General features: G+C 41.1%; 1 protein-coding gene and 1 pseudogene across 1 annotated transcript; both read right to left on the reverse strand.

Annotated features, from left to right (window-relative positions):
* LOC100621930 lies at positions 25,242-26,570 on the reverse strand (annotated as a pseudogene).
* Positions 31,796-55,012, reverse strand: LOC100153087 (nuclear RNA export factor 2). The gene is made up of 22 exons (XM_021080220.1): positions 54,924-55,012; positions 54,275-54,369; positions 43,410-43,593; positions 43,020-43,176; positions 41,138-41,221; positions 40,923-41,027; positions 40,723-40,806; positions 40,516-40,585; positions 40,283-40,371; positions 40,057-40,164; positions 39,771-39,880; positions 38,131-38,167; positions 37,661-37,729; positions 37,520-37,575; positions 37,272-37,379; positions 37,085-37,143; positions 36,856-36,971; positions 36,711-36,753; positions 36,099-36,171; positions 35,381-35,563; positions 32,170-32,230; positions 31,796-32,044 (listed from the first exon to the last, which is right to left on the reverse strand). Exons 2-22 carry the CDS (start codon positions 54,339-54,341, stop codon positions 32,000-32,002), a joined length of 1,908 nt encoding a protein of 635 aa, XP_020935879.1. The 5' UTR covers positions 54,342-54,369; positions 54,924-55,012; the 3' UTR covers positions 31,796-31,999.

A 71,705-nucleotide genomic window follows, 5' to 3' on the forward strand; every position in this document is an offset into this window, starting at 1 on the left:
TTTCCTACTGCAATGTCAAAAAGTTTATTCCTTTTTTCTTTTTCTTTTTAGGGCTGCACCTTTGGCATATGGAAGTTCCCAGCCTATGGGTTGAATTAGAGCTGCAGCTCCTGGCCTATGTCACAGCCACAGCAATGTGGGATCTGAGCCTCTGTGACCTGCACCATAGCTCAGTGCAAGATCCCTGACCAGCACTGAGCAAGGCCAGGAATCGAATCGGCATCCTCATGGATACGAGTCGAATTCATTTCCCCTTTGCCACAATGGGAACTCCCTAGTTCCTATATTTAACTATAAATGTTTCCAGGCTTTTTTTTCACATTTAATCTTTAATCATCCTGGGCCTGAATTTTGATTGGTATGAGATACAGATGCAATTTTATTTTATTTGACATATAAACAATTGTACCAATACTACTAATTGAATAACCCTTCTCTTCTCACTTACCTGATCATATGACCTCTGTCATAGATTGACATAGATTCTGTATCTGGATGGTTCTGTGTCCAGGTTCTTTCTTAGGTTCTAACAGTTTATTTATAGTGTTGCCAGATTTAGCATATTAACATCAGTACCCATTGTTTATGTGAAATTCCATCTTAACTGGGATTTCTGTATTTTATCTGACAAACTTAATTGTTTGTCCCTGTGCCTATGTCATACTGTCTTAATTACTATAGTTTTCTAATAGGTCATGGTGTCTGGTAGAGCAAGTCTCCCTATCTTGTTTTTGTCTTCAGAATTATCTTTGCTATTCCTGGTACTTTTGCTTTTCCCAGATACAATTTAGAATCAGCTTGTAAATTTGGGAGACTTATTTTCTGGACTACTATAATGTCAGTTTTTATAATTGTTTCATTTACAAAATGCTTGAAAAGATTTTAATTTCTCTAATTGTTAGTATAGAAACCTAAGCCCATTAGATCAATGTTGTTAATTTTATTTTTCAAGTCTTTTATAGATTTACTCGTTGTGTTTTTGTTTTTGTTTTTGCCTGCTTGATCTATCCTTACTGAGAGAGGAATGTTAAGAACTCTCACTATAATGGTAGATTTGTCAATTTCTCTTTGTAATTCATCACTTTTTGCTTTGTGGGGTTTGAAGCTGTCTTATTAGGAGGCATAAAAACATATAACTGTGATACCTTCCAGGAGAATTATACCTTTCATCATTCTGTATTGACCCTGATTATCATTAATAATGCTTTTTGCCTTAAAGACTATTTTTTTCCTGACAACAATATAGCTACTTCAAAGTCTCTTTTATTCAGCATTTGCCCAGCATATCTTTTTCTGTCCTCCTACTTTCAACATTTCTATGCTGTTACGTTTCAGTTGTAAGTCTTAACTCCACATATCTGGAATTATTTTTTCTTTTCTGTGCCATTACTTTTTAGGGGTGTCTCTTCTAAATTTCATGTAACTGGAGTTCCCGTCGTGGCACAGCGGAAACGAATCTAGCTGGGAACCATGAGGTTGCAGGTTCAATCCCTGGCCTTGCTCAGTGGGTTAAGGATCTGGTGTTGCTGTGAGCTGTGGTGTGGGTCAAAGATGCAGCGCAGATCCTGCGTTGCTGTGGTTCTGGCATAGGCCGGCAGATGTAGCTTCAATTTGACCCCCAGCCTGGGAACCTCCATGTGCCACAGGGTATGGCCCTAAAAAGCAAAAAATAAATTAAATAAATAAATAAATTGCATATAACTAGACTTAAAAAATCAGATATTGCTATTTTTAAAAACTGGCTGGGTTAGTTTATATTTAGTATGATTTCTTATATATTTGATTTATTTATAACATTTTATTTTGTCCTTTCCTGCCTTTTCTATGCTCCTATTTTTTTCTGCCTTCCTGGAATCTTTTGGATTCTTTCAGGTTTTTTCCTCTTTTAAGTCCTTGCTTTAATTCTACTTCTTTGGAAATTATACATTAACTTGTTATTTAGTATGATATTTTAGTCATTATCATTAAATTTTTTTTTACAATTTGCTCATTTTATCTTAAAACCAGAAAGCTTGTACAGAGAGGAAGGGAAATACCCAAATGTTAACAGTTGCTGCCTTAATTGTTTTTAAATGTTTCCTGTGGTTTCTGACAAGCATTCTTTTTTAAGTGTTGTATCAGCATCTTTGACTCAGGACTGATCTTAAATGTGGTCTGTTTTTTTTCAACACAGGTTACCAAAGTATAGTCACTGACTCTTTTTAGACGTCCAGTTCTCAAAATTTGACAAATGCATATAGTTGGCATCCTCCACCAGAATAGACTTATAAACATTTCTATCATCTGGAAAAGTTCAGTTTAAAAAATAAATAAATAAAGTTCAGTTGTGCCCTTTTGTAGTCAATCTCCTCCTCTCTCCCACCAGTCCCTGACAACCTCTGATCTTTATCTCTATAGCTTAATATTTTCCAGAATTTAATATAAATGGAATCATATAAAGTAAATATTCTTTGGGAGAGCAGGAGGGGTTTGGCTCCTTTCAACAAGCATAATTACTTTGACATTCACCCATGTTACTTCATTCTTTTTTATTGCCAAACAATATCCCATTGAATGAATATACCACATTTTGTTTATCCATTTATCAGTTGATGGTTTTTTCCACTTATTGTCTATTATGAATAACGCTGCTATGAACATTCATGTACAAACTTTTGGGTAGATTTGTGTTTTCATATCTATTGGCATTGTGTAGAATCTGTGGGGTGCTTTGAGTAGTATTGTTATCTGTTAATATTGTAAATATTAAGTTTTCTAAGTATTAACAAGGAAGGAATGTCTTTTCATTTATTTACATCTTTAATTTTTTTCAGCAATGTTCTGTAGTTTTCATTGCACATGTCTTTCATCTCTGTGGTTAAATTTATTTCTAGGTATGTTATTACTTTGCATGCTATTGTAAATAAAATTGTTTTTTAAATTTCTTTTTCAATTGTCCATTGTTAATGTACAAAAACACAATTGATTTTTGTGTGTTGATCTTGTACTCTGAAATTTTGGGGGTTTTGTTTGTTTTGCTTTTCAGGGCTGCACATGTGGCATATGGAATTTCCCCAGCTAGGGGTCCAATCGGAGCTGTAGCTGCCGGCCTACACTACAGTCAATAGCAATGCAGGATCTGAGCCACATCTGCGATGTACACCACAGCTCAGGGTGATGTCCGATCCTTAAGCCATTGAGTGAGGCCAGAGATGGAACCTGCATCCTCATGGATACAGGTCAGGTTTGTTACCACTGAGCCACAACGAGAATTCCTGAAACTTTGTTGAATTAGTTATTTGCTATAGTAGTCTTTTGTGTTTTATTTCTTTTCTTGCCAAATTGCTCTGACTAGAACTTTCAGTACTTTGTTGAATAGCAGTAATAAAAGGGAACATCCTTGTCTTGTTACTGATCTTAGAAATGCCCTTTATCATGTCGGGGAAAGTCTCTTCTACTCCTAGTTTTCTGAGTGCATTTATTTTGAAAGGATGGTCATTTTGTCTGTTTTTGTTTTTGTTTTTTTTTCTGTCAGTTGAAATAATCATTCATTTTCCCCCTTTTTTTTCTGTAAATTTGGTACAGCACATTTATTGCTTTTCTTATGTTAAATCACCCTGTGTTCATGGATTAGATTCCCCTTGGTCATGGTGTTAAATCCTTTTACCATGCTCTAGGATTCAGTGTATTAGTGTTTCATTCAGGGTCTTTGCATCTATATTCAAATTTATATTTTTCTTGTGGTAGCAAAGGAATATTGGCTTCAGAGAATGAGTTAAGGAGTACTCTCTTCTCTTCTATTTTTTGGAAGAGTTTGAGAAATATTGGTGTTGATTCTTTTTTAAATGTTTGGTAATAATCATCAGTGAAGCCATCTGGTCCTGGGCTTTTCTTTGTTGGGAAGTGCTTGATTACTGATTCAGTTTCTTCGTTTGTTATAGTTTTGTTGAGATTTTCTTTTCTTTTTGAGTAAGTTTGATCATTTGTGTTTTTCTAGAAATTTCTCTCTTTCACCTAAGTTGTACAATTTGTTGACATATCATTGTTCACAGTATTCTCTTATAATACTTTTTTGTTTCTATAAGGTCAGTAGTAATGCCCTGACTTTCATTAGTGACTTCAGTTATTCAAAACCTCTCTCTTTTGTTATTGTAACTAAAGATTTGTCAATTTCGTTAATCTTTTTGAAGAACCAACTTTTGGTTTTTCCCATTCTCTATATTGTTTTTCTATTCTCTGTTCACTTATCTCTGCTGTAATATTTACTATTTCTTTCCTCTGCTAGGTTTGGGTGTAGTTTGCCCTTCCTTTTCTTTTTTCTTTTTTCTTTTTTTCTTTTTAGGACTGTACCTGTGGCATATGGAGATTCCCAGACTTGGGGTTGAATCAGAGCTACAGCTGCTGGCCTATGCCACAGCCTCAGCAACACTAGATACAAGCTGCATCTGCAACCCACACCACAGCTCATGGCAACACAGCATCCTTAACCCACTGATGGAGGCCAGGGATTGAACCCGCAACCTCATGGTTCCAAGTCGGATTTGTTTCCGAGGTGCCACAATGGGAATTCCTGTAGTTTGCCCTTCTTTTTCTGTTTTTTTAAGGTGAAAATATAGGTTACTGATTTGAATTTTTTTCTTTTTTAATGTAAGCATTTACAGCTATAAATTTCTCTCTGGGCACTGTTTTCACTTCATCCCATAAATTGTGGTATGCCATTTTTGTTTTAATTTGATGCAAATTATTCTCTAATTTCTCTTGTGATTTCTTCTTTGACCATTAGTGGTTTAAGAGTGCATTGTTTTGGAGTTCCTGTTGTGGCTCAGCGGTAAAGAACCTGACTAGTGTCCATGGGGATGTGGGTTTTGATCCTTGGCCTCCATCAGTGGGTTTAGGGTCTGGTGTTGCCATGAGTTGCGGTGTAATTCAAAGAAGCAGCTCTGATCCCGAGTTTCCGTGGCTGTGGTGTAGGCCCGCATAACTCTGATTCGACCCCTAGCCTGGGAACTTCCACATGCCTCAGGTGTGGTTCTAAAAAGAAAAAAAAAAGATATCTTCTTATTGTATAGATTTTAATTTTTTGTTTTTCTTTAACAACATGCTTGACCGTGCTTGACTATGATGCAGAGTTCTTATTTGAATTATTTCACAGTAGACTTTTTGGGCATTCAGATTATTTACATATTAAAACTATTAAATATCTGCCTATAAAGTATGCTGGAAATCTTTTCCTATTATTCAAATTTCTTTAAAGTTCCTTTTCTGTTTGTTCTTTGATAGGCAAAGTTTTTTAAAATTCTCCTTTAACTTTTCTAAATAAATACAGTTTACTGTAAAAAATGGAGTCAGTTGGAGTTCCCACTGTGGTGCAGTGGGTTAATGATCCAGCTTGTCTCTGTGATAGCACAGATTTTATTCTTGGCCCAGCACAATGGGTTAAGGATCTGGTGTTGCTGCAGTTTGGGCTCAGGTTAGATCCCTGGCCTGGGAACTTCCATATGCCATGGATGTGGCCAACAAAGAAAAAAGAAGTAGAACCAATTAATATCCATTTACTACTTAATGATGGTTGTTAAAAAGAAAATTTGTGACCCTACTGATACTTTGGGATTTGAGGATTTTGTCAGGAGAGTATGTGAGATGGTGGATTTTAGAATCATTCTTATAATGAACTATTAAAATTGGGAGGTAAAGAAGATATTTATAAGGTGAAAGTGGGAGAAATGTAAAAGTTACTGTGAGGAAGAGTATTGGTAATAAGCATGAAATGTTAAAAACTTCCGAGGAACAGAATTTATCCTTGAAACCTACATTTTACTCTATGTGCTTTTCTGTATTTGTTATTTTATGGTTTAGTTGAACATTAAAGAAAAAATCTGCAAGAAATAATAAAATTATGCTGAACAGAAAATGGGAGTCAAGATCCCTAGGCCCCAGCTTCTAGACCCATCACTGATGATAACACTTTCAGTGAATCACTTGCTAAATTAATCAAAACAGTAGGATACTGGTACAAAAACAGACCCGTAGATGGATGGAACTAATAGAGAGCCCAGAGATAAACCCGTGCACATATGGGCAGTAGTCTAAGACAAAGAATATACAATGGAGAAAAGACAGTTTTTTCAATGAGTGGTGCTGGGAAAACCAGACGGCTTCTTATAAGAGTGTTATTAGAACATTTTTCTCACATCATATACAAACACAAATTCATAATGGACTATAAACCTAAATGTAAGACCAGATACTATAAAACTCTTGGAGGAAAACATAGGCAGAACACTATTTGACACAAATTGCAGCAAAAACTTTTTGGATCCATCTCCTAAAGCGATGGAAGTAAAAGCAAAAATAAACAAATGGGGCCTAATTAAACTTAAAAGCTTTTACATAGCAAAGGAAATTATCGGCAAAACAAAAGGATAACCTGCGGAATGGGAGAAAATATTTGCAAATGGTATGTTGATATCCAACATACCTAAACATCTCATACAACTCAATATAAAAAAAAATAACCCAATTAAAAAATGGGCAGAAGGGTCTCCGCTGTGGCTCAAAGGGTTAAGAATCCAACTGCAGCAGTTCAGGTCACTGCAGGGTCAATTGCCACCAGGTGCAGTGGGTTAAAGGCTCTGGTGTTGCTGCAACTACAGCGAAGGTCGAAGCTGTGGCTTGGATTCAATCTTTGGCCTGAGAATTTCCATATGGTCTGAGTGGGGCAATAAAATGGAAAAAAAAAAAAGAATGGATAAACAACAAGTTCCTACTGTATAGCACAGGAAATCATACCCACTCTCCTGGGATACACCATGATAAAAAAATACAGTTTAACAAAGAATGTGTGTGTATGTGAGACTGAGACACTTTGCTGTACAGCAGAAATTGGCACAACTTTGTAAATCACCTATATTTTAATAAAATTAATTAATTAAATAAATTGTTTTTACCAAAATGCCTTGAATTAGAAATACGTGAGCTTGGGGCAGGGGGAGGACACGTCTGCAACACACCACAGCAGTGAGCTGAGCCGCAACAATAACACTGGATCCTTAACCAGCTGAGCCACCAGGGAACCTCAAAATATGTGAACTCTTATAATGAATTATTGAAATTGACTTTCTTCCACAACATACACTGAGCTAAACCATAACAAGTGATAGCAAGTTTCTTTCAGCTATATTCTCATCTGAAGAGAACTCTGCATATGTATGTATACACATACACATGCATGTGTGAGATATTAGTGTGTGTATGTGTGTGTGTGTGTATATATATATATATATATATAAAGATTTTTCCAAAGGAAAATGTAACCTTACCATAACATCTGTTTGCAACATGCCTTTTTCATATAAATGTATAGCTTTTAAGTACTTGATTACATTTCTAAAATGATTTCTATGGTTTAATGCACAGGTTTATCCCATATTTTCAAAATGTTATTTTGTTTACTTTCACTGATTACAAAAGTAATATGTTTTTGCTAAAAAAAAGTAATTGTATTTTTGCCCTCCATGTATATTATGGTATTAATTTAGTTATAAAAAATATAAATCAATATGTATGTTATATAAAATATATATATACTGTATCCAAATATTAACTTTATCAGTGGGTGTTTGAGCTGTTGGTTATTTATGTTATCACTTCTATAATTGATTCTATTTTCAAGCAATTACTGCTGTTACTATTGCTACTTAAATGTGTAGTCGTACATGGTTCCTTTGCATATGGGTTCTGTGTTCTTTGCCCTGTAGGGTACTCAGGGAACTCTGATCATTTGCCCGGCATATATTATTTTATTGATCTGTGAGGAAGATAATTATTATCTCTATTCTCTATATTAGGAAACTGAGGCTGGATAACAAGAGGCATATTTTCTGGGGTCACAAAGCCACTAAAAAGAAAGACAGAGATGGTAACCGATGCCTGTCTGACTGTCAACCCCATATTCCCTTCAAGATACCACCAAGATAAGCTATTTACATAATCTCCCAGTTATAAATTATATGCTTACAAAATTGAGAGACATTTTCATAGTGGAAAAGCATCAGGATGCTGTGAAAGGAGCTTATGTTTTAGGCTTGGTTCATCTTTCAAGAAGCTTACCCTCTTTGTCCTTGCTTTACTTTCTTCATCTGTATTATAGGAATCCTAGGTTTGGCCTCCACTGGCTATGGTTAGGAATTAAAGGGTCTAAAAGATGCTGACATGAGGTGGGACTTAAAATAGTTACATTTTCATCCTTCCCCCCAGGTCTTCTTTCCCCAGTGTAAAACCTGTGCTTTTACAAAAGTACCTCGGGAACCTGAGGACTGGCTAAATCACATGGCCACCATACTAATGGCGTTTACCCCCTTGTCTGCATGATACAAATGATGGAGCCAACCCAGACAGTTAGGATAACTGGTCCTTGAACCTGGACTCCCTTAAAACTTCCAGATAGAAGTCTTTTGGGCATTGTGGGTTGAGATTCAGAATCCCTCTTCTGTCACCCATAGGATGGATGACCCTTTGTGCCTTGATTGGGTTATATGTAAGATAAGACTACCTGCATCTTTCTCACAGGATGGTAGTGAGGAGAAAGTGAGAAAACTCAGTAAGTGTCTGGCATGTAGATGGCCTGCAAAATATGCTTGTCCAAGCCTTGGCCTACCTCTGCCATCCTCCCATGAAAGGGATGCCTGACACCATAATTCCTTTGAAGTGTGTTTGGAATTCTAACCTAAATGTGAACCCATCATGTTATGGTTGAGGTCCAGGGCCATTTCAGAGTGGCAGGGTGACTTATTTGAGGGTGTTGTGAAAAGGAGAGGACAGCATGTTGGAGTCTGATCATTCATGTGGGGTCCCATAGTTTCCACACACTGTTCTGGCCTCTTGATTTTGACCCCAGAACTCTTACATCAGCCAAGCCTCTCAGCACATGGTCAGAGAAATTACCCAATAGCACGCTAGTGACATTTGTATATATACATACACATTTACATATGCATATAGAAGTGTCTATATGTGTGTATATATATATATATACACACACACATACATAGAAATCCTCACAATAATAAGAACAAGAGTGGTTATTGTTGAGTAGGGGCAGTGATCATGATTTTTATTTTTTCTGATAATTGTCTCTATTTTACACTTTTTTTTTTTAAGGCTGCACCTGCGGCACATGGAAGTTTCCAGGAGAGTTAGCTATCCTGACCACCCTTAATGCACCCAACATGAAGTCCCTTGTCTCTTCTGCCTGTCTCTTCAACTATGCTTATGTATCTGTAGGAGAGACATGAACTGATTATCTTGGGGTAGTGGTGGCAGAAGCTTTAGTTTCAGTGAGTGCTCAGAGCTGGCAGCCTGCACTTTGCATTCCTTTAATTCCTTCAATTGTTAGGAGGTGTGAAAAACGTTCACACCTTTGATTGCCATTTCTTCTTCTTAGAATGATCTGTTTTTATTCGTTGCCAATTCCTTTTCTTTAGTTTACTTTCCTCTCCCACCATTTTACTACCCCATTGGATATTAGCCACACTTTTCCACTGTGTGGGGGCGGCAGGGGGGGGGCAGACAGAAAAAGCAGTATATTCATTTTACAAATTTTGCTGAGTGCCCACCTTGCATCATGTATTGTTCAAGATCAGGAGAATCAGCACTGAAGCAAAGAAACATAAATCCGCACCATTCTGAAGCTTATAGTTTAGCAGGTAATTATTTTAAATGTTGGGGAATTACCTACAGTTTTCTAAAGGGAATTCATCAGCACTGTGCTAAACACAGAAGATACAGTGGTAAACAAAAATCTGTCCAGCTGGGGTTGCACTGGGAGTCATCTGAGAACTTGGATATGGTGGACCCAAGTACTCCGTAAATTGAAATTCAGCGATCAAAACCAGTGGGCTCATGTGTGCACTTAAAAAATTTCCGTTTTGTGACATTTTATTGAGAGATAATACACAGACCATAAAATTTACCCATTTAAAGTTTACAGTTCAGTGTTTTTTTAGTATATTTAGAGATATATGTAACCATCATCAGAGTCTTAGAACATTTTCATCACCACAGAGAGAAACCCTGTACCTTTAGCTATCACTCTTCTAGACCCTCACTCTTCCCCCAGCCCTAGGCAACCACTAATCTATATTCTGTCTCTATGGGTATACTTATTATAAAATATAGAATAGAAAGAATAGAATAGAATAGAAATAGAACATATTTATAAATAAATATAAATAAAATCACATTATATGTGATCTTTTGCATCTGGGTTCTTTCGTTTAGTATAATGTTTTCAAGGTGCATCCAGGTTGGAGCATGTATCAGTGCTTTTTATACCTGAATAATATTCCTTTATATGGGTACACCACATTTCATTTGTCCATTCATCCATTGATGGGCATTTGGGTTGTTTCCACCTTTTGGCCATTATTACTAAGGTTGTCGTAACCATTCATGTGTACATTTTTATTTAAACACTTGTCTTACATTCTCATACATAGTCATGGAATTGTAGATCATTTATTAATTTTTAAACCAAGGCAGATAATAACTGTGCATAACTGATCAAAACAAATAGACAAACAAATAAGCAAGCCTGTTTTCATGGTATTACCAAACAGGTGGATGTGAGCAAGGACCGACCAGTAGGGAATATGGACAAATAAAATATCTGAAATTTTAAGACAGGACACTTAGCAGTTAAGTTAATGCTCTCCCATGGTTCACAAATAAAATTTACGAATGTAGAAAGCAGCAGGAATTTCTTCTGTTACCTACAATTCAAGTCCATTAAATTAACTCCCTAAGCTTTTAGGCATTTAGAGTTATGCTGAATATTTGTACTGTGATTCTTATAAAGACATACAGCAAACCTCTCTGAAAACAGGCAAAGGCTGTCTTAGAGGTTTTAATCCAGACCAGTATCTGTCTCTAAAACTGAGTTGGCACAATTAAAATGCTCTTCCCATGTAACTTCACTCATTGGGTCAGAGGAAAATATCATGGCCAGAGGTAATTTGGCACAGAACTGAATTTATCTAATACATTCAGATAACATATTATCTTCAAAAATCCCATTGTGACCTGCCAGCAGGAAGAAAATAATCCTTTTTCTGATAAGAAAATATGACAGCAGTAAATATGGCAAATGAAGGTTTATTATATCCTATCAAACATTCCTTTAGTCTGTCATTAAACAGTTGCTTCAAACATGATTACCCTTATTTAAAGATTTTACAATGTGCATATACATCATGTTCTCCTCAGAAAGGGTGTGTCAGAGTTCCCATCGTTGTTCAGCGGTTAACAAATCTGACTAGCATCCATGAGGATGCGGGTTTGATCCCTGACCTCACTCAGTGGGTTAAGGATCTGGCGTTGGCCTTGATCTGTGGTGTAGGTCGCAGACATGGTTCGGATCTGACATGGCTGTGGCTGTGGCGTAGGCTGGCAACTACAGCTCCAATTAGATCCCTAGCCTGGGAACCTTCATATGCCACAGGTGTGGCCCCAAAAAGACAAAAAAAAAAGGAGGGTGTGTAGCATATTAGTAGTATGACATAGAAAACTTTTAATTCCAGGAAGGCTAAACTCGAAGGCCTATGGGGAACATGTTATAATGTAAATAATGGAGGCAGGTGTATATAAAAATCTTGGGATGAGCCTTTGCTTTTGATTAAGTAGAGGCAATAAATGTTTCCATTTTTTTTCTTTAAGAAGAACAATAGCGATAATGGTAAAATAGAAACTAACATTCCATGTCAGTGGCGGGGGTAGGGGTGAACGTCATACAATAGAGGTGAGAAAACTGCTATCAAGTCCAGTCACTTGCTTCCTTGAGGGAGTGTAAAAATGTAGGCCTCAGGGAGATAACCATGTTTTTCAAGAAAAGCCAGGGAGCTGCATTTATATGTGAAATCTTCCAATTTTTAGGTATGGGAAACTCTTTAAAAAGTTAAACATTTTGTGGAAAAGGTTATGTTCCTCAAACCACCAATTTTTATCCTCTGTTGTAAACTAATATTAATCAGGAGTTCATCATGGCACAGCAGAAATGAATCCAACTAGTATCCATGAGGACATGGGTTCGATCCCTGGCCCCGCTCAGTGGGTTAAGGATCCGGCATTGTCATGAGCTGTGGTGTAGGTTGCAGACTCGGCTGGGATCTGGCATTGCTGTGGCTGTGGCATAGGCTGGCAGTTGTAGATCTGATTCAACCCCTAGCCTGGGAACCTCCATATGCCATGGGTGCAGCCCTAAAAAGACAATAAAATAAAATAAATTTAAATTAAATTAAATTAAAATTAATCAAAGGAATCTAAGATAATCTAAAACCAAATAAGCCAAAACCAAAAGACTAAAGAGAGATTTGATTAGTATTTCACAATTGTCTTTAGATGAATAAAACAGCAATTAGAGAATCAGAAGCAGAAAAAGAAGGAGTTCCCATCATGGCTCAGTGGAAATGAATCTGACTAGCATCCATGAGGATGCAGTTTTGATCCCTGGCCTCGCTCAGTGGGTGTTGCCATGAAAGCTGTGGTGTGGGTCGCAGTCATGGCTCGGATCCTGCGTTGCTGTGGCTGTGGCGTAGGCCAGTGGCTACAGCTCCAATTCAACCCCTGGCCTGGGAACCTCCACATGCTGGTGTGGCCCTAAAAAAACAACAACAAAAACAGAACAAAACAAAAAAAGAAACACAAAGAAGCTGACATTACATACTTATTCCAGAAAATAAGAGATGAGAAGTGTTTATGGCTTATGTTATTAATGAGGTTAATGAAAACTTTTAACAAAAATTCAGATGTATCAAGAGTAAATATATTATTCAGTAAAAAAAAATGGGGACACTATAGTTGGCCCCCAAGAGCCTTCCTAAAATAAGAATGGCTCTCATTTTATACCTGCCATGAGTGGTGTAAATACCACTTTCTTGTGTCGTACAGGGATTCAGTTTATAGGCTCTTGTATAATGACCACAGTCCCCTTCTTGTCAAGGACTGATGATCTGCATTTCATAGATCAAGAAAATCAAGGGCATGAAACGATGTTACAGATAAAGGACTAGAAATAAGTAACCTTTTATTCGTGCAAATCTCAGTTACAAGTTCACATAGTGAAAGCGGAAATGTCAGCCAGATGTCTAGATTACAGAAAGTCAGCACTAGTCTTTGCTGAGCCCTGAATACTATTTTTAAAGCCCTATTAATATGAAAGACCCAGACACATTTTACCCTAATTTACAAAGTTTTGTCTGCTAATACATGGACAGTGTTTGCAAGAGAAAGAAACCTACTTTTCATTTGACTCTGAAAAAAAAAATTGACCAGTTCAAAAATCTCATTGTCAAAATTAGGAAGGTAACATAAAAAAACATAATTTCCAACTGCATGATTTTTCTTGAAATTAAATATTTTGAATGGAATCAACAGGACAAGATTGAATGGCAATATATTTGCTTGTGGATAATATAAATTCAGACCATACAAATTGAGAATGAAATTAGACAGCCTTCATTCCTGTTTAAGGGATGTTTGACCCAGAAATGGTTTCACTCTGAATACTCTCTATTACATTCTCAAAATAAATACGACTAAATACAAAGCATCCTCGTTCTCTCATTGAGACAATCCATTTTCATGTATTGGGAACAGAAATGGTTTGGCAGAAGGCATGAGTACAGGGTGTTAGTTTAAAGTGAAGAGGTAAATGTCCATGGTGAAAAGCAATAGATTTACTGCTTGAAAATATGAATTTACACATTAAACTGAGAATTGCAATTTGATTACCTTCCAGCACAGCGGTGCCCAAATTTTCTCACTCTGCACTCAAGGAGCAAGACTATACAGGGCCTTTATCTCTGTCTAACTGGTCTGGTCATCCTCATTTGCTCTGACCATACCTGGCTTTTCTTAATACAGCACCCTTCATCTGTTCCCTTGAGAATACACAGTATCTCGGGTTGGCTTTGCCCTCAACCCATACATTCTCCTTCATGAGGTTTTGGTTATGTGGGTATTTGTAGGGTGGGGTTGGGAGGCCAGGGGCAGTAGTGGCTTACTTGACCCCGTGGCACCAGGTTCTTCTCCACACTGGTGATTGCTGAGGTCTGACAGATGTTGGCTGTGACCTTTCTGCTTTGTCCACATCCCTTTCATCAATGCAGTGTTTTCACAGATAGTTAATCATATCTTTGTTATCATGTGCACATCTATAATGTTTTATCATACATACATATAAATGGAAAATAAAAACAAAGGAAATAGATTTTGCTAAGTAGCAAAAATCCTAAGAGAATTTTAATGGAGAAGATCAGGTGCACTATAGAAAGTATCGGGCGCGTACTAGGCCTCTAAGAAATGTTAGAAATGTTAGTCCCAGGGTCCTCCCTTCCATCAATGAGGGGATTCTGATGTAAAATAAGTAGCATTAGTTGTAATAAAGGGCATATGAAAATATACACGCAAGGCATGAAATGTATACACATTTATGGGCTGTTGGTGCTATTTTGTTGTTTTTGTTGTAGTATATGTTTCCTGATGGATTTGAGATGGGGAAAGGATACTTGGGCCATTTATTTTTATTATTTAATGAGTTATCCTCTCTGATTTTTTACTCTTCAGTTTAACATGGGAGAAACACATGCACATACACACACTCACTCCACACATGTAGAAAAGAATTGCAGTCATCTTTTCCAAGTGAACATGTCCTGTAGGTAGTTGGAAATGAGAGTCTAGGGATCAAAGAGAGGAGTGGGATGGACAAATGGATTCAAACTGGCAGTGCCTCACAATGTGTGCTGAATAAATGAATGGTTGTGAGACACTCAGCTTTGGGAGTCATTACCAAGAAATGAAACTGTACATATACCTTCAGTAATACCTATATGAAATTTTCAAATACGTTTAGGACTATTCATTTCACAATGTCTTTGTTTTTGTTTGAAAAATTGATGTTTTCTTTGCAGCAAAGGTAGCATATTGAAATGATCGCCACCTGCTGGTCAAATTTAGAATGACATCTCTGTTGAGGTGACTAAGTACGGATTTAGAGAGGGAAGGGCTTCAGGTCTGACCCACCAAACAGGGCATGCTGGAAGCTTCAATGGCACAGACAGGCCTGCCTGCAGAATCAGATGCTGCCTGGTTCTCTGAGGTCTCCACAGGAAGTTCCACCCCTATCTCATGAAGAGAAAGCCACCAGGGTGAGAGGTCTCTGAGGGAATGTATCTGTGTGTGTGTGTCTATTTTTGATTCTATCATTTTAGACACATTTGCTTTATACATGTATTTACAAATACACATAGATGTATTATGAACAACCACTGAGACTATATTATATAATGTGCATACATCATGTAATCTTTGTGGTCGTCTTTTTTTTTAAAAAAAGAGAAAAACAATTAAACTTTGAAATTCCTTTCCAGGCCAGGAGATTTATATGAAATGAATTTCTGGGATTGGATTATAACAAGTTTTTTTTTCCTGTTTACAAAAATACATCTCATTTACTTTCCTCAATTGTAAAACTACTGTATTTTTATAACTGATAGAAATCAAACCATAAAGATATGTACATGTGGAAAATGAAATGACCCTGTGTCTACCTCATTTCCTCTTGCTGAGATAACCTTTGTTAATGGTGTAGAGCACATTCCACAGATGCTTTTCTCAGATATCTATGTACACGGTACATGCAGATGCAGGAGATGTTTGAGTAGCTATACACACATATATATATTTTTGTCTTTTTAGGCCCGCACCGGCGGCATATGGAGGTTCCCAGGCTAGGGGTCGAATTGGAGCTATAGCCGCTGGCCTATACCACAACTCACAGCAATGCCAGATCCTTAACCCACTGAGTGAGGCCAGAGATGGAACCTGTGTCCTCACGGATGCTAGTTAGATTTGTTTCCACTGAGCCACGATGGGAACTCCTATACACATATTTTTGTGTGTGTGAGAATAGGATTACAGCAAAGGTTATGCGATTTACTTTTTTTCAGCTAAGGGTAAAATTACTAAAACTTTTGTTTGTATATTTATTGTTGTTGGATATCTTTTCATATGTTTAATTGCAATTCTATAATTTTCATTTATTTATCTGTATCCTAGTTCAAGAGAATTCCTGGTATATGATGTGTTTTCTGAGGCTTATGTGGATAATTTTCTAATTTTTCTTAACTTTTAATCTTTCGATCTCATTGATTTTTAGGATGAAGAAATCAGTACAGTTAGTTCATTGTCAATGTTTTAAAGGAGTGCTTTGAAACGTTTTTATTGTTGAGTTAAGGAATTAATCATGATTTTATTTTATATACTGTTTCATAACGTCGATTCAAATTAGAATTTGTTCATTTTGCCAAATGATTATTATTTTCATTAGTAAATTAAATTAAAATTGGAGGTCAGTGCCATCTTGTGACCAAATTCAGAATTGCAGCTTGGCATCACTTTTCAGCAAGATGACTACAAAGGAGAGAGGAAAAGAGGACTTTTCCACTGGAAGGCCACCACAGGAAACTTTCTGGGATGTCTATGGAAAAGGAAGTGTTAAATGGTGATGCAGACAGAACCCATGGACATTAAGTCCTTTGACAGGAAGTTTGCTTTGGCCCTTCTCTCAAATTAAAAAAAGGAGTTCTTGGAGTTCCCATTGTGGCTCGGTGGGTTAAGAACTAGATGCTATCTCTCTGAGGATGCAGGTTTGATCCCTGGCCTCGCTCAGTGAGCTAAGGATCTAGCATTGCCACAAGGTGTGGCAGATATGCCTTAGGTCCCATATATGCCTCGGATCTGATGTTGTCATGGCTGTGGTATAGGCTTCAGCTGCAGCTCTGATTCAACCCCTAGCCTGATAACTTCAATATGTCACAGGCGCGGCCTTAAAAATAAAAGAGTGCATGTATGTGTGTGGTTATAAATATAAAGCTCTGTGTAACTTTTTAACTTTACAATATAATATATTTAACCTCTTTTAATGTCCTAAATATATTTTCAGCATACTTTTGTAAATAAAATCATAACTAGGTTTATCTCATGTTGTCATAATTTTATCTTAATTTATTTATTAAAAATCAGTGTACAGGAGTGCTCATTGTAGCTCAGTGCTAACAAACCCAACTAGTATCCATGAGGACATGGGTTTGATCTCTGACCTCGCTCAGTGTGTTAAAGATCTGGCGTTGCCATGAGCTGTGGTATAGGCTGCAGATGCAGCTCAGATCCCACATTGCTTGGCTGTGGTGTAGGCCGGCAACTACAGCTCCTATTTGACCCTTAGCCTGGGAAATTCCATATGCTGCAAAAGCAGCCCTAAAAAGAAAAAAAAAATCAGTGTACATGTTCACCCAAGCCCCTGGAAACACTGAAGAAATATGCATTTATACGAGGAATTATCTTGTATCTCCCCTTTTTAACTTCTGTATCCCACCTCAAGATAACTACTTGATATATTTCTTTAATAAAATAAAAATTTGGGCCACACCCGCAGTATATGGAAGTTCCAGGGCCAGGGATTGAATCTGAGCTGCAGCTGTGACCCATCCTGCAGCTTAACTCACTGCACCTGGCGGAGATCAAACCCATGCCTCCACGGCAACCCTAGCTGCTGTAGTCAGATCCTTAACTCACTGCACCACAGCTGGAACTCCTGGTATATTTTTAAATATTTTCCAGATATGTCTATGTGAGATTGTTTATTTTTAAAATGATATATGTATGTTCTTGAAAATATATATTCTTCTTCAAAATTAAGATCATGTGTACATTATTGTTCTGTACCTTGATATAACATTTCTTCCATTTTTGATGTGGTTGAGCAATTTTACTTATATTTGATTGTCATCCATTTTTCTTCTTTGAATTACCTGTTGTTACATGTGAACATGACTCAACTAATTGCATTTCCTTATATGTGGGGCCTATTAATTATGTCTGTACATTGTGTTGCAAATGTTATTGTGTCCAGTGTAGACCCTCCCCTGCACTGATCCTATATCTGCTTCCTTTTCCCCTGTACAGACAATTTACGGATATTCTCCTGGGAAGGGGTGGTCCGGCATCCACTGCTGACATACCACTACTGAGCTGTAACTGGTCCCTTCTTCCTTCAGGGAGGTGACATGCACTGATACCCATAGCTTACTTCTGAGATCCAGGTCACTGCTCTAGGGGCGTTATGTCTGTGTATATTGTAGCTTCTTCACTCTGATCCTAGGCAGTTTTGTTCACTAGCCTTCTTGGCACAGGGCTGTAGCCATTTCTATATGGTAGCTCTTAATTTGAGTTATACATTTTAAAGTAAGAAAGAAGGAATATAGTCATTTCAGAATAGGGGTAATCATTTTATTGAAAAGTGTTCCATAACCAGTATTTTGAAAATACCATTTTGGGAGAATTTTATTCATTTTGCCAAATTAATATTCCAAGGTATTAATTCTCTAGCCGGGACTCCTACTCCAACCAGAAGATAATCATTATTAATCATTTGATTCATATTCTGTTAATTTTTCCAGTATATTTCTTTTTTCTTTTTTGGGTGGGCTGCACCTGTGGCATATGAATGTTTCCAGGCTAGGAGTTGAATCGAAGTTGCAGCTGCTAGCCTACCCACAGCCACAGCAACACCAGATCCCAGCTGCATCTGTGACCTACACCATAGCTTTAGGCAGCGCCAGATCCTTAACCTACTGATTGAGGCCAGGGATACAACCCACATCCTCATGGATACTAGTTGGTTTCTTAACCTGCTGAGCCACCATGGGAACTCCTCCAGTATATATCTTAATAAAATATATAGATATTTATCCAAATGTAAAAGCATATAGTTTTACAAACTTGTGATCACTCTCTGCATAGTATATTGATATTTACCTGTTCCACTTAGAATGAGAGCTCATTTTGCATTTCATCCGTTATATGTTTGGCCATGTTTTCAAGTGTTTCCTCAGGTGTTGATATTGCTTTTAATGTGCATTCTCTGTTGTAATCATTGGGTCATTTCTCTATTGGTTAAGAGATCAAAGATAATTCCATACCTGCAATACAGGTGGCAAATATTTTCTTCCATCCTTTTAAATACTTTGTCTTTTAAATTTTGCTGTGCAAATTGTGTTTCATGTAGATATAGTGTTTCTATAGCATGTATGCAGATATATACCACATAGCACCTCACACACACACACACACACACACACACACACACACATATCTTCAGATATTAAAGCAGTAAAGGTCATTGTTAAAGAGAAACTTTAAATAATACACTTAGCTTCAGTGACTGCTGCCCACATAACAGAGCAGAAAAACAGTGGCACTCTGTGTAATTCCAGATTTTGACTTCCTAAACATTAATTTAAAAGTTCTTTTCCCTGGGGAAGGCTGCCTAGCTTCTCATAAGTCCTGTACCCTGATCTGAATAATGTCAACAATGAACAGCAACTTGAATAGCTGTAAGGATTAAATTAAATATGAAGTACCTATTGATTAAAGTCCTTGTGTAAATGTCAGTAATCTTTTCTCAGGTCGCCCTCCAGAGAGAGCAACGCTTTGCTTTCACGTCAGCCTTGCTTAACATTTCAGGGACCAGCTCAACCATTCTGGTACAAGGCCTCATCTCATAATCAGTATCATGTTGAATATGTACCCATGGACACAATTCCAGAAGAGTTTGAAACAATCAGTCCTTACGCTTTGGAAGCCTAATCTTGAAAAGGGAAGCTGATGGGTATAATGTGGGGAGGGAAAGAGAGAGAACCCCATTCCTGCTCCTGACTCGATGCATGACCCTGGAAAAGTATTATGCTCTGTGAACTCATCCTCGATCATCACTAAAATGGGAATAACAATACCTTCCTCACAGAGGTCTGATAGAAAAAAAAAAAAAAAAAAAGGAGAAAATCTATAGAAACATCTGGCATATTGTAGAGCTAGAAAAACAGTACTGCCCACTCCTCCTTTTCATGAAAGAGATGACTTTAAATAAATCAGTGAGCTTATCTGTCATAGGATGTAGCCAGGGAAGAGAAAAGCACACACATTTACCTGATGCCTGAGCTTTTGGTGTCATTTTTGTGTTGCGGGGTGAATTACGAGAGGAATTTTGAGAAAGAAAAGAAAATAATTTGCTTTGATTCCAGATGATTTCCTGTCCCCTTCTTTTACCTCTGGTTTGATATTGGAGCAGCATTTTCCAACCGTGCCTCAGATAAAAAACCACATACGGGCGCAAAACAATAAAAGGTCTTCTGGACAGAAGCCTGGCTTTAGGAGAACAGTGCCCACGTTGAACCATAGGACCTTAAGCGAGTCCCTTCCCCTGTACTGATCTCAGTGTTAACACAGAAGAATGCTCAATACAGAAACAGTGGTTCCGGGGTGTGGGTATGGTCCTAGGTGCCTTTAGTTGCAGGATGCATGTTCTTTAAAAAGCAGTTTCCTTTCTCTGAGTCTCACCTTTTCTCATGTTAAGTGGGATTGGGTTAGTATCTGCTCCTTACAGTTATGGTGATGATTAAATGGAACACTATACTGAAAGCACTCAGAGCAATAGCACCCACAGTGCTGAATACATGTTTGCAATATTCATTGTAATTACCATCACTCCTCCAGCCAGCCAAAAGGAGAGTCCTGTGGGTGGAATTAGCATTGCCAGGAAACGTAATTGTTCTGTGGTGCTGTAATTTCATCACTGTTGGGAGCAGACTGGTTGACATACAGATTAAAGGGAGACCGTAGAAAGCAAATGAGCAGGACTAGATATATACTTATTTCATACGAAATGGGTGTGGCATTTTCATGGGTGTAGATTAAGATGCATGGCTCAAGAAACGGGATATGCACAGCTCTAAAGCTTCAATAAAAAATTAAAGTTAGGAGTTCTCGTCGTGGCACAGCAGAAACAAATATGACTAGGAATCATGAGGTTACAGGTTTGATCCCTGGCCTCGTGCAGTGGGTTAACGATCCAGCATTGCCGTGAGCTGTGGTATAGGTCACAGACGAGGCTCTGTTCCCGTGTTGCTTGGCTGTGGTGTAGGACGGCAGCTGTAGCTCAGACTGGACCCCTAGTCTGGGAACCTCCATATGCCATGAGTGTGGCCCTAAAAAGTAAAAAAAAAAAAAAAAAATCAAAGTTAAAATAATGGATGCATGTCATTGTACATTCTTACAAACCCGAAGAATATATAACACCTAGAGTGAACCCTAATGTCAATTATGGACTTTGGGTGATTATGATATATCAATGTAGGCTCATTAATGGTGGCAGAGGTACAACTCTGGTGCAAGATGTTGATAATAGGGGAGGCTATGCCTGTGTGGGAGGAGGGAAACATCTGTACCTTCCCCTCAATTTTACTGTATAACTAAAACTTTAAAATAATAGTCTTTTTTAAAAATCAAAGTACTTTCCTTATACCAAGTGATTTAATAGTATTTGCAAAAATTAGCAGGACAGTAATAACATACAAACTGCATATATGCTATCACAGATCTATGAAATATCAATGTAACAGGTATACAGTGTATTTGCATATATGCAAGCAAGTTAAAAATAAGCCAATGGAACTCAGCAAAATGTTTTTTTCCTGTGATGTGGGATTGCTGATTATTGATGCTTTCATCTCTGTGGTTAACTGTATTTTAATCACTTAGTAAAATGAATAGTATCTATTACATTTATGATAAAAAAAACCTTCATCCCCTAAAAGCCTTGTTACTTATTAAATACACCAAATATATAAAATTTTATAAAGAGCTGCAAAATGGACACTTGTGTACCATACTATGAAGATTACAAACACTAACCTTGACAAATGCTTTGAGTCCATCCCCTTATTTCCCAGTCCTTCCCTCCCCTTCAGGTGTAACTAATAACTAGAATGAGGTGTTTATACTCTCCATAAATAGCTTTATACGTTTATATTTTTACTAGGAATAAGAGCATCCTCAAAAATGTTATACACACACACACATACTTATTTCATACTGTAGTTGCCCTTGTCTTCCATTTGACAACTTGATTTAATATTACAAGTTTCAGATGTATATATAACCTAAATCTTATAAGTCTAGGGTATTCATTTTTTTCTGCTATGTAATATTCCACTGTAAGAGTGAATCACAACATATTTTTTGGACCACTATTGATGGACATTTTATTCTTTCCTACAGTTTTGCTCTCACAACCAGTTCTGAAATGAGCATTATCATAGATGATTGTATCTGCCCAAATGCTGGATATTCTCTAGTTCTGTGCTACCCAAAGTGTGATCCATAGAATAGTAGTTGAACATTGCATGGTGAATTAGGGTTCTCCAGAGAAACAGAGCCGATAATGTGTGTGTGTGTGTGTGTGTGTGTGTGTGTGTGTGTGTGTGTGTGTTTTCTTTTTCTTTTTTTCTTTTTTGGCCGCCTTGTGGAATATGGAATTCCTGGACCAGGGATCAGATCCAGTCTGCACTTGTGACCTACACCACAGCTGCAGCAATGCGGGATCCTTAACCTGCTGTGCCCGGCTGGCATCGAACCTGCATCCCAGTGCTCCAGAGATACTGCTGATCCTGTTTTGCCACACTGGGGACTCTGTATTTCCTTTTTTCTTTCAGTTTTATTGAGACATAATTGACATACAACATGGTATAAATTTAAGGTGTACAGCATAATGACTCCACTTAACATATATTGTGAGGAGTTCCCATCGTGGTGCAGTGGTTAACGAATTCGACTAGGAACCATGAGGTTGCGGGTTCGATCCCTGGCCTTGCTCAGTGGGTTAAGGATCCAGCATTGCCGTGAGCTGTGGTGTAGGTTGTAGACACGGCTCGGATCCCACGTTGCTGTGGCTCAGGCATAGGCTGGCAGCTACAGCTCCGATTCGACCCCTAGCCTGGGAACCTCTGTATGCCGCGGGAGCGGCCCAAGAAATGGCAAAAAGACAAAAAACAAAACAAAACAAACAAAAAGCATATATTGTGAAATGATCACCACAGTAAGCTTATTTAACATCCATCCTCTCATACAGATACTTTTTTAAAAAGCAGTTTTTTTCCCCTTGTGATGAGAACTTTCTGAATCTAATCTCTTAGCAACTTTCTAATATACCATATAGCAGTTTTAACTATTGTCATCATGTTGTACCTGACATTCCTGGGTATTTATTAATCTTATAAGTGGAAGTTTGTACTTTTTGACAACCTTCATCCAATGCCCCCAACCTCTCAAACCTCATTTCTGGTAACCACAAATCTGGTCTCTTTTCTATGAGCTTTTTTAAAGATTCCACATGTAAGTGAGATCATACCGTATTTTTCTTTCTGTCTGACTTATTTCACTTAGCATAGTAATGCCCTCAATGTGTACCCATGTTGTAGCAAATGGCAGGATTTCCTTCTTTTTTAAGGCTGAATACACATTATACTTGTGTATGTATATACACATTTTCTTTTCCCATTCACCTAGTGATGGACACTTAGGTTATTTCCATGACTTGGCTATTGTAAATAATGCTGCAATGAATATGGAGATGCAGATATCTCTTTGATATCATGACTTTGGTTCCTATGGATATATGCCTGAAAGTGGAATTGCTGAGTCATATGGTAGTTCTATTTTTAATTTTTTGAGGAATCTTTATACTCTTTTCCACAGTTGCTGTGTCAATTTACAATCCCACCAGCCATGTACAAAGCATTTATTATCTCATCTTTTTTTTTTTTTTTTTTTAGGGCTGCATCCTCGGCATATGGAGGTTCCCAGGCTAGAGGCCAAATCGGAGCTACAACTGCTGGCCTCAGCTACAGCCACAGCAATGCAGGATCTGATATGCGTCTGCCACCTATACCACAGCTCGTGGCAATGCCAGATCCTTAACCCACTGAGAGAGGCCAGGGATCGAACCTGAAACCTCATGGTTCCTAGTCAGATTTGTTAATCATTGTGCTACAACAGGAACTCCATTATCTCATCTTTTTGACGATAGCCATTCTAACAGACATTGGCTGATGTCTCACTGCATAATGATTTGATTTGCATTTCCCTAATGATTAGTGATGTTGAACACCTTTTCATGTATCTCTTGGCCATCTGTATGACTTCTTCGTACAAATGCCTAATCAGGGCCTTTGTCATTTTTTTTTTGACTGTACCTGTGGCATGTGGAAGTTCCTGGGCTGGTGATCAGACCAGCACTACAGCTGCAGCAACGGTGGGTCCATGAGCTGCTACACCACATGGGAACCTCCTGTCCATTTGTGTGTGTGTGTGTGTGTGTGTGTGAAAAAATCTTTTTATTTTAAGAAAAAAAAAATAGTTAACAAAAAATCTAACAAGTTTCACTTAGCAAAATACACCTGAAAGTAAATCACAGTACAAAGAAAGTAAAGGCCTCTCCAATTCCTACATTATTAGTAATGTGTCTCAACTTTCAAAACTAACTTTTAAAAAGCTTAAACTAAGATTTTAAGTGAAAATGAACAAACATGAGAAACATTCCTCTTTGAATCAAGGATCTAGCACCTCGAGATTTCCAAAAAGCATACCTCCTCAATGTGTTCATGGTGATGTGCTGTAAAAGATCCCCCAACAGTTCCCGTTGTGGCTCAGCAGGTTAAGAACCTGACTAGTATCCATGAGGATGTGGGTTCAATCCCTGGCCTCACCAGTGGGTTAAGGATCTGTCCGGCATTGCCATGAGCTGTGGCGTAGGTCGTAAATGTGGCTCAGATACTGCATTGCTGTGGCTGTGGTGTAGGCCGGCAGCTGCAGCTCTGATTCAACCCCTAGCCTGGAAACTTCCATATGCCACAGGTGCAGCCATAAAAAAATAATAATTAGGGAGTTCCCATCATGGCACAGCGGAAGTGAATCCAACTAGGAACCATGAGGTTCTATCCCTGGCCTCGCTCAGTGGGTTAAGAATCCAGCATTGCCATGAGCTGTGGTGTAGGTCACAGATGTGGCTCAGATCTGGCATTGCTATGGCTTTAGCCTAGGCTGGCAGCAACAGCTCCGATTTGACCCCTAGCCTGGGAACCTCCATATGCTATGGGTGGGGCCCTAACACATTTAAAACTACTTTAACTCAGATAACATCATTCCAGAAGTATACTACCAACATGTTAATTGAGAAAAGCCGAAAATAGTCTTAGTTTACTCAATATCATAGGCTAGAAGAAAGTTTGCACTAGAAAACATTGAAGAGGTAAGTTTTTAAAATCCAGATTTCACAAACTCATGGTGTAAAATGGGTCCCACAGCTTCCTCTAGAGTAACAACTGCCTTTCACTGCTTGTTGGCTGCCTGTGAAAACTTGATTGAAATAACTCAAAAGCTATGACAAAACTAGTCATATCTAACCATGCTGTTCTGCCACCATAGCCAGTCTCATAGCAGCCCCTCACAGACTGGATCTCAAGGCCACCATATGTGGACTGGGTTGGCACCCCCATGCCTTGGTATATGGCTGCTATACTCCTCGCTATATGGCTGCTATATGCCTCATTGCTGGCCCCTGTTGTGGAATTCAAGAAAAGTTCCATGTAACTTTGTTGCTTGTTGGCCCTGTGTTTGGATATGGCTGCCATGTCTTCTTCATGGATGGCAAACTCGCTTATCACTCTTCCATCAGGGCCAATCCCAGTATGGACTCTCACAGGGTTGAGTGAAGAGAAGAAGCTGTAAATGTCATTCTCAGTATAGCAGCCCCCTCAAGTGAATGCAGTGTCCAGTTGTGTTCTGGACAGTGAACTCACCATCTCCATACCTGTGGTCATATATCCCAGAGAGACAATAACTGAGGTCTCTTCCAAATAGGTTGCTAGTGAAGCTATAGCCATCACTGAGGCCACTGTACTCCTCATAGCCCCCAGAGCCTGCACAGTAGGCACCATATCTCACCCTCTTCAGGTCTGCTTGTTTGCTTGACAATGCCAATATACCTCCTGGCCCTGCCAAGTCAGTCATAGGGCCCTGGTCACTGCATGGACATAAACTTCAGAGGGGGATCTGAATATGACCTAACTTCTTCCCAACTACTCTTGAACACCTCAATATACCTGTGCCCTATTCTCTCCTTGCGGTCCCCTAGAGCTTTCTCAGCTAACTCCTGAGAGGTAAACTGCACAAAGGCTTCCCCTGTAATCTTGCCCTCTAGATCCATAGGCAATGTGATCCAAATTGGCATGATTTCCAACCCTGAGAAGAACTGAATGATTTTTTCCTTGGTGCATCCAAATAGGAGTCCTTGAAGCCACACAAAACCATCATTGGCATTGTCTGCACTCTTTGGACAACTGTGCTTCAACATCCAATCCATCTCAGTTCTGTGGGACTTGAACACCTCCGTGTACTGGTGTCCCATGCTTCCCCTCTCTTTTTTAAGGGCCATTTTTACATCATCTTCTGATCCAAGTTCAACAAAAATGTCATCAATTCTGCCCTCCTTCTCTAGTGCAGATAAAATGAATGCCCGCAGCCCCACCACGAATTGTGCAGTGGGAGAGGAAATTTTGCACATCCTCAAAAGAGCAGGACCAGGGCACACCACAGAGCTTGACTACAAAACCTTCACCTCTCCCAGGGCCCAATATCATGGACATTTGTCAAGGCAGACATCAAAAAAGCTTGGATGCAGGTTTTTGTGGCTTTAAGAGCAACGGGAGATGCCCACAGTCAGTGACACTCCAGGTAGGTAATGAATCGTCTGCTAAAGGGAGCAAAACTTATTTCTATCTTCTTCAAGCAAATATGGTTTACAGCCAGAGGACCCTCAATTCCACCCAACACTTAATGCAGAGGATTCCTGGGAAAGGCTAAGGGCATCACTGTCTGTTATTAACCTGAAATTCAAACTTTTTACACAGCAAAGGAAACCAAAAAGAAAACAAAAAGACAACTTACAGAATGGGAGAAAATAGTTTCAAAATGATGCAATGGACAAGGGCTTAATCTCTAGGATATACAAGCAACTTATACAACTCAATAGCAAAAAAGCCAACAACCCAATGGAAAAATAGGCAAAGGACCTGAATAGACATTTCTCCAAGGAAGATATACAGATGGCCAACAAGCACTTGAAACAATGCTCAACATCCCTGATTATTAGAGAAATGCAAATCAAAACTACCATGAGATACCAACTCACACCAGTCAGAATGGCCATCATTAATAAGTCCACAAAACCATCATTGGCATTGTCTGCACTCTTTGGACAAATGCTAGAGGGGGGTGCTGAGAAAAGGGAACCCTCCGGCACTGTTGGTGGGAATGTAAGCTGGTACAGCCACTATGGAGAACAGTGTGGAGGTAGCTTAGAAACCTATACATAGAACTACCACATGACCCAGCAATCCCACTCTTGGGCATATACCCAGACAAAACTTTCCTTAAAAAAGACACATGCACCCGCATGTTCACTGCAGCTCTATTCACAATAGCCAAGACATGGAAACAACCCAAATGTCCATGGACAGATGACTGGATTAGGAAGATGTGGTATATATACACAATAGGATACTACTCAGCCATAAAAAAGAACAACATAACACCATTTGTAGCAACATGGATGGAATTAGAAACTCTCATACTGAGTGAAATCAGTCAGAAAGAGAAAGACAAATACCGTATGATATCACTTATAACTGGAATCTAATATAAGGCACAAATGAACCTTTCCACAGAAAAGAAAATCATGGACTTGGAGAATGGACTTGTGGCTGCCCCGGGGGAGAGGGAGGGAGTGGGTGGGATCGGGAGCTTGGGGTTAACGGATGCAAAGTATTATTCTTGGAATGGATTTACAATGAGATCCTGCTGTGTAGCATTGAGAACTATGTCTAGATAAATACATTGCAGCACAACAATGGGAGGAGAAAATATGTATACATGTATGTGTAACTTGGTCCCCATGCTGTACAATGGAAAAAATAAATAAATTTAAAAAATAATAATAAAAAAGAAAGAAAGAAAGAAAGAAACTCAATGGGCTGTGGGCAAACTCTTGAATGTGTGGTCTCAAGCTCGCTGTCACGGGCAGCCAGGGGCGCATCTGAGCGCTTTCGGTGGGAAGCGCAGTATTGGTCTTGGACGCCAGGCTCCCAGCGAGGGTACCAGGGTAAAGTGAAGGGGTTTTCTTGGCCTCCACCAAGCGATCTGACAGCTTCCAGTTGGCCTAGCCCTATAGGAAGGCCAGACGCCAGGGGGCCCCATCCCCAGGCCTGGGGGAGGGGAGGTCCTGTCTTTTTAATTGGATTTTTTTCATTACTGCGTTGTATGAGTTCTTTATATATTTTGGATATTAACCCCTTATTACATATATGGCACACAAAAATTTCTCCCAGTCTGTAGGTTGCCTTTTCCGTTTGTTGATAATTTATTTTGCTGTGCAGAATCATTTTAGCTTGATGTAGTTTGGCTTATTGTTTGCATTGTGTTTGTTCTTATAATTGTCATATCCAAAAAACATTGCCAAGACTCATGTCAAGGTCTTGCATTTAAGTCTTTAATCCATTTCAAGCTAATGTTTGTCAGTGGTGTAAGATAGGGTCCAGTTTCATTCTTTTACATGTGTTCATCCAGTTTTCCCAGCTCCATTGATTGAAGAGACTATTTTTCATTGAGCATTCTTGGCTTCCTTGTCAAATATTAGTTGACCATATATGCTTGGATTTATTTCTGAACTCATCCTTTTGTTCCATTGGTCTTGTGTTTGTTTTTATGCCAGTCATACTGTTTTGATTACTATTGATTTATAACATAGCTTGAAATCAGGAAGTGTGGTGCCTACTGCTTTATTCTTCTTTCTCAGGATTGCTTTGGTTATTCAGGATCTTTTATGGTTCCATAATGCTGCTACGAACATTGCAGTGCATATATCTTTTTGAGTTAGTATTTTCATTTCTTCAGATAAATACTTAGTAGTAGAATTGCTGAACCATATGACAGTTCTATTTTTAATGTTTTGAGGCACCTCCATACTGTTTTCCATACTGGCTGCACTAATTTACATTCCCACTAAGAGTGAATGATGGTTCTTTTCTCCACATCTTTGCCAACAGGCACATGAAAAGATACCCAATGTCACTAGTCGTCAGGGAAGTGCAAATCCAAACCACAATGAGATATCATCTGACTTCTGTCAGAACGGCTATTGTCAAAAAGACAAAAATGATCCTTTAAATATGTTGCTAGTATTTTGTTGAGTATTTTTGCATCTATATTCGTCAGGATTATTAGCCTATAGTTTTCTTTTTTCTTAATGTCCTTTTCTGCTTTTGGTATCAGTGATAATGCTGGCTTCGTGAAATGATTTGGGAGGGTTTTCTTCTCTTCAGTTTTTTGGAAGGGTTTGAGAAGGATTGGCATTAGTTCTTTAAATGTTTGGTGAAGTTCATCAGTAAAGCCATCCAGTCCTGGGCTTTTCTTCATTGGGAGATTTTTGATTACTAATCTAATCTCCTTATCAGTAATTACTCCATTCAGATTTTATGTTTCTTCTTCACTCAGTCTTGGTAGGTTGTATGTTTTTAATTTTTTTTCCATTTCCTGTAGGTTGTCCAGTTTGTTGGCATCCAATTATTCATTCTTTATCCAGGAAGTTCCCTTGTGGCACCATGGGTTAAAAATCTGGTATTGCTGCAGCTGTGGCACAGGCTGAAACTGCAGTGTGGGTGTGATCCCTGGCCCAGGAACTTCCACATGCCATGGGTGCAGCAAAGAAAAAAAAAGTCCCATCCAAAATACGCCTTCACAGAAACATCCAGAATAATGTTTGACCAAATATCTGGATACCACAATCTACCCAAGCTGATAGGTAAAAGTAGCCATCATACTTCAGATCCTGTTACAACTGCAGTATTTCAGGCCCTGCCACAGACATTCACCCTTCTCAACCCATAGAAAGTGCACCCTCCTACCATTACTTAACTACCATTCTTTGATGCATATTAGGGTGCTAAGAATAGCTGGACATCAATTCTTCCTGCTTTATATTACTTTAGTGGGGGTGGGGTACAATGCCTCATCTTGCATGATCTGGGTCTGAGGTTTCTGGCCTTGAATATGGCCACCAAGGGAATGGAGTGTTCACACACCATCTAACCACTGGCTTTCTCTAGCACAGGAGTTGCAGGGTGGTAGGATCATAAGGAGCAATGCCTGGAGGGAAATTCTGTGATCATTAAGAGAATGATTACAGCATTATTATAGCATTATGGTTAAATGGAATCCATATTTTGGAAGACAAGCAGTAGTAATAGGGCTTGGGGTGGGGGCTAAAGGCAGGGATCCTAGGGGTAAGGGTTCTGGGACAAGGTTTGGGAGTGGAGGGTACCACACAGGAGCCAGAGTAATTCTGAAGGAAGGCACACAAGTTAGTTGGAGATGGAGGACAGACAGAGAGAGAGAGGAGGGAGGAAAGCTTCAGGGTTAGCATTTCTCCAGGATTATAAGAGAAGGGAAATTGAAGGAACTGGTAAGAGAACAAGTGAATGGAAGACTGAGGCAACATCTGAGCTGGCTAGAAAAGGAGGCCTGATGATGTAGAGAGAGGAAGTAGAGGGGCCGTGAGATGGGTTCTGTGTTCCTTGTCTATGAGGGAACTGAAGCAGCTTTGAAAGCCTGGGTTGAGCCAGACACTTTAATTGTTGGCTTACTCTGAGACTGTCTCTATTCCTCACAGTGCAACTAAGAAGTGTGCACTGTGGTCTCTATTCTCCACGTGAGAAGGCCAAGACTTATTTCTGATCAGAGGCACTACTTGGAATCACATGGAAGTACTCCTTATGTAATGGCAATTATCCCCTTAGTTCATATTTTTAAAGACATTCACAAACCAATATATGGATCCCTCATGTAAATGTACATAAAGAACTGAGAAGTGGAAAGTGGCAGGAAATAACTTAGGCAAGACCCCCAAAATGGAGGCATAATTTGTAAACTGGTAGTACCTCCCCTATGTTGTCATTTATAGGAATGTAACTTGAAATTTTGCATTGCCGCTATTTTATTTTCAAAAATTATGCTTGCTTGTGTCTAAAGTACAAACATTACAGAATTGTGGAAAATAAGTTGTGCAAGGGTCCCTTTCAACTCTTGCCTGCAATTCTGAACTGCTAATCGCCAGTTGATGAGAAAAGTTGCACTGATCTTACTTAACATAATGTGATATTCCATGTTGTTGTTTGTTTGGAGGTGAAATGAAATGGCTGAACCCCTTCAAACACACAGACATGGAGCATGTGGGCAAACAGGCTGACTCTCTGCTACCCTAAGGTGCTGAAGTGAGATCGCTCCCACAGTGCACCTTAAGAATGGGGGAGGGGCAGTACAGCAGATAGATAAGAAGCCCTACAGAAGCATGGTGAAAGGTTGGAAAAGGCTCGTTTCTCATTCACCTGTGTACAAATCTTAAAATTGTTCATGGTATGGTCTTTGGAAAAGATTAGGAATAATGAGTAAAATACATACGTCCTCATATCCCTTCCTTCCTTCCACAGTCCTCACTAGCCAGTAGGCCTCCCTTGCAAAGCCTCTGTTGCTCCCAGTCACATGCCTGCTTCTGCAAGCTTCCAGGTAGCATCTGACTGAGTCACATTGTCTCCAAAACCAATCACTGGAAGCAGATTATGTCCTTTCTCATCAGAATTTATTGACAAACTATCTACAGATTCAAGCCTGATGTATCTGCTAGGAGCTGCCAGGGTCAACGGGGGTCAGGGAGGCAGGCAGGGCTTTTCAGTCCTGGACCTACTGGCTCATGGTCGAGGCAGGGAAGAGAGATGCAGGACACACAACATACAACATGCAACATTACTCTTTATTATGAAAATAATCAGCAATCGTGAATGGGGGAAATACACAGAACAACTAATCCTTCAGGTGGTTATGTTACTGGGCCTACAAGGCAGCTTTGGCTTCTTGGTCTACTAGGCCTCCAACCCTAGTCATGGGCATGGCCTGAGGCTTGGAAAAGAAAAACAAAGATGACATGGATGAAGATAAAGATGACATCCAAGGGCTCCTTTTAGGGGATTACTTTGAAGGCCTCTTCTGGGATCTTGCCCTCGGTCTGGAGGGAAGAAGTCGGAATGTCAGAAGAGCCAGCTCCCTGGCCCCCGGCCTCCACCTCCTTGTCCTCCCCAAAGGCCCAGAGAGGGAGTTCCCTCTTTAACCTACTTGATCCCCAGACCTCACCTTGAGTATACTGAAGACTTGCCCAGCTCTGGTGTAGTTCCACTCATTGTCCTGAAGGCACCTGCAGTGGGAGAAGAACAGATGATCTCCACTGGTATCACAGTACAGACACACTGACCTGTAATGCCACCACTAAATTTATGCCACCTTCTTGCTGGGACACATGTACCACTATGATGAGCACCATGTGTCATGACGAAGAGAGGCTCAGAGAAAACCAAACCATCTATCACTAGCATTCATGCCCACTGGAATTCAAGGCAGAAAAGTAGATCTGTGCAGAACGACAAGGGAATTTTTTTTTATAAATTATACACAGACAGACAGACAGACAGACAGACACACACACACACACACACACACACACACACACACACACACACACACTGATCAAGAAAGATGTTCAAGAAAAGAACAAAGGAAAAATTTTAAAGTACAAGTTTCTGGTCATGTTTTATTGAGATGTAATGCCCACACCATTTTAGAGGATACAATTCAGTGGTTCTTAGTGCATTCACAAGACTGTAAAACCATCACAACTACCTAATTCCAAAATAGTTTTATACCTCAAAAAGAAACTTCTTAACCATTCCAAGTTATCTTGGCAATCACTAATCTGCTTTAATTTCCTATGGATTTGCCTATTCTGGACATTTCATATAAATAGAATTAACAATATATAACCTTTTATGACTGGCTTCTTTCACTCAGAGTAATGATTTCAAGGTTCATCCATGCCATGGCATATATCAGAACTGTGTTCTATTTTATGATTAAATAATATTCTACTATATGGATATACTAGATTTACTTATCCATGCATCATCTAAAGGACATTTGAGTTTTTCCCACCTTTTTGTCATTATGAATAATGCTAGTATGAACATTCCTGTACAAGTTTTAGAATGAACATATGTTTTCATTTCTCTTGGTATATACTTAGGAGTGAGTTTACAATAACTCCATATTTAACATTCTAAGGAACTGCTAACTTTTCTCACAGTGAATGCTTCACTTCACCTTCATACCTGTAGTATAAGAGAGTTCTAATTTTCTCCACATCTTCACCTATGCTTATCTTTCGTTTCATTGATTAAAGCTATCTTAGTGTGTGTGAAGTGGTATCTCATGGTTGTTTTCATTTGCATTTCCCTAATGACTAAAGATGTCGAGCATGTTTTCATGTGCTTGTTGGTCATACGTATATCATCTTTAGAAAAAATGTTTATTCAAATCCTTTCTCCATTTTTAAATCGGGTATTTATCTTTTGATTGTTGAATTGTAAAATCCTTCAACATTCTAGACAGTAGACTATCAGATATAAGATTTGCAAATATTTTTCTCCCATTTTGTGGACTGTATTTTCACTTTTCTTTTTATTTCTTTTTCGGCCACACCTGAAATGAAGTTCCTGGGCCAGGGACTGAATCTGAGTCACAGCTGCCGCCTACACCTAAGCTATATCAACACCAGATGCTTAACCCACTGCGCCACAGCAGGAACTCCTATTTTCACTTTCTTGATAGTGTCCTTTGATGCACAAAAGCTGTTATTTATTTATTTATTTATTGGCTGTGCCCATAACATGTGGAAGTTTCTGGGCCATGGATTGAACCTACGCCACAGTGGTAACCAGAGCCACAGCAGTGACAATGCCAGGTCCTTAACCCAATGCACCACAAGGGGATTCCACAAAAGCTTTTCATTTTGATGAAGTGCAATTTATTTGTTGCTTTTTTTGGGGGGGGGGCCACACCTGCAGCATATGGAGGTTCCCAGGTTAGGGGTTGAATCAGAGCTGTAGCTGCTGGTCTACACCACAGCCACAGCAACTCAAGATCCGAGCTACATCTGTGACCTACACCACAGCTCATGGCAACACTGGATCCTTAACCCACTGAGAGAGGACAGGGATCAAACCTGCATCCTCATGGATACTAGTCAGGTTTGTTTCTGCTGAGCCACAACAGGAACCCCTTTATTTGTATCTTTGGTTGCTTGTGCTTTTGGTGTCATATATAAAAAACCACCGCCTAATTCAAGGTCATGAAAATATGTACCTATGTGAGTTTTTCCAGTTGTATATCTTACATTAGATCTTTGATCCATCTTTGATCCAAATCCACACACACTTGTCCTGTGTGTGACAGACATGAAAATGCTTTCTTTTTGCATGTGAATACCCATGTGTCCCAGAACCATCTGCTGAAAAGACTGCTTTTCCTCCATTAATTCTTTTGGCATCTAATTGAAAATTAACTGGCTACAAATATCAGGGTTTATTTCTGTACTCTCAATTCTATTGTACTGACCTATCCAAATGTCAGTTATATGTAGTCTTAATTACAGAATAATTTTTGAAATTGTGAGGATCAGAACTTGTATGTCCTCAACTTTATTCTTCCACTTTAATATTGTTTTGACTATTCTGGGTCCATTGCATTACCATGTGAATTTCAGAATCATCTTATCAGTTTCTGGAAAGGAGCTGGCTAGAATTTTGATAAATAGGGTGTCGACTCTACAGAGCACTTTGAGTAGTATTACCATCTTAACAATATTATCTTCCAGTTCATGAACACAGAATTTCCTTCCATTTTTTAGGTTTTCCTTAACTTATTCCAGTAATGTTTTGAAGATTTTAAAGTATAAGTTTTTCACTTCTTTTTACATTTCTTCCTAAGTATTTATTCTTTTTGATGCTATTATAAATCATATTGTTTTCTTAATTTCAATTTAGGACTGTTCATAGTCAGTGCATAGAAATACAAATTATTTTTATATATTGATCTTGTATTCAGAAACTCTGTTCAACTTATGTATTCTAACAGTTTCTCAGTGAATTTCTTAGGATTTTTCCATATAAAAGACCATGTCATATAAGCCTGATACTGTTTTAAAATGCTTTACGGGAGTTCTCTTGTGATGCAGCAGGTTGAGGATCTGATGTCCCTGCAGTGGCCTCGGTTGCTGCTGTGGCATGAGTTTGATTACTGGCCTGGGAATTTCTATATGCCATGGCCGTAGGTAAAAAAAAAAAAAAAATTACATATATCATCATAAAATTAGGATTTTTTTTTTTCATGAGCTTACTTTTTGAGGGAAGTAAAATATCCGAATAATTATTTTTCCAAATTGACTGTGTGTTTCCATTACTAATTCCCTCATTATCCCAGCTCCCTCATATCTTCATCCACACACAATACTCACTTCTCAGACCATTGGAGGTTCATCCCAGACTGACTGGAGAAAGCTTTTACAATTTGCTGCTGCTCTTCAGAGAGGGTTGGCATGGAGCTGGTGGACGGTGTGGGCACTGAGATGGAGAATGTGCTCTGAGTCTTTTTAGGGCTGGCTTCTCTCACAAAAAGTTCATCATTCACAATGAAAAGACTGGAGGAAAAATGGGCAATAAGACAATGGGACAAAGAGACTACTCTACACCTGCAAAGATGACCCTGCTTCCAATGCCGCCCAGGAACCAGATTCCATCCATACCCCTTCTGCGTCTGTCCTCCAGGCTCCTTGACAGCCGCATCTGCCCCTCCCACAGAGCCCACCTTTGGAGACTGTCTACCAACTTCATGAGATTTATAGGTTTATCCCCAACCCAGGAATGATTCTGCATTTACCCTTTACAACAGCCCAAGGAGTGGACAGTCTGATCCCCATTTTCAGAGGAAGTCACTGAGCTACAGAGAGGGCATGTGACTTGACCAAGGTCACACAGCAAGTGACCTTGGGTCAAGGAGAGAACCCATGTTTCGATTCCAGAGCCCAGGCTCTTCTTCACCACTAGGCTAGACTGCTCCTCGGAGCTATGGGCTGGGGTTTCCACAATATGGAGAAAACCTAAGGTCTGCACCTCCACAGTCCCACCTGGAGCCCAGGCTGAGATGGGTGTTCCCAGCCACAACACAGCACTCACCTGGAAGAGGTGGCAGGGGTAGCGATGAAGGTTCGGGTGAAGGCACGAACACAGCCCTGAGACCAGCCTCCCACTGCAACGACCAACAACAGGACCCCTTAGAGCCCCACGTGCTTTACATGCACCCACGGGGTTCCCAGTCAGGGTCTGACTTGACATGCAGGCCGAGGGGACACCTGTTCATGAGTGGGCAGGGTGTTGGGAAGGGGAGGGCAACTGTAGGAGCAGACTGCTCCAGTGACGGGGCCCCTCGACCACCACTCCACAAGTCCACGGGATGCATGTTCCACAGCTGCCCAAGAGGTGGACATTACCACCCCACTTTGCAGAGGAGGAAACTGGGGTTTAAGCAATGGCCCAAGTTCTCAGAGTAAGGATCTGGAATGAGAGCCATCAAACCCCATGACCTGGGTCCCCAACACCCAGTGCGTGCAGGGCGGAGGGCATGACCGCAGGCCACACCTGGGTTGTCTGTGGGAGGAGTGAAGGCTGGAGAACCCAGAGGGGGCGGGAAGGGAGGCAGGGATTGAGGACCTGTGAGAGTTCTGAGAGGGAGCCCCACCAGGGGGAGGGCTCACTGGGGCCCCTGGGGAGGGGGCTACACACACCCACCTTCCTTGAACACCCCGGTGACAGAGAAGCAGAGCATCGTTTCCTGAAAGGGAAGAGCCCAGGTGCTCAGTCAATACCAAAACCTCCTATCCACCCACCTGTGGTGGCTTCCCAGTCCTGCCCGAGGGAAGAAGCCCAAGCTCACCGTCTTGAGCCACATGTCCACCATGAAGGAGCTGAAGTCATGCTGAGTTTTGGGCAACACACAGAGGGAATGCACAATATCATGTTTTGTGTGCTTCAGCAACTGGACCCTCAGGTCTGTGGGGGGAAGGGAAGCAAGCAAAGGTCATGGCTGCCCCACATGCCCTGGGCCCCAGGACTGACCCCTTCAAGGTCCCCTTTCCCACATAGTCTTCCCATCACCCACTCACGGGGGTCCTTGAGCTTCTTCATGTTCCTGTTTGCTTCAAGGTACTCGTACAAGCTGCTTCTAGGAGAAAAAGGGGAACAGGATGTGGGGTTTCAGCCAGCATGGGGGTTTGCAAGAGCTGGCCTGTATCTGCAGGGAAGCCCTGCAGCCCGCCAGCCCGGGAGCAGTGTGTGAGCTGGGATACTCACGGGGCCGGGTCCTTGGGATTGAAGGGAATGGTCAGGGAGAAGCAGGCCCTTTGGTGGTAAGCACCCAGGAGACCATATCGATCTCCAGAGTCATAGATCAAGTAATACCTGAGGGAGAACAAAGAGAACAGGCTGTTTGTGTGATAGAGGCCCCAAATGAGACTTGAAAGTCCCTGTGAGCAGAACTGGGCATGGGTGGCCTTTGCCTGTGCTGCCCTCCCCTTCCTCAGATTCCCAGGGAAACTCACTGCTGCAGGAATTGCAGAATTAGACTCTTCAGCGCATCAGATCCTTTATAGCTTTCCTGGAATCCAAAGACATTTCAGGTGACACAGTTGATAAAACCTCCCTTGCAAATACCCCAAATGTTGTTTGATCCTCTTCCTCACCTTGCAGGGCTTTAGCACATAGGGAGTATCAATGTTAACGATCCTTGGTGAGGGTAACACCCGGCCGTCCTGGAGAGAGGAAGAGGAAGTCAGCAGTGGAGACTGGGGAGCTAGCCCAGGATGATCCAGGGGGAAAAAAGATGCCCCCCAGAGGGTGAGTTCAGAGGTCAGATGTCAAAGGGCCCCGGAAATTCATTCCATGGACAAGCTCACAGTGGGTGTCTTGATCATGAGGTCTCAAGGATGGAAGCAACTACTGTTATATGCAAATTGTGTGTGTGTGTGTGTGTGTGTGTGTTTACGGATATTTTTCCAGCGAGTATACCCATGTCTATTTCAGAAGTTCTTCTGCCCTAAAATGGTTAAGGGTCCGATGCAAACATGTAATGTAGGCAAGACCCACCGGGCTTGAGGGCAGGTGCAAAGGTCACCTATGTAAGTGAGACACAATGATGAACACAGGCACTTACCAGGCGTAACAACTTGGGGAAGCATTCTCTGATGGCACTGTCCAAAACCAAAAATAGAAAGACGTGATGGACAGATCAGGGTTATGAAGCCTCTCTCCCTCTGTCTCTCCCTCTTTCTCTCCTTCCTCTCCTTCCCCCCTGGGGGCTCCCCCGAGACTGCCCTGACTCCCTTCTCCAGGGCCACAAGAAGCAGCATGTCAATCCCATGCTCCAGGCCTTCCTTCCCCCCTTCCTCCCTCCAGGTCCCCACTGAAGGCTGTGGAGAGAAGAGGGAAGGGGGTGGGAGCCCAGGGCTCGGCCACCTCACTGGGGGTCCAGGATTCCGCCAGGACCAGGACACCCCCAGGGATGGCCCAGGATGCTTGGGCAGGGAGCTGAGTGAGCCAGGGCTCAGGAGGCAGGGAGGGAAATGGAGGGGATGAAGACAGAAAGGGAGGGAAGGGAGGGGAAGAGATGAGAGAGACGCAGGGGCATAGAGACAAGGCTGAGACAGAAAGCTAAGCAAAGAGAAGGGGAAGAAGCTCTCCCATGGTGGTGGGGGTGGGTGAGGGAAGAAGACAGAAGAAAGAGGAAAGAAATCTCTCCTGCTGCAGCCCCTGGAATGGCCCAGGCACCCAGAATAGGAAGGGAAAATATGCACATGTTGACCTGGGGCCCCACTGGTCCCGGCTGAACCTTTCTCACCTGCGCGAGCTCAGTCTGACCTGGGCATGGGAAACGGAGTAGCCTCGGGGGCAGACCTTCCCCAGGAGGAGTAAAGGGTCAGTTCCCAGCTCAGTATGGGGCTGAGGGTCTCTGGTCCCCTCTTATGATCGCCGTCTTCCCTCCCGATGGCCCCTGCACCTGTTCCTTTCTTACTGATTCCATGCCTGAGGAATCATATTGATTTGGGGCCACCTTGAAGTCCTGTGAAGGACCAGGCAGGATGATATGACATGTCTGAGGAGGGATGGGAAATGCCCCTTAGAGGCGTATCATTCGGTATCCTCCACCACTTTCACCCTCTGACTTTCATTCCTGCCTAATACTCACTGACCACTTGACTCAAGGAACTCTGGGTTCTCCCAAGGAAGACAAAGTTCCTATCATTGGGTCAGAGGAGCAGATGTTATTACAGGAGCCACCCAGGGCCTCAGCCCTCAGCCTGGGGCAAGCAAACCCCCATGTCAACCCGGGGTTGGAGAGGGTACATTTTTGGAGGAAGGGAAAGAGGGCCCTTCTCAGAACGGAGGAGGGAAGCCCCATCTCAGCACAGAGTAGGAAGGCCTGTCTCAGCTTGAGGCCTTGGGCTGCAGGACCCTTCTCAGTCCAGGGCATCAGCATCTGGCACAAGGCCAGTCACTCCTTGTGCTGGGGAGGTGAGGGAGCCCTGCTTCCTGGATATCAATCTTCTCAGGACATGGTAGAGAATGCTGCGTTCAGAGTCGGGAAACAGATCCCAGAGCATCTGAAGAGGTGAGCAGGTCAGAGGGAGGAAAGTAGAACTCTAATCACAAGTGAGGGACACAGAAAAGAGAAGGCAGGGACTGTGGTCTTCCCAGAAGACCAGGGCTGCCACTTTTGACAAAGGGGCACTGTCAGAGGTAATTTAGTCTCCAGTGGGTGAAGGTCACCAAGAAGGGTGTCAAGTTCACACTGACCTTATGTAGGTGGACTGGTTTGGGAAGGTGCCACACAGAGGGTTCCCTTGTAGCCACAGCTCCTCAAGCTTCAGCCCTTTCATCTTGCTCAACTCCCAGGCTGACTTCAGCTGAGAATTAGGTGGAAGAAATTGGACAAGGAATCCCAGGGAAAGAGAGACATCCAGATCCCTGAAACCCCAGCCCCCACCCTACTCCAAGGGTCTCCTCACCTGCCCCTCATCACCACTCCGATGGCCACCACCCCCACTCTCGACTCAACTTTGACCTGGCTCCCTCTTCTCACCTCATTTTTGGAGAGGTTCAGAATCTTGACTGTGGGGACCATCTGTATAATGTCAGACAGGCCATCCAGCCGGTACAGTTTGTTGCTACTCAGGTTCAAGGACAACAGCTTTGGGGGAAGAAGAGTTAGAGTGATGGATACCTCCTAGGGCCTGGGCGACCAACCTCCCTCCACCCCACCCCCTCCACACCCTGCCTTAAAAGCAGCCCTGGGCCGACAGACTCACCTCAGGGAAATTCTTTTCAATGATCTGCAGGGTGGCAGACATGCAGTTTCTTCGATTCAGAATTATATCAATATCATGACCTACCAAGCCTTCAGGGAGGAGAGGGGGTGGGACTCAGGAAGCTGAGTGGGGTCCAGGGCCAGCAGCAACCCCTCCCCATGTTACCATCCCTGTCTCCCTCCAGGAAGACCTCTCTGCCCCCACCCACCCTAGAACAACTGCTGTCACCACACCTGGGTCAAAGCGGAGCCTCTGGAGGTCAAGAGCTTTCTGGGAGACATCATAGCGTTTGTACAAGGTCAGCTGCAGAGAGAGATGGAAAGAGCCGCTCTGAGACTGTGGTGGGGACAAGGGAAACTGGGGGCAAGGGGAACAAGGGTCTGGAGGAAGAAGAGGCGGGTCTGAGTGTTGGCACACAGCACGCCTTGAGTCTGCATTACCTTTAGCTGCTCCATTTCTTCTGGCTCCAACTTATTGCGCACTGAGTAGGGAACAACATCAGAGGGGTTGACAATGATAGGTATCTGTGGGAGGGAATTGTTGGTTAAGCACAAGGAACTCTAGTTCCAGAGGAGATGGCCAGCCCCTGGCCTGTCCTCCTGTCCCAGGATGAGGTACAGGTAATGCCTTCGACACACACCTTTTGGTCCTCCTCATCACAGATCTTGTAGTTGACATCCATCAATGCAGAGGCAGTGCTAGCATCCTGGACAAAGAACCGAGCCCCACTTTTCACGTAATGAAACTGCAGGGATTAAATGCAACAGCAACAGTGTCAGAGGCGAATGACCCTGGATGAACTAGGTCTCTCCCCTTCCCCATGACTACTTATCTGGCTTCACCATCCTCTCTTACATCCACTGGAATGAAGGGAACACTGCAATGGCTCTGGATTGAGTCCATTAGCCATGTTTTGTCATACTTTATCCCGTAAGGAATCTAAGGATGAAAAAAGGGATAGGAGAGAAGAGAGACAACATGGAATTAATGCTGGAGAACAGACCTAACCCAATGTTCTTTTCTGACCTTCTTCTGAGCTTCAAAGGACTGCTAAAGAAGGCACCACTGCAGTCTCCCAAAGCAACAGAAATAAGAGCAAAAATAAACCAGTGGGACCTAATCAAACTGACAAGCTTTTGCACAGCAAAGGAAACCAAAAAGAAAACAAAAAGACAACTTACAGAATGGGAGAAAATAGTTTCAAAATGATGCAATGGACAAGGGCTTAATCTCTAGGATATACAAGCAACTTATACAACTCAATAGCAAAAAAGCCAACAACCCAATGGAAAAATAGGCAAAGGACCTGAATAGACATTTCTCCAAGGAAGATATACAGATGGCCAACAAGCACTTGAAACAATGCTCAACATCCCTGATTATTAGAGAAATGCAAATCAAAACTACCATGAGATACCAACTCACACCAGTCAGAATGGCCATCATTAATAAGTCCACAAAACCATCATTGGCATTGTCTGCACTCTTTGGACAAATGCTAGAGGGGGGTGCTGAGAAAAGGGAACCCTCCGGCACTGTTGGTGGGAATGTAAGCTGGTACAGCCACTATGGAGAACAGTGTGGAGGTAGCTTAGAAACCTATACATAGAACTACCACATGACCCAGCAATCCCACTCTTGGGCATATACCCAGACAAAACTTTCCTTAAAAAAGACACATGCACCCGCATGTTCACTGCAGCTCTATTCACAATAGCCAAGACATGGAAACAACCCAAATGTCCATGGACAGATGACTGGATTAGGAAGATGTGGTATATATACACAATAGGATACTACTCAGCCATAAAAAAGAACAACATAACACCATTTGTAGCAACATGGATGGAATTAGAAACTCTCATACTGAGTGAAATCAGTCAGAAAGAGAAAGACAAATACCATATGATATCGCTTATATCTTGAATCTAATATAAGGCACAAATGAACCTTTCCACAGGAAAAAAAATTATGGACTTGGAGAATAGACTTGTGGCTGCCCCGGGGGAGGGGGAGGGAGTGCGGTGGTTGGGGAGCTTGGGGTTAATAGATGTAGACTATTGCCTTTAGAATGGATTAGCAATGAGATCCTGCTGTATAGCACTGGGAACTACGTCTAGTCAGTAACGATGGAGCATGATAATGTGAGAAAATAGAATGTGTACATATATGTGTAACTGGGTCACTATGCTGTATGGCAGAAAAAAATTGTATTGGGGAAATAACTATTAAAAAAAAAAAGAAGGGACCACTGACACAATGTCTTATGCTTGAGCCAATATGGGTTTTCTAAACACTCTTCCTCTCCATTTGAAGGCTCTCCTCCAAAAAAATTAAGGTGCTAGAGATGATCTTCCTCTTGTAAAGTTTCAGGAGATTTTACCTTGTGCAGACACTGCTTGACCCTCAGACAAGGTCTCTAGAGATTCACCCACCATCTCCCAAACTCAGCTTGCCCAACTGAGACATCTAGTGTGGAGTTGCTCCATATCCTTGGCAGCAGTTTCCATCTTTGCCTTGAGAGAGTCTCCTCTGTTCCCTTTACACTCAGCCTGTTCCCTTTATATTGCTTCTCTGAATTTGCCCTTAGATGAATAAGATTGTTAACTCCTACTAACATAAAGGACAGATTACAAACTTTCTCCAACCAAATAAACTGGCATCTTTACATGAGATCAACACAACTCCCTCTGACTTTTCTCTCCTGCACATTCCACATATTTTTTAGGACACTCACTGTGACCTTGAACCAGCTTGACTGGGTTCTGTCTTGTGTATTCTCCCCTGTTTCTTTCTCCATAGGTTTTCCATTTGTCCAGACAGTAATATGGATGTGGCCCTCACTGTGCCATTTCACTCTCCTGTTGTCTTGCTGGGCAGCAGTGCAGGGAGAGCTGCAGGGGGAACATGGAGAGAAGAAGGGCGAGTGCCCATCAGTGCTCAGAAAGTCTTTTACACACCTTTGCCTCTTTGACACCAGGACTACAATGATGATTTCTCAACCACTGGTCCACTTCTAGCATGCTTCGTCTTTCCAGGGCAAGGAGGAGAAGAGGTCCATGGAGAATGGCAGAGCTGCACAATCCCAGGGGCTGCCGCGCACACACCCTGCTGCCCGGTCACTTACTCTCTTCCTTTGGGGTCCTCCTGGACATCCATCATCATCACATTTCCATCCTCCTCCTGGAGCCCTGAAGGCTGAGGCTCATATCCACCGTGTTCATAACGAGGGCTCCTCTTGCTCAGACTATGTGGGGAAGAACTCCAACCTTCACTTCTTTCTTGAGATGAACTACCCGCATCGTCATAGTCTGTAAAAGGGGAACGAACAGACAAGCGTGAAGACACGTCAGTGGCCCACTCACCTTGTACCCTGTCCTGGGCTAAGAGGATGGTAGGGTAAGCAAAGCACCAACCTGCCCTAAGGGACCCATCCCACACACCCCAGAAAGGAATCCCTTCTGCCTGTCCAGGTAGGAGGGCCTTCTCTGACTGATGGCACTAGCAGGGGAGGAGCACGGGAGGAGGAGGAAGGGGGAGGGGGAGAAAGGGGACGAGGGGGAGAGGAAAACTGTGTCGAACCTTTGAAAACAAGAGAGCGGGATTTATAATGAACAGAGGCGTGTGCGTCCCTGGGTTAGACTGGACCCCAGCCACATGCCAGGAAGGTGCCTGAATCTCATCTTCCCTCAGGGCTTTCTAACCACCACACCAATCCCTGGGAGGCGACCTCTCTCTCATGCCTCCCAAACCCAACCAGCCACCAGACTGATTCCACTACCAATCAGCAAGCTCAACTTCCTCTGTCAGGGCAGCGCGAGCTTTAAAGTCAGGTGGGACCCATGTAGCAGCCTTCTCAACTGTCCCCCTCCCTCCAGCCCTGCTCTCTACAGTACTCCGTTTGAAGTGGCCAGAGTGACCTCTCTTGAGGGCCAGCCTGAAATGCCCTTCGGCTCAGGAGGTGACTCCTTCTAAGCTCAGTTCTTCCATAACTAGGCCCTGAATGACAACCGGCATGATGTGTCTACTACCTGACATGCTGAATGACAACCAGCATGTGTCAACTACCACTTCCAGGTGTTTGGGGATTCTTCACTCTGCTTTCTGTTACTGATTTCTAGTTTGATTCCATCATGGCCAGAGAACACACTGTGGGTGACTGAACTTACTGAGGTTTGTTTGAGGGTCCCAGAGATGGTCTGACTTGTTTGGTGAATGTTACACAGACCCTCAGGCGAAAAATCCTATGCTGCTGTCACTGTGTAGCTTGTCCTATTTGTCATGCAGATCCTGTCAGTGTAATGTGTTATTCAGAACTCCTATATCCTTGGAGACTTCTCTCTAGTAATTCCATCACTTGCTGAGAGGCAGGGTGGGGAGGTGTTGAAGGCCCCAACTCTAATTATGGACCTGGCCGTCTCTCCTTTCAGCTCCATCTGTTTCTGCTTTGTGTACCTTGAGGCTCTGCTGCCTGGTGCACACACATTGAGGATCATTGTGTCTCCCCAGTGGCCTGATCCTTTTGTCATGTTCTAAGGCCTTTTTGGTCTCTTATTCTTTACTCTGACCTCTCCTTTTTGGATTACTGAAGCCACAGGTATGCTTAGCAAGTGTCTTGGTTATACCTCACCCGGTAGCCACCCTTAGGAGTTGCGTTGCCATTCACGCGTCCACCCACAAACTGTCCCCACCAACATATCTAATTCACCACGTGAAAAGCTTTGGAAGCTATTTTGGCAGCTGCAGAAATAAGATGGTGTCAATGACCTCTCCCATAGGTGGATTCACTAACGGTATTTTATTTTGACCACATTCCACTGAAACCGTGAACCAGCAGATAGGCCTACTAGTGGTTGGGGAGGCGGGAGTGGGGGTGGTGGGGGGGAGGGATGATTGTGGTAACTGCACTGCGGGAAACCGGCTTCCTTTGGGTTCTAGCACTTTGGGTTCTCTAGGTTTGTGTGTTGTACATTTTGTACATTAACGATTCCATGCTGTCGCAGGGCATGGCACGCTTACGAGCAGAAATTCTCCCACTCACTGCCGATCACTCCTCCATGTAGTGATTACGACCTGGGCTCTCATTAAGTCCTCTGGGGAGTCACTGCCTTCACTGTGTGGCCCGCTGTCAGGACACTCCCGCTACTCACAACCTCTGGGACCTGCCCTGAGCGGCACTGGAAGTGACATTCAACTCGGCGAGAGAGCACTCGACCCCCAAATGCCACTTCTTCAGTCTCTAAAACTTGGAGGTGGCCTGGAGGGCTCTCTTTCTCCCAAGCTCCAAATCCAACTGGTCAGGAAATTCCCTTGCCCCCCCCCCAAAGTATGTCCAGAATCCCGAGCCACTTCTCACCACCCCCATCACTACCACCCTGGCCAAGACACCAACATCTACCTCCTGGATTCTATGACCATCCCACTCGCCCCTCTGCTGTTCATCCTGGCTCCCCTAGCTGGCTGTTTTCAACCCAGCAGCAAAGCAGAAGTCAAATAATTTCATTGCTTCACTCCGCACCACAAAACAATGGTTTGAATCTCATCAACATGTTAAGAAGCCATGAGTGCACAATGATACTAATCAACCATAACAACAACAAAGAGGAACCTGACTGGTGACCTTCGGGAAATGCCAGGAAACCAACTCATTTTCATGAGAATCTATCATTAAAAGGAAGAAAATCAAATATTAATGGAAAGAGTAAGGGCACGTGGTCAACATATGGTGTATAGGCAGAGGCAGAGTCATTTCGAGGACCGACATTATGTCAGAAATACCATGGCCGAGGGGAAAGCGGCAAACTGAGCTAACAGCTCCAGCGGTCCCCAGGCTGACCAACTAAGTTGGGTACCTAAACAGGGCCAGAGCTCCCCCTCATCAAGGTGATTCAGACACAAGCAACCTCAGGCATCACCTTGTTAAGTATTTGGTAGAATACTCCAGGGAAGCCATCTGGACCTGGGATTTACTTTGTTGGGAGATATTTGATAACTGATTCACTATCTTTAGTCATTAACTGATCTGTTCATATTTTCTATTTATTTATGATTTAGTCTTGGTAGATTGTCTGTTTGGGGGAATTTATCCATTTATTCTAGGTATTCCAATTTATTGGCATATAATTGTTCATAGTATTTTCTTATAATCCTTGTAATTTCTGTAATCAATTGTAATGTCCCTCATTAATTTCTGATTTTAATTATTTGAATCTCCTGTATTTTTTTCTTAGTGAGTCTAGCTAAGGTTTCGTCAATTTTGTTTATCTTTTAAAAAATCCAGCTCTTAGTTTCACTGACTCTTCTATAGTTTTACTTTTCTCTATTTAATTTATGTCTGCCCTTATTGAATTCCTTCCTTCTGCTAGTTTTTGGTTTAGTTTATTCTTCTGTTATGCTGAGGTATAAATTTAGGTTGTCTATTTGAGATTCTTTTGTCTTTTTAATGTACACATTTAAAGCTATAAACTTCCTTCTTAGCACTTCTTTGATGCACCCCATAATTTTTGGTATGATATACTTTCATTTTAATTTGTTTCAACATAGCCTCTAATTTCCTTTGTGACTTCTTCTTTTACTCTTTCATTGTTTATGAATATGTGTGAAGATTCCTCAAAAAATTAAAAATGGAACTGCCATAACAATTCCATTTCTGGGTATATATCCGAAAGAATTGAAAGTAGAGTCTTTTTTTTTTTTTTTGTCTTTTTTTGCTATTTCTTGGGCCGCTCCCACGGCATATGGAGGTTCCCAGGCTAGGGGCTGAATTGGAGCTGCAGCCACCGGCCTTTGCCAGAGCCACAGCAACGCTGGATCCGAGCCGAGTCTGCAACCTACACCACAGCTCACGGCAACGCCGGATCGTTAACCCACTGAGCAAGGCCACGGATCAAACCCGCAACCTCATGGTTCCTAGTCGGATTTGTTAACCACTGAGCCACGACGGGAACTCCTGAAAGTAGAGTCTTGAAGAGATATTTGCACCATGGCAGCACTATTCACGATAGCCAAGAGGTCAAAACAATTAAAATGTCCATTGATGGATGAAGAGATGAACAAATTGTGGTACATGCATACAATAGAATATTATTTAGCCTTATAAAGGAAGGAAATTCTGTCACATGCTACAACATGGTGGATGAACCTTGAGAACATTATGCTAAATGAAATAAGCCAATCAGGATAGGACAAATACTGCATGATTCCACTTATATCAGTTCTCTAATGTAGTCAAATTCATAGAAAGAGACAGCAGAATAGGGTTACCAATGGATGAGAGGAAGGGGCAATGGGAAATTGCTCTTTAAAGTATGGAGTTTCAGAATTACAAGATGAAAAATTTCTGAAGATTGATTTCACAACAATGTGAGTACACTTAACAGTACTGAACTGTACACTTAAAATGCTTATGATGGTAAATATGTGTTTTTCATCATAATTTTAAAAACTGTATATTACAGTATGATTGCTCAAAAGAAAATATTAAGGAAAGTTCATGTTTTGGTATGTGAATATAAACTTAAAGAAGTCAAGGTAAAGGAACACATGAGAATGTCAACTGTGTTTATAAACAGGTGTTTGGAATGCACAATAGTTATACTTTCATGTCTATGCTCTATTTGTATAAATGGCTGGGTCAGGGTTTTGCCATGTGCTTAGGTGGAATCACTATTCCTACTGACTCATTACTCAGCAGAATAGAAATAATTATTGATAATCGGATCCACCTGTCTTCTGATTATTAAACTACAACACTTTGGACAATTCATCCAACATCTCCTGATCTCAAATTACTTATATGTAAAAATCAGGGATTAAACACCACCTTGATCAAGATATAAAGCAGAAGCTCCTGTAGTGGCTCAGTGGAAATGAATCTGACTAGCATTCATGAGACACAGGTTTGATCCCTGGCCTCGCTCGGTGGGTTAAGGATCTGGCGTTGCTGTGAGCTGTGACATAGGTCAAAGACGCAGCTCAGATCTGGCGTTGCTGTTGCTGTGGCTGTGGTGTAGGCCAGCTACAGCTCTGATTCTACCTCTAGCTTGGGAACCTCCATATGCTGTGGGGGCAGCCCTAGAAAGAAAAAAAAAAAGATATAAAGCATATACCACACTCCAAATGGTTCCCAATTAATCTTTTCACCTCTTGGCTCCATATAAACTTTGATCTGCTTTCAGTATCTATATATTAGTTTTGCCTGCTGTTGAATTTCTTATAAATTCAATCATACGTACTGTACATCTCTGTGTCTGGCTTTTTACACTAGCAGAATGTTTTTAAGATTCCTTTATGTTCTTGCCTTTTTTTATTGCTGATTAGTATCCCATTGTATGGGTTGTAGTTCCCAACCTTGTTTATGCAGTAGAACCACTTGGGGAGCTTGGGAATATCACTATCACCAAGCTACACTCACAACAATTAAAGCAGAATTGAGCTGATACCCTGGTAAACACATTTTCTAAATTCTCCACATGACTTCAGTATGCAACCAAGGTTGAAAGCCACCGCATTATATCAGCTTTTGGTTTATCCTTGCCAGTGATCCTAAGAACCAATGCCACCTCTTGCTGGCTTTCCACTCTGTTGTTTTAGGGACTTAGTGATTCCATTAGTTTAAAGAAGAGTTTGGGAGTTCCCATCATGGTGCAGCAGAAACGAATTCAACTAGGAACCATGAGGTTGCAGGTTCAATCCCTGGCCTTGCTCAGTGGGTTAAGGATCCAGCATTGCCTTGAGCTGTGGTGTAGGTCACAGATGAGGCTTGGATCCCGCGTTGCTGTGGCTGTGGCATAGGCCGGCAGCTGTAGCTCCAATTCAACCCGTAGCCTGGACTCCAATTCCACATGCCACTAGTGCAGCCCTAAGAAGAAAAAAAAAAGAGTTTGGCAAACTACAACCCACGGACCAAAGCTGGCCCATGGCTTGTTTTCATAGGGCCTGCAAGCTAAGAACAGTTTTAACACATTTGAACAGTTTAAAAAAAACACAGTATTTCTTGACATGAAAAATTATTTGAAATCCAGATGTCAGTGTCTACACAAGTTTTATTGGAACTCAGCCATACTGTGTCTCTGGAGGCTTCTGCTCTACAACAGCAGAGTTGAGTAGTTACAAAAGAGAACAAATGACCAACAAAGCCTCAAATATTTGTGATCTGGCCCTTTCCAGGAAGTTTGTTGAGCTCTCACTTAGAGCAAGTGTCCTTAAAGCCAATGCACAGTAAAAAAAAAAAAAGCCAATGCACAGTAACTGTGGTGAGTGGCTGACAGTCTCTTTGGCTAAGCCTAGAAAGAAGATTTACTGTAGTTACTTGCAACTTCATTGTAGGGTCCTTACTTGGCAGTCCATTTATTCATGGTGTTCTGGGTCAAGTGTGGGAGTTGAATAAGTGACTACCATTTACCATCAAGATAGCTCACATTGGAGTTCCCATCGTGGCTCAGCAGGTTAAGAACCTGACTAGTTATCCATGAGGATGCGTGTTTGATCCCTGGCCTCGCTTAATGGGTTAAGGGTCTGCTGTTGCTGTGAGCTGTGGTGTAGGTCACAGACATGGCTTGGATCCCATGTTGCTATGGCTGTGGTGTAGGCTGGCAGCTGCAGCTCCGATTCAACCCTTAGCCTTGGAACTCCCATATGCATCAGGAGCAGCCCTAAAAAGAGAAAAAAAAAGATAGCTCACATCACCAGATCTAGAGCTTTATGCATTTATTTTTATGTTCTCATATTTTAAGCAAATATTTATATTTTATTTATTTTTTACATGGATAAATGCAACTTTAGAGGATGGTTAGGTATTTCAAGATCCTAGGTTTTTTTTTGTTTTTTTTTTTTTTTTTTTTTTTATCAACTGCCACCTTCAAAGGTTGCTCTAGGTCAAACCAATGTGACTACCCTTTCATCCTTGCCGTTTACTGAGGTAAACATCACTCACCTTGAGGCAGGAGCTTAAATTCTCCTACTGGGCCTGCAACTCCGGGATCCCATCACCCCCATGTCAATGGCAGGACCTCCCATCTCATCCCCGGCCTTCACAAGTCAGCCACTTCAGAACACTTCAAAGTTGAAGATGCCCCCTGCACTAATATGTTTCTCAGTGCTGTGGGGCAAGGAGTGTTCTCTGAATCCTTAACGTCAGCTGCTGGGTCCAACAACACATTGACTTCAAAGGCATCTTGATTCAAGTGACCACAGGTGGTAACACTTGAAATCCAGTTCCCCTAAAACTGAGTTCCCCTGCCAAGTTTATGATTAATTTCCCTATCCAAAATTTTATTCCCTTTCTTGCCCCAATTATGATCCCCTCAGGATTGAGGATGATCAAAGAAAAGGGGGACTGAAACCTAACACACGACCCTGTGGGGGCCCTCAAGGGTACAAAAGCACCTCTGTGTTCCCTGTTTCTTGTTTGTAGAAAAAGGCTTTGGCCTCCTAGGCCTTCCCTGAGTTCCAAAGAGTGGAGCAAGGAGTTACTAATTAGGGAAGTGAGGGAATGCAGAAACAAAGGAAAAGCAGTCAAGAAACAATAGTGCAGTGATAAAGCAAAGTCCTAGTTCTTCCTCGAGGGATAACAATCTGCTACATATCTTTGAGTTTTTATGTAGAAACTAAGACCCCTGCCCAGGAGGAAGATGGTGACTATATGCTGACCACAAGCACACAGACCCCAGACAGGCTGGAACCAGAAAGCTGAAGATTAAGATTCCTGAAACACTGCCTTATTACCTTGCCACCAATCAGTCAGAAGGAAGTCATGCACCCTGCAGCCCTCTCTCCAAATGTTGCCTTTAAAACCCTTCTCTGAGGAGTTCCCTTGGGGTGCAGTGGGTTAAGGATCCATCATTGTCACTGCAGTGACTCAGGTCACTCCTGTGGCACAGGTTCAATCTCTGGCCCGGGAACTTCCACATGCCAAAAACAAAAACAAACTAACAAATAAAATTTCCCTGAAAGTCATCATAGAGTTCAGGTCTTATGAGCACAAGCAGGCAGTTCTCCTTGCTTGGCATCCTGCAAATAAATGCTGTACTTTTCTTCACCAACAACACAGAGTCTGGCTTTGCTGTGTGACAGGTAAGTGGACCCAAATTCTGTTCAGTAACACTCTTGCAACTAGTTTACCATTGTGTGCCATGGAACACCAATATTTCAATCTATATTATCAATTGGATCCTTACTATCTTCAGGTCCACCTAGGTCAAAGAGTCTATCCCAGATCCCTACTTCCTTCAGGGCCCTTTGCTTGCAACCAATTTTGGTGTCAAGCACTCTAACAAAGTTCCCATTTGCCTATGCTAGATAATCATTCTAGCTATTTTATAAAAATAAGACACTTTTAATAAAACATATTATATGGCTTACAAAAGCTTTTTGAGGGCCAGAAAAATAGTCTTGAACGCTGCCCAGCCAAGGGAAGCCCATTCACGCTATGGGGCTGTTAGAGCTGAAATATCACTGCTGTCTATGCACTAACCAACACTTTTGAATTCCAGGTACTCCACTGTGGCTGCCTATAAAAAAGAGAGACCTGATGCTGCAGGTGACTTCCACATTATTCAGTTTTACCTGTAAGTTTCACTATGGTACATATGCTTGATACACAGAGATCTTGTTTGGAACCCTAAACACAAGTGGGGTCTAGAACACATATACACACACTAGGTCTCCATTCTTGTTTTTAGCTTTCCAGTCTCTACAGTACAGGAAAGCATATAAGAGTGTTTTTAAGGTTGGAATAGTTGCCAAGTGAGCCAATTTGTGGTATATTCCACAGGACCAATTTTTTTTTTTGCTATCACAAATGGTGTATATTCCTAATGAAAATATTATTTTCCACTTGCTGCAATTATTTTGTATATGTTAGTCTTACATACAATAAAATGGCAAAAAGACAAAAAAAAAAGAAAAAGAAAATCAGAAGGCACAGATAAGCCACTTTTGAAAAAGGTGTCTTGCTTGTTCTTACAGTGAAGATGTAAAAGATAAGATAATGTTATGAAAAAAAGCCAATAATTTGGAAATTAGTATTAAATGAGTAAATTCTAGAAAAAACGACTTTTTACATTAAAGAAACAAAATATTAAAAGAGTATTCTTGACAAAGAATGCATGAGAAGGCAAAGTTACTGGTCAATCTTAGTTATAAAAGTGCAAAAAAAATAGAAATAAGATAATAACAAACTTAATCCAATAATGGCTAAAAAAAAAAACAGATAATACCGCAGGGCAAAGTTATATTTATCCCAAACTTGCAATCTTGGTTTAACACTAGGGGATTTATGATATAATTTAACACATTACTAAGATAAAGGAGGAAGAAAAGGATGATTATCACAGAGATTCCAGAAAAAAAAGGTATACAATAAAATTCAACAACCAATCAAGATTAAACAATAAGAAAAATAACTCTTAGATAACCTGGAACAGAAAGCTATTTCTTTAAAATTATAATAGGTATTTTTAAAAAAACTACAGTTAATACCATACATAATAGTGAGACATTAAAAACATTCCATTTTTAATCAGAAGAGGCAAAGACATATCATATCTGTTATTAAGTTCATTAATTTTTGCTCTTATTTCATCATTTTTTTCCTAACAATATGGACAGGTAGGAGATTATTTTTATTAAGTATATGAGAAATCCATAGTCTTTTCATCTACTATCAGGTTTTCTTTTATAAATGTTATTCTTGAATAGCATGAATATCCAAATATCCAATACATTTAATTACATGGAAAAGATTTGTGGCTTACCAATGCTGGAGATTTAATCAAATCCATTGTTGGAATATCAGATGATTAAGGGAGATGGAATTGCAGCATTGAAATAAGGGAATTTCTATGATAAGTACATATGTACTTCATTTAAGAAGATAGTATACAAGGTAGAAAGGAATAGGAACACAAAGAGCATGGACTTTGAATCATAAATCCAGAATGGGCTCTGTCATTGCCCATGTGATTTTAGACAAGTACTTCATCTCTCTGAGCCTCAATTCCATCATGAGGTAGTCATTAGTGCTTTTTGCCACATGTTTCCGTTTCTCCCTGTTCTGAGGACCTGGCAGAGCTGCACTTCTTGACCTCCTTTGTTTAGGCAGGGTTGTGTATGTGACTGGTTCTAGCTAATGGGTTGTGAGTGACTTGTGTTATTTCTGAGGTAAAACTTGGTTGCTGCTTTGAGACCCTCCAGGGCCCTCTTCCTCAGGCACGGTGACTGACAATATTCTAGACAATGGTAGCTCTGTCAGTTTGGGTCTCCAAGTCATTCCGGCCAGAATGGCTCAGATCCCCCAATGTCCACCATCCTGTGATGGGCATGCACCTGCCCATGTGGTGAGAATGAGGGATAAGCCACAGAGATATGGGGATTGTCTATTAGCACAGTATAACTCAGCCCTTCCTGGTTCTTGTTATCTTACTTGTAAATTAAAATAACATCCTCTCAGGATTTTTCTCAGTATTAAGTGAGATAACATGTATGACAAGGTTATCATGACCAAAATGTTATCTGAGGAAGCCTATACTTCAAATGGTCTGTGAATAAATGTTCCATTCCCATAAAAACTGAGAAAATTACCTGTTACAGACTGAATGTTTATGTTCCAACCTAATCTCCAAAGTGATGGTATTTGGAGGTGGGGCCTCTGGAATATGTTTAGTCACGAGGGAGATGCTCTCATGAATGGGATTAGTGCCCTTATAAAAAAGACCCAAGAGAGCTCCCTTGTCCTTTCTACCATGTGAGGATACAGTGAGAAGACAGCCCTTTATGAACCAGGAAGCAGGCTCTCACCAGACACTGAACCTGCCAATGCTTTGATTTTGTACTTCTCAGACTACAGAACTGTGAAAAATAAATTTGTTTATATATGACCCAGTCCATGGTGTTCTATTATAGTAACCTGAACAAACTAAGACACTACTTCTCTCTTTGAGATTCAAATTGTATACTATGTCTAAAACTATGACAATGTAGAAATCCTTTTACCTTTATTTCTGGATGTCCCATAATTCTTTAATGGATGAACACATTTTTGCTGTTGTCTCTCTGACATAGTATTTGGTAGAACAAATCTGGAAGTGCTGAAGTGAGAGGAAAATAATATGACTATTATATAATAAAAATATCACCCCTTTAACCATCTCTCAAAGAATATTTAAATCACTCAGAAATGTAAACACAATCTTATTTGCTAAATTTTACTCATTAAGTACTATCTACATGATTTTTATGAAATGCATCACCTATAAATTTTACTTAATATTTTTTCTTAAATAAATTCACTATTTTTTCCACATGAAGGAAAGGGAATACTTTTCACATCATCTAAAAAGCAATGGTTAGAAAATCAGGAGGAAAATCAGAAGCTAATAGTTTCTAGTTGGACTAATTTAAGCCATTTAGAGATTCCAAGCAGAAAAAGAGCATGGCATCCCACCCCACGTTTTAAAAACTACAACAGCCAAGCAAATATAAAAAACAGCAAACCAAATATAAAAAAACAAAAACAAATTCTGAATCTTCACATCATGGCTACTTTCACACTTTAACTGAAAAAATATCAAATTCTTTTTTCAAATTCTCTCTCCTTCCCTCTCTGTCTCTATAAAATCAATTAAGAGACAGAAATTCAGACCAGATTTGAAATCACTTATGTAAAGTGGCGTCTCCGAGTTCTCTGGCGTCCTTAGCAATAAACGTAGTCAGAGGAGGGCAGAGGTCGCTATCTCATCGCAGATGGCGTAAACGGAAGGGGGAAGGGCGATAAGGGCAGGAGAGGGCAGGGAAAGGAAAGGACAAGTTGCAGAGTCCACCCAGACTTCCGAGCCTGATTGCTGAGAGAAATTCACTCACACCCGCCGCTCGCTACCTGCCGCCTGCCGCCCGCCACCCGCCGCCCGCCGCCGCCTCTGCCCGCCGCCTGCCGCCTGCCCCCTGCCGCCCTCCGTCTGCCCCTGCCGTCTGCCCCCTCTGCCCCTTGCCGCCCGCCCCCTGCCCCCTGCCGCCTCCCAGTCCTGCCAATTCTCTGAGTAAACTAGTACCGCCAATTCTCTGAGTAAACTAGTACCAGTGGGCACCCTTTCCACCTGAATACCACCCACCGTGGCAAGATACAAAAGTTGGTGAAAGGGCTGGGATCTGAGCCAGAATCTAATCAAAGTTCCCCCTGAGCCAGGACAAGGACCTTAGTTCTAAAACGGTCTTCCTCACCTATCGGTCGAACTCCTCAGAAGGCTAAGCCGAAGTACCGAGCTATGGTTCAGGAGGCTCTCCACACGCGCTCAAAGGGCGCACTAGCTATCGCGATCATAGGGGGGGGTCACGTGACTTTGGGACCCACATAATGCTAGGTTGTGAGGACCTACCTGACTTCCAGGGGGTTGTCTGGTGGGGACTGCGTATTAGAAAGATCGGAGTGACCTCAGGGTTCAGGAGCCCTCAATCCTCATGTGAGAGCGTTAAGCCTCGAGAGACCTAAGCGTGTCACATGACCGTAGAATATACACGGCCAACAGCAATTGGATAGCAGAAATATTCATCTTTGCTTGCCACGTAATGGTAGATGTCCGTGTCACTGTTGATGCCGGGACCTGAAGATTTTGGTAGCCAATGTTTTTATGAGATAGTTATGACTGAGCCCTGATACTGACCATATGACTCTCAGAGACAAGTAACCTTTGTAATATGAAGGGCTGAGGTTTCCGCATGCCAGTAAGAGAGCCACTTGACAGAACGAGTCCATATGATCGGTAGGGCTTAGGAGTCCATGATGCGGTAGTGACTTGATGAGCGGGATCTACCCCATGGTCATAAGTGGCTATAGGTCCAGAAAGATAACATGAGCTCAGGATTTAAGAGCTTATGGTGATGATATGACCAGTAGATCTGGGCATGCCACGTAACTGTAGTGTCCACTTGATAACAGCATCCATGTGACCACAGTTTTAGGAACCCAAAAGGCTCACAATCTGGATCAGCTTCCTGAGAATAGGAAACAGTAACAGTAAGGTTCTCCAGGCTGCATGTTCTAGGAGACCATTCTCTTCATGAGACCTGGAGATCTGAGATCTGAGATTGCCCACCTCCCCATTGATGGTGGTGCCTCTGGTTGATCTTCCTCAGCACGTTAGCTTGGACTTCACCTGCCCTGATCCATTCTTTAATGTGCTAATGTGCTAATTTTGTTTTTTCCTAATAATACATGATATATAATACATAAATTAATAGATAGCAATGAACTAGGTACTCTCCAATGCCATCATAATTGCCATATTGTAGAGACTACTTCAAAAACCTAAGCCGTGGGTACAGGTAAGCATTGTTGACTTAATTTCATGCAAGTCTAAGAGAAATTAAAGCAAACCCAATAAGCGAGTTTTAGCTCTTAATTTTAAAAAAGTGTATATAATGATTACTATGTATCAAGCACTTTAAAATTTTAACTCAGTTAATAATGGCAAGTCTATGAATTAAGTACTATTATTATTATTCCACTTTCCACAGATGAGGAAGTTGAAGCACGGGTATGTTAAGTCACTTGCCTAAGAAGTCACTGAACTTATAGGTGGCAAGTCAGGGTCTACCCCCAGGCACCCTGGCTCCATAATCTGTGTTTTGATCACCCACAAATTTCTTCAAAGAAAATTAATTCCGTCTTCCTCATCTTTAGTTACTTAAAAGTTTAGATCATGGGGGATCTCTTTGAAATCCAATTTATTTATTTATTTTTTGTCTTTTCTTGAGCCACTCCCATGGCATATGGAGGTTCCCAGGCTAGGGGTCTAATCGGAGCTGTAGCCACCGGCCTATGCCAGAGCCACAGCAACGCGGGATCCAAGCCACATCTGCGACCCACACCACAGCTCACAGCAACGCCAGATCCTTAACCCACTGAGCAAGGCCAGGGATTGAACCTGCAACCTCATGGTTCCTAGTCGGATTCGTTAACTACTGTGCCACAATGGGAACTACTTTGAAATGCCATTTAAATAATTCCAATAATTAGAACTAATCAAAGTTAAAGCTAATTAAAGCCCTCGGATTAATTTTTTGTTTTGTTTTGTTTTGTTTGTTTTTTGTTTTTGTTTTTGTTTTTTTTTTTGCTTTTTGGGCTGCACTTGTGGCATATGGAAGTTCCCAGGCCAGGGGTTGAATGGGAGCTACAGCTGACGGCTACAGTCTCAACAATGCCAGATTAGAGCTGCATCTGTGACCTACTTTGCAGCTTGTGGCAATGCCGGATCTTTAACCCACTGAGCAAGGCCAGGGATCAAACCCACATCCTCATGGATACTAGTTGGGTTCTTAACCCACTGAGCCACAACAGGACTCCCCTCAGATTAATTTTAATGTATAAATATAAACTTATGCTTAATATGTGAAATATTTGTATACATAAAAAGTGGTATAAAATGCTAGATGCTAGGTGAAAACATTTCCTTCTTTTACTTTTTTTTTTCTCTTTTTAGGGCCACACCCGAAGCATATGGAGTTTCCCAGGCTAGGGGTCAAATCGGAGCTGTAGTTGCCGGCCTACACCACAGCCACAGCAACACCAGATCAAGCCGCATCTGTGACCTACACCACAGCTCATGGCAACGCTGGATCCTTAATCCACTCTGCGGGGCCAGGGATCAAACCCAAGTCCTCATGGATACTAGTCAGGTTCATTACCACTAAGCCACAATGGCAGCTCCCATTTCCTTCTTTTATGTTTAAACACTATAAAGAGAAATATTGCAGACTTTAAACACCATGCCTGGCTCTTGATGGAATTCCAAAAGTTAAAAATGTGTGGACTCTGAATTAGATGTTACTGTACTTACATTTTTGTTTGCATTTTCCTAGAAAGGACAGAGAAAGGGGAAGGAGAGTTATACAGAACTTTTTTTTTTTGTCTTTTTAGGGCTGCACCTGTGGCATATGGAGGTTCCCAGGCTAGGGGTTGAATCTGAGCTGCAGCTGCTGGCCTATGCCACAGCTCACGGCAACACCAGATCCTTAACCCACTGAGTGAGGGTAGGGATCAAATCTGCATCCTCATGGATACTAGATGGGTTCATTTCCACTGAGCCACAATGGGAACTCCAACAATACATTTTTAATTGCAGCTTTATAGACACTTCTTTTTCTAATTTGAGTGGAAACTGAAGATTTGTCAGTATATCCAAAATAAATCTGATGTAGTCTTTCTGGTTTGCTGGCTTAGGCAAAATTAGTGCTATACAAGTAGTGGGATTATTTTGCTAGGACTCTTAACATGGCATGGCCACATAAATAGCCTGAAGAAAATACAACAGACCAAACTTTGCACCATAGCTAAATTTGAGTATACTACTAAGAACAATGGTCTGTGTGTTTATAGTTCTAAGCCTGTTGAAGGAAGTCATGATTTTTTTGAGTGACTGTATTTATTTGGGCAAATCAGTGTTCCTTAGATAACTAACTTTGGAAAATTATTTATGGGACATGTGTCAATTCAGGGTATGAAAGTGGAGCCACATATTTATATACAGCCTATTACAAAACTTCAAGATGGATTTAGAAAACATCTATATACAATCATAGAATGGAATCTGATATCAAGACTTGATGTCTGCCCAAACTTTATTTTCTGAAATTACCTACAGATGGATAAATCCACTAATGGTGATTGAGGTCTACTTCTTTCACCAGAAAATAAACCTTGGAGTTCTAATTATAACTTTTCTTGGGAAGAGTCAGATAGCTTTCTGTCAGATATGCCAGTCATATCATTTATTCTTTCTCTGAGATGTCTATCAGGAGTTTTTTTAGAATTAAAAATACATTTGGTTATACATGTTAGCTCTTTCTAATATATATTAGGGAAGCAAGGCTAATCCTATTAAAAAAACCCTATATGAACACAGCCTATATGTGCTGGGCAGTTTAGGCACTGTATTTATCAGGGGTTGTGTCTACTTAGGTTAGACAGGTTGATAAGCCATTCCTACTGAATTTTATTTGGAAAGATTTACTGGGAACAACTTTTACTTCTTTTATTTTTCTGTTCTGTGGTGGACATTTTGGAGGTCAGTGCTAGTGGCTTTACTTAACGCAGAGAAATGGGAAAGCGGAATAAGAGACAGTTGTGATACTGGTAAATTAAACACAAATACTCAAATGCTTTTTGGTTCAAGTACAAATATGTACAACTGAAGTAGAGATCCTATGTGAATTTACTTTCAAAAAGTAAAACTTAATCTGAGAATATTACCCAAGAGAATTTATCAAATATGGCTGTCCCTTTATAGAAATTGTAATCAAAACATGTTTTTCTTTGTTCCTTTAAGAAATTCATTAACTAAATATAACTTTACTATCACTGTCAAGCAATGGGAAAGAAGAGAACCAACTGTAGATAGTGCTCCTGTCAAAGGACTCGATATGCTCCCCTCTCTCAATACAATGTAAAATTTAACAGCTCTAGGCGATGCGCTCATTCTTGGGGACTACCACAGCCACAGCATGGAAATAGAAAATTACATCCACAGTGAAAACTTCTTTGAGATGAAAGGATGAAAAGGTGTGAAAAGGCAGGGATTCCTTACAGGATTTTGCTCAAAAGCGGTACCATTTGTGATGGTATGATTCTCTCATACAGTTTGAAAATCTCATTCACATGAAGACCATTAAAAATAAGTAAGTGTGGGAGTTCCATCATGGCTCAGCAGCAACGAACCTGACTAGTAACCACAAGGATGTGGGCTTGATCGCTGGACTTGCTCAGTGGGTTAAGGATCTGGTGTTGCCACGAGCTATGGTGTAGGTTGCAGACATAGCTCAAATCCCGCATTGCTGTGGCTGTGGCATAGGCTGGCATTGCTGTGGCTGTGGTGTAGGCTGGCAGCTACAGCTCCGATTCGACCCCTAGCCTGGGAATGTCCCTATGCTACCAGTGTAGCCCTAAAAAGACTAAATAAATAAATAAATAAATAAATAAATAAATAAATAAAAAGTGTGGGTCAAGGCTTTTTAAATTATTAGAGGGGGAAAATTTAAGTGGCCCCAGCTTGGCTTTTATTATCCATTCAATGTAATTATTTTTTGCCACCCCCAAAATAATTCTATCATATTTAAAAATATGAGATCAGTTTTTTTTAAAAATATATGGTGGGGATTTATTGTGTTTTTGTTTTTGTCCTGTCTTTTTATGGCCACACCTGTTGCACATGGAGGTTCTCGGGCTAGGGGTCAAATCAGAGCCATAGCTGCCGGCCTATGCCACAGCCACAGCAATGCCAGATCAGAGCCTCATCTGCAACCTACACCACAGCTCACAGCAACACTGGATCCTTAACCTCTGAGTGAGGCCAGGAATCAAACCTGCGTCCTCATGGATGCTAGTCAGATTTGTTTCTGCTGAACCACAATGGGAACTCCTGAGTTCAGTTTTTACATAAGCAGCCACAGTGTTTTCTTGTAACAACATGACGCTTCAGTCTATGGCTGGTGGATATGTTCACATATGATATAAATGAGTGACTTTCGTCAGTTTTCTTTAGAATAAAATTAGGCTTTGAGGACTAAATGATACCAGTGAACTTTGTATTTCCATAACAATAACAGATGATTTCTTAATTATCTAATTCATGTAGCCTGTTTGGATCCAATTATAATCTAAAATGTACAAGATGCACTGCAATTTTTTTTCAAAATATCTAGAAAAATATGGCATGCCCTGTGCTCTCTAAAAACTGACACGTACTTGTAATCATTACTAAAACTGGATTCTTAAATTTGAACTTAGTCTAGTGTCTCTGTTTTTATATGGGATACTTTTATACAAACCAGCAATTAAAAGTCTCTCAAATAGAGAGAGGGATCAAGGCAATGGAGTAGAGCAGGAAGATGTGTTCCCCTCCCTCCACAAACACATAAAAAATACGTCTAAATATGGAACAATTCTCACAGAAAACCAACTGGAAACTGGCAGATCTCCTATACAACCAAAGCTGCAAGAAAGATTTCCGCATAACTGGGAAGGACATCAGGAATGCCCTTGTAAAGGCATCAAGGTGGGATTGGAATCTCTGGGAAGGATCTGTAAAGGAGAAAAGGTGAACACAGGCAGACCCTTGTCCTAGGGAGCCCCTTGGCCTGCTGAAAAATGTGCTGAGACAGAGGGAGGGGCTGGAGAAGCCTAGATTCTACTCGAGGAGTGTATGCATGCTGGCTTGCTAACAATCAGGGCATAGGGAGACTGGCAGTGGTAGTTGCTGCCTCACTGCACTTCCCAATTCAAAGTACACACTAGGTAGGGCTACGAATACACACAGTAGCTGAGCACTGAATCTCAGGTAGACAGGTCTAGGGAGAGGACTTGATCTAGCTGTGTGGACATAGCCCAGAAGGCCTGGGCTGTTGTCCGTGCTGAACTGGGGAGCCTACTGTCAGGCCAAACATAGCAGGGGCAGGTCCTTCTGCAGAGCCCATTGTCAGCGTGCATAGGGTGGGGGCAGTTCCTCCCATGGTGCACTTTGTCAGCACGTGCACCAGGTGGCACTACAGAAACACAGAATAGCTGGGTACTGAGTCTCAGATGGGCAGGCCCTGGGCAGGAGTGTGCACTTGTTCATTTCCCAGCCACAGTGCTTTGGCCCTACTCACTCCTTACCACAGCTTGGAGCTGGATCTGGGACTGGCAGGTCCTGGGAGAGAGGTCTACCACAGAAGCAGCCCAGGTCCCAGACAGCAGCATGACCACCTCAATTCCTGCAGCCACAGCACCCTGTCCCCCAGAAGCAGACCACTTCACACCACAGCCCAGTGCTAGGTCTAGGATGAACACAATGGAATAAGGGATGCAATCTTTGGCTGCTTCTGGGCAGAATCACGGATGCCTGCACAGGTGGTGCATATGTTCACAGTGACCACACAGACCTCATTTGCTTCAGATGAAAGAAAAAACAAACAACTAAACGCAATAAATAACAAAAGATAGAATAGTGGAAATCACCCAATCAGAACAGCGGACAGAAAGACAAATTTAAAAAAATGAAAATAACATACAAGATCTATGGGATAATATTAAGCTTGCCAATCTATGCACAATGGGGTACCACGTATATGAGAGAGAAAAGGGGATAGAAAATGTATCTGAAGAAATTATGAGCCCACACTGACACCAAAACATATAATTAAAATGGCATATCTTCTCTGACCACTATGGCATGAAACTAGAAATCAACTGACACCAAGACATATAATTAAAATGGCATATCTTCTCTGACCACAATGGCATGAAACTAGAAATCAACAGGAAAAGAAATGAGAAAAAACCTACTACATGGAGACTAAACAACATGGTACTAAAAAACCAATGGGTCAATGAGGAAATCAAGAAAGAAATTTAAAAAATGGCAAAAGTGAAAAAGTAAAAGACTAAGAGAACTACAAAGTCAATCAGAAAACAAAATTTAAAATGTCAATAAACACATCCTATCAATAATCACTTTAAATATCAGTGGACTAAATACTCCCATCAAAAGATACAGAGTGGCAGATTGGATAAAAAGACAAGAACCTATAATATGCTGCCTATGAGACTCATTTCAGGGCAAAAGACACAGATAGATTGAAAGTGAGAGGATGGAAAAAATATTTCATGCAAATGGAAAAAAGAAAGCAAGGTTAGCAATGCTCATATAAGACAAAATAGACATTAAAACAAAATGAAAAAGATGAATAAGGATGTTATATGATGATAAAAGGGTCAATAAATAAGAGGATATTATACTCATTAACATATATGTATCCAATATAGGGACACCTAAATATATAAAACAAATGCTAACAGATATAAAGGGAGAAATTAATAGGACTAATAATAGTACGAGACTTTAACACTCCACTGACATCCTCAATGAATATATCTTCCAGACAGAAAATCAATGTATAGATCTTCCAGGGAGAAAATCAGTAAGGTACTAAATAACGCAATAGACTACCTGGATTTAATTTATGTGTATAGGACACTACACCCCAAAAATAGACAGAATATACATTCTTTTCAAGCATACATGGAACATTGTCTAGAATAGACTGCATACTAAGTCACAAAACAAGCCTCGACATATTTAAGAGGATAGAAATTACTTCAAGCATCTTTTCTGATCACAATGGTATGGAACTAGGAATCAGTCACAGAAAGAAAAATAGGAAAAGAACAAACAGGTGGAGACTAAATAACGTCTACTAAAAAAACAATGGGTCAGTGATGAAATCAAAGAAGAAATCAGAAAATACTTCAAAACAAATGACAATGAAAACACAACCTTACAGTATCTACGGGATCCATCAAAAGCATTTCATAGCAATTTGGCCTTCTTGAAGAAACAAGGAAAGTCCCAAATAAACAACCTAATCTACTACCTAAAAGAATTATAAAATGAATAAGAAAAAAAACCCAAAGTCATCAAAAGAAAGGAAATAGTAAAGATCAGACAGGAAATAAAGGAAACAGAAATAAAAAGACAAAAGATCGATAAAGCCAAGAGCTAGTTTTTTGAAAAGATGATAAACAAAATTGACAAACCTCTAGCCAAGCTCACCAAGAAAAAAAGAGAGAGGACTTAATAATCAAAATAAGAAATGAGGAGTTCCTGTCGTGGCACAGCAGAAATGAATCCAACTAGGAAACATGAGGTTGTGGGTTCAATCCCTGGCCTCATTCAGTGGGTTAAAGATCTGGTGTTGCTGTGGGCTTTGGTGTAGGTCGCAGACACAGCTCCAATCTGGCATTGCTGTGGCTGTGGCATAGACCAGCAATACTCTGATTAGCCCCCCAGGCTGGGAATCTCCATATGCCACAGGAGCGGCCCTAAAAAAAAAAAAAAAAAAAAAAAGAAAGAGAAAAAAAGAAATAGAAGAAACAACCAATATCACAGAAATGCCAAAAAAAAAGAATACTCTGAACAGTTATATGCCAACAAATTAGACAAGCAGAGGAAATGGACAATTTTCTAGAAACACACAGTCTGCCAAAATTGAGTCAAGAAGAAACAGATTTTTTTGGCCGTACCTACTACATGTGGAAGTTCCTGGGCCAGGGATTGAACCTGTGCCATAGCAGTGACCCAAGCCTCTGTGATGACAACATGAGATCCTTAACTCACTACACAGCAGTGAGAACTCCAAGAAGAAACACAATTTGAATAGACCAGTCACCAAAAGTGAAATAGAATCTGTAATTAGAGGGAAAAAAAACCTTCATGCAAATGAAAGTACAGTACCAGACTGCTTCACTGGCAAATTCTACCAAATATACACAGACAATCTTATACCTATACTTCTCAAACTCTTCCAAGAGATTGAAGAGGAGGGACCAATCCCAGTTCATTTTATGAAGCCATCCTCCACCAAAACCAGACAAAGACATTACCAAAAAAGCATTACAAGCCAATATCTTTGATGAACATAGATGCAAAAATCCTCAACAAAATATTAGAAAACTGAATCCAACAGTATATAAAAAGATAATATACCATGATTAAGTTGAATTCATTCCATGGCCACAAGAATGGTTCAACATATACAAATCAAAGAGAAAAGTCTGTGAAACTGCAGAGGTGACCTTCCTCATGGGAGCAAGTACATTTATACCAGACACAGTCCAGTATGCCCCACCCACACTTCAGTGTCCCAGCCTTCCAGGGCTGTGGGCACCTCCCCACATGGGTTCACCCATAGGGAGAGTGTTCCCTGCCTCCCTTTCTGTCTCCCTCTCCTTCCTCTTCTTCCTCCTGGGGGGCTCCCCCCCGAGACTGCCCTGACTCCCTTCTCCAGGGCCACAAGAAGCAACATTTCAAACCCATGCTCCAGGCCTTCCTTCCCCCCTTCCTCCCTCCAGGTCCCCACTGAAGGCTGTGGAGAGAAGAGGGAAGGGGGTGGGAGCCCGGGGCTCGGCCACCTCACTGGGGGTCCAGGATTCCGCCAGGACCAGGATGCCCCCAGGGATGGCCCAGGATGCTTGGGCAGGGAGCTGAGTGAGCCAGGGCTCAGGAGGCAGGGAGGGAAATGGAGGGGATGAAGACAGAAAGGGAGGGAAGGGAGGGGAAGAGATGAGAGAGACGCAGGGGCATAGAGACAAGGCTGAGACAGAAAGCTAAGCAAAGAGAAGGGGAAGAAGCTCTCCCATGGTGGTGGGGGTGGGTGAGGGAAGAAGACAGAAGAAAGAGGAAAGAAATCTCTCCTGCTGCAGCCCCCTCCTTCACCTGCCCTGGAATGGCCCAGGCACCTGAGGTAGGAATGGAAAATACACACATGTTGACGTGGGGCCTCAGTGGGATCTGGTTGAACCTCTGTCACCTCTGACAGAGGCCAGCATAGGGCCTGTGGTCCTCCCAGAGAACCAGGTCAGGTGCCTCTTGCAAACAGCCACTGTCACAAGTAACTCAGACTCCCAGGGGCCAACAGAGGGGACCTCTGACCTTATGCTGGTTGACTTATCCGGGAAGGTGGTGCACAGGGTGTTTATGTCTGCACACATCTCATCTGGTTCCGGCCGCTGGACCTTGTCCATCTCCCATGCAGACTTCAACTGTAATTATGGGAAGAACCACAGGGACAAGAGAAAGACAGCCAGGATGGTCCTTCCTCTGTCCCAACCCCACAAGCCCTCCACCTTCCCTTCAGAGAAGGCTCTGGGTACCACCCCTCACCTCAGTGTTGGGGAGGTTCAAGTTCTTGATGTGGGAAGCATGCTCCATAGTGTTGGGCAGGCCAACCAGCTGGTAGGGTTTCTTGTTGCTCAGGTCCAAGGACAAAAGCTGTGATGAAGAAAGAGTTGAGTGAGGACCCCATCAGGGGATATATGACACACACCTGCCTCTTCTGCCTAATCTCTCCCACCTTCACCCTCAGTCCCAACATTGGACCTAAGTCCTCACCTTGGGCACATTCTATCCACAGAGCTGCAGAGAAAACAAGGTCTCATACTGACCAACCCACCCACGGGGTGGCCTGAAGGCAGTGACCTGTCTCCACCGTCCTCATAGGCTGCTCCTGAAGAGAATCCTTGGGGCCTGGAGCGGGAGGTTTGAAAAATATCAAGGCGGGCTGCTGAGGAAGGAGAGTGCTAGCCCCAAACAACTCTGTCAGGACCACACAAACAAGATGGCGTCCTAACAGGAAGTCCCCTCCCCAAGGGCATAGAGAGGAGAGCCCTGGGGGCCAGAGGAGACTTAACTTCCTGTAATTACTGCCCCCTGAGTTTGCTACCAGCCTAACACCCAGGAAACTCTTTTCCCAACTAAACTATCCCTGCAGAGGAGGCCAACTTGAGTGAAGAAGCTGGAGTCCAAAGTACTTGTAGCTATAAATCCAGGGAACTCCAAATGCCTACTGCAGGCCAGAATCTGAGCAGCATTTCATTTTCTTCCTTCATGTATTCCTCATGAAATGACACTAAATCATCAGGTCCTTGTTCTCTCTGTGGTTGCTAATGTTTACTGAGGTTCAGTAAATTGTATGAGGTCATTCAGATGCTACAGGGAAAAAAAGAGACTAGAAATGAGTTATATGGAATGGTAATGACCCCACCCTGCAGAGTTTTAATAAATTCTTTTTGCAATATTTGGATTTTTCCTAAATTAGGGTAAAGAAATAGGATAGAATATAGCCACTTGTTAGGAAATGACTCCAGCCCATCCAGAAAGGCCAGCAAAACAGACCTAAAAATATAAAGGAAATTGCAAACAGAGTTTGGTGGTCACTAGAATGAGGGAAGAAAGGAAAATGTCATGCATTTCCCTTTAAAAAAAGTATTCAATGTAGGTAGATGTTCTCTAGTAGTCAGAGCCAGAATTGTTGCTTTTAAAGTCTCAGACTAGGAGGCTTTTAAAGAGGGAGGGAATGAGGTAGATACTTGGGCTCCATCACATCAGCCAGAACTTTCTGGAATTTCCAACCCCTCTGGCATCATTCTTTTCCTGAACTCTATGCCTTCTGAGAGGAAGCCTAACCCCTGAATGAGCTAAGGAGAAATATATATGAGACTGTGTGAAACTTTGGGGTGAGGGAAGTGTAAGACAGAAACACACACACATACACAGATAAACTGTTAAGTCAAGAGTTGTGATATTTTTTCTGAATGATGTGAACATTTTTCTGAAACAATAAATATATGTTGAATTTTGGTCAGTTGATTATTAGATATCAAGTGTTTCTCTTAAATTTTCCTAGTTACAAAATATTAAGCACCTAACAGTATATTTAGATATCAAATTATATATATTTCATCTATAAGAAATAGACCTACAGATAACCATTGTAAATACTTTAGTACATTTTTTCCTGATGTATTTTTCTGTGTATACAGATGTTTTTACTTACCTTTAAGTATTTATAAATATCTTAAGTTTATATGTTCTTTTTTAGTTTTGCAATTACTTGAATGCTTTTCTGTAAAGTGCATTTTTTTATTAATCATAAGTCTCCATATCTTTATTTCAACAGCTAATGTGGCTTGGCACCTCTCCAGATATTTTTTGGAGATGAATTTTTACTTTTCAGGTGATTTTTAAAAATTTATTTATTAGGTCCTCTATACTGACTAGCAAATTCTTTTATAGTCACATTTTAGCACAATTTTTGCTAAATTGCTTGCAAAATCTTTAATCATAGAATATAACTTACAAAACTCACGAGAATAGTCCATTGTAGGTACCCATATTTCTGCTTTCTCTTCTTCTTTATTCCTTCCCAATTCTCCAAGATTCCTTCTTTCATTATTTCTTTTCTGTTTGAAGATTTTCCCTGTCAACCTGGAATCGAACACCCAGGGAAAAGATCCCTTAGGAATGATGGAAAGAAATCAAGACATTATTCAATAAAGGTAAATAACTTGTTGCCATCAGATGTACTTTAAAAGAATGATTAAAGGAAGTTCTTTAAACAGAAAACAAATGATAAAAGAAGGAGGGTTTGGGAGTTCCCTTGTTGTGCAGCAAGCTATGGATCCTGTGTTGTCACTGCAGTGGCTTGGGTTGCTGCTGTGGTGTGGGTTAAATCCCTGGCCCAGGAATTTCCATATACCATGGGAGCAACCAATGCAAACCTACATACAAGCATACATAATACATATATACATACATAAAAAGAAGGAGAATTTGAACATCAGGAAGGAAGAAAGAGAATGGTAAGCAAGCATGTAGGTAAACATGATAGGAGTTCTTTCTCCTCTTGAATTTTCTGAATTATGTTTGATGATTGAGGCAAGAATTATAAAACTGTATCATAAACTTCTAAATGTACCTAGATGATGTAATTAAGGCAATTATAAATGGGTAAAGACAAAGGGACATACAGAGAGACAGAATTTCTATACTACTTTTGAACTGGTAAAATGGCAATTCCAGTAGACTGTGGTTAAGTTATGTATATATAATGACCTACAAAGAGCGACCACACACACAAAAGGTATACAAAGAGAAACACTCAAAAACACTAAAGAGGAGTTCCCTTTGTGGCGCAGTGGTTAACGAATCTGACTAGGAACCATGAGGTTGCAGGTTCGGTCCCTGCCCTTGCTCAGCGGGTTAACGATCCTGCATTGCCGTGAGCTGTGGTGTAGGTTGCAGACGCGGCTCAGATCCCGAGTTGCTGTGGCTCTGGCTACAGCTCCTATTGGACCCCTAGCCTGGGAACCTCCATATGCCGTGGGAGTGGCCCAAGAAATGGCAAAGGGACAAAACAAAACAAAACAAAAAAAACCCCACTAAAGATAGAGTTCCAATAGTGGTACAGTGGAAACAAATCTGACTAGGAACCTGAGGTTGCAGGTTTGATCCCTGACCTCTGCTCAGTGGATTAAGGATTCTACATTGCTGTGGCTGTTGTGTAGGCCAACAGATGTAGCTCCAATTCAACCTCTAGCCTGGGAACCTCCATATGCCACAGGCATGGCCCTAAAAAACAAAATAAATAAATAAATAAAATTTTGAAAATAAAGAAAAATTAAAGTAGAATTTTAAAAATTGGTTAAGCAAACCACATAAATTTAGGAAAAATAAAACAGAATCAAAAACCAGAGAGAGCAAATAGAAAACACAATAAAGTGGCAGATTAAACTCTATAACATAGCAATAATTACATTAAATTTAATCTCAATGATCTAAATACACCGATTAAAAGACAAAGATTGGCACAGTGAATTAAAAAGTATGATCTAACCATATGCTGCTTATAAAAAATTAACTTCAGATATAATGATAAAGACAGGTTGAAAGTAATGAATGAAGATATATAAGCACTAATAAAAGGAAAGCAGAAGTGGCTAAATAAACATCAGATAAAGTTGACTTAAAGAACATAAAGGGATATTGTATAATGATAAGAGGCTGAATCTATGAAAAGACATTGCCATTCTAAATGTCTGCACACCAAACAATAGATCTGCAAAATACAGGAAGCAAAATCTGATAGAATTGAAAAGAGAAATATACAAAGTCACAATTATAGTTGGAGGTCACAACACCCCTTTCTTGAGAATTGACAGAATAATGAGACAGAAAATTGGGGAGTATATAAAAGAACAACTAACTGGGTCTAAGTTTGTAGAACACTCCACCCAACACCAGCAGAATACATACTATTTTCAAATGCCCATGGAATATTTAATAAGATATATTATAAAATCAAACCTCAACAAGTTTAAAGGAATTAAAATTATACAGAGTGTGTTGGGGGACCATAATGGAATCAAGGTAGAAATCAATGATAGGAAAAAGAACAATAGAGTCTCCAAACACTTTAAAACTACACAACACACTTCTAAGTAACCGATGGGTCAAGGATAAGGGAAAATAAAAAACATATCAAAAATTTATGGAACTCAGCTAAAATAGCACTGAAAAGGAATTTATAGCACTAAATGTACACCTCAGAAAAAACAAAAATGTTTCCAATCAATAGTCTAAGCTCTCACTTCAAGAATCTAGAACAAAGAATAGCAAAATATAACACAATAAGAATAAGGAAGAAAATAAAAAAATAATAAAGAGAAGAAAGCAAAGAAATTGAAGAGAAAGATAAAGTGAGTGAAAAACACGTGACTCTTTGAAAAGATGAAATAGACAAAACTCTAGCAAGACTACTAAAGGAACAACAGAAAAGAAACAAATTACCAAAATCATGGATAAAAGAAGATGTCACTATAGACTTGACAAACATTTTTTTTAAAAAGAAGATAATCAAAGGGAGTTCCCTTGTGGTGTAGCAGGTTAAGGAAAGAGAGAGAGAAGGAAGGAAAGATGGAAAGGAAGGGTCCATATGTGAATCATCTCATGCAATAGATCTTCAGCAATGAAGAAGGAACTGTATATCTGTGAGAGTGGTCTAACGGGAGGGTTGAGGGAACTGCTGATGAGGCTACTTTTTTCTTTTAATTGATTAATTTGTCAGGCCATTATGAAAGTATCACTGTATATTCCCTAAAAACTTAAATAACAGACAAACATGAAGCATGGCATGTGAAAATGTCTGTAGGTGAAGTCTTTAATATAGCTACTAAATAAGAGTGATTTAGACCATATTAATTGACTGTCTATCAACTGAAACTAAAAAAATACAGCCTGGAGTTCCCACCATGGTGCAGTGGAAATGAATCTGACTAGAATCCATGAGGACTCAGGTTTGATCCCTGGCCTCATTCAGTGGGTTAAGGATCCTGCGTTGCCATGAGTTGTGGTGTAGGTCACAGATGCGGCTCAGATCCCTCGTTGCTGTGGCTGTGGTATAGGCCAGCAGCTACAGCTCCGATTGGACCCCTAGCCTGGGAACCTCCATATGCCATGGATGCAGCTTTAAGGAGAAAATAAAAAGCAGTAGGAGAACTTCTGGATTCTCTGATGCATATACACAGGAACTTTTAAAAGCACTTATTTCCTCACATATCTATTTTTCCCAACTTCTTCCTTCCTAGGCTTTTAAGTCTATTGCTTGTCCTGACTGTTGCCCCTCTTTCCAGCCTTTTACTTTTGAATGTTATATTGGTTTGCTAGGACTTTTATAACAAAATACCACAGACTGGGTGGCTTAAATAATAGGAATTTATTTTTTCACAGTTCTGGTAGCTAGAAATCCAAGATCAAGGTGTCAGCAGGCTTGGTTTCTCCCGAGGCCTCTCTTCTTGGCTTGCAGATGGCTATCTCTAGCCTGAGCTCACAGGGTCTTTACTCTGTGTGCACATATCCTTGGTGTCTTTTTGTGTGCCTGAATTTCCTCTTCTTATAATTACAGCAGCCAGATTGGCCCATCCTAAAGGGCACATTTCATTTTAATCACCTCTTTAAAGACCTTATGTCCAAATAGTCATGTTCTGGAGCATGGGGTGTTAGGACTTCAACATATGAATTTTGAGGTGACACAATTCAGACCATAGCACTCCACCTGCTGG

The sequence above is a fragment of the Sus scrofa genome, chromosome X (genome assembly GCF_000003025.6).
Source record: "Sus scrofa isolate TJ Tabasco breed Duroc chromosome X, Sscrofa11.1, whole genome shotgun sequence".
Lineage (NCBI taxonomy): Eukaryota > Metazoa > Chordata > Mammalia > Artiodactyla > Suidae > Sus > Sus scrofa.

Excerpts from the sequence above, each read along its gene's own strand:
- LOC100153087 (XM_021080220.1), bottom strand. The coding sequence starts at position 54,341 with ATGTCAGAGAGACAACAGCAAAAATGTGTTCATCCATTAAAGAATTAT. Across the intron at positions 43,594-54,274 it reads TGGGACATCCAGAAATAAAG|ACTATGACGATGCGGGTAGT; the intron begins GTAAAAGGATTT and ends CCCCTTTTACAG. Across the intron at positions 40,586-40,722 it reads AAGAAATGGAGCAGCTAAAG|CTGACCTTGTACAAACGCTA; the intron begins GTAATGCAGACT and ends CTCTCTCTGCAG.